Raw genomic sequence first — 72,089 nt, 5'->3', positions numbered from 1 at the left:
GGCAGCACCTGCTACCTGAACTTGGACACGGGCGGGGCGAGAAGTGAGGGTGGGGGGGAAAGATGTTAACTGGACACATTCACACACCCCTTCTCCCCGAGTCCCTTCAATGGTCTTCTTCCTCCCCCTACCAAGCAACATGGTTTTCACAGCCCCCACCAAACAAAAGTCCAGACACCCACTGCAGATGTAATGAAAAACGCCTCCCTGTCTTGCAGCACCTCCTCTCCCTCCCTCTCCGCCAATTCTTCAGGCCTCAGGCCTTGCAGGCTGCAGGCCCCTGCAGCCCCGGCAACAATACCAGCAGTCGGCTTCTAGTGTCCCCTGGGCAGCAGCAAAACCAGAGCAGCTTGTAAAAGTCCAGAGCAGTACGTTGGAAAAAGCAATAGTAGCAGCAGCAGCAGCATGTACCTCTCCCGGTAGCGGCAGGGTGTACCTCTCCCGGTAGCGGCAGGGTGTACCTCTCCCGGTAGCGGCAGGGTGTACCTCTCCCGGTAGCGGCAGGGTGTACCTCTCCCGGTAGCGGCAGGGTGTACCTCTCCCGGTAGCGGCAGGGTGTACCTCTCCCGGTAGCGGCAGGGTGTACCTCTCCCGGTAGCGGCAGGGTGTACCTCTCCCGGTAGCGGCAGGGTGTACCTCTCCCGGTAGCGGCAGGGTGTACCTCTCCCAGTAGCAGAGTGTACCTCTCCCAGTAGCAGCAGGGTGTACCTCTCCCGGTAGCGGCAGGGTGTACCTCTCCCGGTAGCAGCAGGGTGTACCTCTCCCGGTAGCGGCAGGGTGTACCTCTCCCGGTAGCGGCAGTGTGTACCTCCCCCGGTAGCAGCAGGGTGTACCTCTCCCGGTAGCGGCAGAGTGTACCTCTCCCGGTAGCAGCAGGGTGTACCTCTCCCGGTAGCAGCAGGGTGTACCTCTCCCGGTAGCGGCAGGGTGTACCTCTCCCGGTAGCGGCAGGGTGTACCTCTCCCGGTAGCAGCAGGGTGTACCTCTCCCGGTAGCGGCAGGGTGTACCTCTCCCGGTAGCGGCAGTGTGTACCTCCCCCAGTAGCAGCAGGGTGTACCTCTCCCGGTAGCGGCAGGGAGTACCTCTCCCGGTAGCGGCAGGGAGTACCTCTCCCGGTAGCGGCAGGGTGTACCTCTCCCGGTAGCGGCAGCCACAGTCAGCACACAGCAACAGCTCCCACTCAGGCAGGAGCAAGCTGCCCCTGAGCCCAATCAGGGAGAGCTCATTGCACAGCCTGAGCAAGGGTGTTAACCATTTGTACATAATGTTCATTATTGTCAATAAACTCCCAAGAATGTCTCTGCTGCAGTCTGAAGCCGCTGCACGGGTGTCATCAGCCACATCCTCTGTGGGTAGCCCTTGTCCCCAAGTAGCCATCGCTGCAGCTTCTGTGGATCCTGGAAACCGTCAGGGATCTGTGACCAAATGAGGATGTAAAAGTCATGCACACTCCCTGGAAACCATGCGCAGACCTGCAGGATGTACTTCTGATGGTCGCACACCAGCTGCACATTCAGTGAATGGAAACCCTTGCTGTTGACATAGTTGACCACGTGTTGCAATGGAGACCTAAGTGCCACATGAGTGCTGTTGATAGCACCCTCCACCTGTGGGAATCCCGAGATCAGGGCGAATCCAATCGCTCTTGCACCCTCGCTCTCCTGGTCCCAGGTTAAATGCAAAATTTATGTGCCCTCGTGAAGATGGCATCCTTGACCTCATGGATGCATTTGTGGGTGGAGGCTTGTGAAATCCCACAGAGGTCACCTGTGGAGCCCTGAAAGGAGGTGTAGAAATTGAGAGCCGCAGTCACTTTCACAGCCACTGGCAGTGGATGCCCTCTATGTCCCCGTGGCGCCAAATCCTGCAGCAGGTGGCATATGTGACCGACCAGTTCTCTAGACATTCGCAGTCTTCAGCGACACTGGTTCTCAGTCATCTGCATGAATGAAAGGCGGCGTCTATAAACATTGGCTGTCGCTAAACACCAACCAGCGATGGCTCACTGTGGCTCCTCAGCAGCGTGTGCGGAAGTCCCAACCACCCCTTCTCCCACAGGCTGCTGCTCCTCCCTCTGCGCAGCCAGTTGCCTCAGTCACTCTCTTCTCAGTCGCCTTCGCTCTCTGTATGTGACAAGGCATGTAGCTAGGTCACCAGGCTCCATGATCCTGAAATACTCCTCTTGCAGGATGAAAGAGAGAGATGCGTGGGTTAGCATGGCAATACTAAGAACCTCTCATGGTTAAGTCCCCTTAATGTATCCCGGAGAGTGCTGGCCACCACTTGGATGGCCAGAGATTAACACGCTGCATGGCTGCCTGAAACCCCACCCACCTCCACCCCACTCCACCTGACTAATTGGCAGCAGCTTTGCCCACTGGACTGCATGCTGTGCTCTCAGCTCAGGCCCAGGCATTCTCCTAACCCACACTGCAAGGCTGCACTGTTAGCCTGAACTATAGGGGAGACTGGTCCAAACTGGGATGCTGATATTGCAAGGGGCTGTGAGCGCCTCCACAAGTGACTGCTCCACAGCCAGCTTTAGCAAGGAGATTGTACAGCGTGCCCAGTCGTCCAACTGTTCTGCAGCCCACTAAAATGTTCATTATTTTGCAGTCTGTGCCCAAAGGGTGAAAAGCTCTGGAGCACTTGGTGGCATTTTGATGCTAATGCATTGCTTGAGTGGGCAGGTAAGCTAGAGGCCCGAATCCAATCATATCAATGCGGCTGCAATTCGAGGAATAGGCTTCCAGGAGAGACAATCGCTGGCTATGTAGCTGCTTTAAAGGAATTAATGGAATATTGTGAGTTCAGAACTTCAATTAATTACATGTTGAGAGACCAATTGATATGCAGAATCGGGGACGATGCTATTCAAAAGCGATTGCTATCTGAAACTAATCTAGACTTCAGTAACGCATTAGAATTGGCAACAGCCATAGAGAGCACTGTTAGAGACTCAGAGCAATAAAAGATATACAAAATGGCGCCGTCCGTTTTGTAGGGCGGGAAGGGCCGGTAACAAAAGGCGCGAAAACGTCGGACTCCTCAGAAAGGCGGGAAACGCCCACTATGTACAGACCATTGAAGAACAGCAGTACTATAGTGAAAACCCAAGACATTAATGAGAGAAATGCATCCAGGCAGCCTGTAGGCGATCGACAATTCAGAAATATCAAATGCTTTTTCTGCCACCACAATGGTCACGTAATGTAGCACTGTAAAGGTAGGCTGACAGAACATTTTAAAAATAAAGGTAGAAATCACAAAATCTGTCTCGTTGAAGAACCAGAGGAAGCAGAGTCTGACATCTATTTATTATATAACCTGAAAGTGGGAAGAACTGAGCCAATCCAGGTAGTCATTAGAGTCAATGAACAACCCATCAAGATGGAGGTCGACACTGGGGCATCATTATCTGTCATAGGAGAACAGACATTCAGACACTTGAATAAAGGAGTCCATACTTTAAGTTTGGAACAATCAGGCACTAAATTAAAAAACATATACGGGTGAAGAAATAAGAGTGAAAGGGATATGTTAAGTCTTGGTGCAATATGGGGATCAGTCTGCAAATTTACCCCTTATAATAGTAGCTGGGTGGGCCCCAGTTTAATTGGTCAAAACTGGCTCAAAAAGATTAAATTGCAATGGGCCGAGACTTTTCAAATCAGAACAAGAAACTTACAGCAATTGTTACAAAAGTACACTTCCATTTTTAGTGACGAGCTAGGAAGGATTCGTGGACTACAAGCCAAAATCCATGTCGACCCGCAATCCCCAGATTTATCAGAGCCAGTCCAGTCCCTTATGCTCTATGGGACAAAGTTGAGACCGAGATAAACAGGCTGGAAAAGTTGGGTATCTTACAATTGGTGCAATTTTCCGAGTGGGTGGCACCCATAGTACCCTTACTGAAGCCAGACCAAAGTGCTCGCTTATGTGGTGACTATAAGGTAACTGTAAACTGAGTGGCCAAACTTGATAGACACCCGATACCAAAGATTGACGAATCATTATCGAAATTGGCAGGGGGGCAGCTCATATTCAAAACGTGGCATGAGCCATGCCTACCAGCAGGTAGAGTTGGAAGAAGGCTCTGGGGAATTCATGACCATCAATACACATTGAGGATTGTATCAATATAATCGACTACTCTTTGGGGTCTCAGCGGTGTGTGCTATTTTAGAGCATTCCATGGAAAGCCTACTTCTGGGACTGCGCCATGTTGTTGTTTATCTGGATGATGTCTTAATCACTGGACTAACTGACGAAGAACAGCTAATTTGGAGGAGGTGCTGAAACGCTTCTCACAAGTGGGGGTGCACTTGAAATGAGAGAAATGTATTTTCCAAGCCAAGGAGGTAGCTTACTTGGGCCATAAGGTTGACGCGCAGGGCCTGCATCCTGTGGAAGAAAAGATCAAGGCGATTCGCGAGGCACCTACACCAAGAAACACTACAGAGGCCTTTGTAGGCATGATAAACTGCTATGGACAATTTCTCACAAATCTATCAATCATACTGGCTCCGTTATACGAATTCCTTCAGAGAAACCATGAATGGATTTGGCAAGCTCCACACCAGGATACGTTTCTGAAAGTAAAGCTGTTGTTAAAATCATCGGCCATACTGGTCCACTTTGACCCAAAGAAAGAATTGATTTTAACTTGCGATGCTTCCCCTTATGGAGTAAGGGCTGCACTTTTACATCAGATGGCGGATGGCTCCGAACGACCCATCGATTATACATCTTGCACGCTCAGTGCTGCAGAGTGACGATATTTACTAATTGAGAAGGGGGCTTGTCTGTTGTGTTTGGTGTTCAGAAATTCCATCAATGCCTCCACGGTCGCCATTTTCACATTATATCTGACTACAGACCTCTGCTGGGGTTATTTGGAGAGGATAAAGCGATACCCCCCATCGCATCTGTTTGCATCCAGAGGTGGGCACTGATATTGGCTGCTTACGAGTACATTTTTATTCACTGATCAGGAAGCCAGTTCGCACATGCTGATGCACTGAGCCACCTCCCCCTGCCAGATAACAACATGAAGGTTCCAATTCCCCAGGAACCTGTCTTAGTACTACATTTTTTGGATTCCTTCCCTGTCCAGGCCAAACAAGTCTGTGAGTGAACAAGCCAAGATCCACTTTTATCTCAGGTCTGGGAGCAGGTCTTGAATGGATGGTCAGGAGGGCCAAAGTCTGATGGCATGAAGCCTTATTTCAATCACAGATATGAGCTCACCTACCAGGACAGCACATTGCCCTGGAGAGCAAGGGTTATCGTGCCCCCGAGAGGGCGTAGGCCTTGACTGGCTGAATTACATAGTGCTCACCCTGGCATTAGAAGGATGAAGATGCTCATGCGCAGCTACTTGTGGTGGCCAGGGATAGACGTAGACATCAAAACCCTAGTCAAAAGTTGTCTTCAATGCCAACCGGTACAAAAGCGACGCCACTTAGCTCCATTGCACCCCTGGGAAAGGCCAGGCGGCGATGGGTGCAGCTCCACATCGATTACGTGGGGCCCTTCTTGGCCACGATGTTCCTTTTACTAATAGGCGCCCACTCCAAGTGGATGGATGACTACGAAATCTGGTCTCCCACATTTGCTGCCACCATAGACCGTTTGCAGCAGAGTTTTGCAGTGCACGGGTTACCAGAGGTGTTAGTGTCAGAAAATGGGGCTGCGTTTACCAGTGGGGAGTTCCACAGGTTTACAACCCTCAGGAACAACTCAGATCAAAACTTCATCTTACAACCCCACCCCTAATGGTTTGGCTGAGTGGGAGGTCCAAATTTTTAAGTCTGGGATGAAAAAGCTGGACAGGAATTCCATCAGCACCAGGTTGTCACGGTTCCTGTTCGCATACTGGACGATGCCACACAGGGCCACCGGTATAGCCCCTGCTGAATTACTAATGAAGAGATGTCTCCGCACCCGTCTAACTCTTATCAGGCCGAATTTAGCGGGGAGGGTGTAGAGAAGCCAAGAGGCCCAGAAGGCTAGACATGATGGCCATAATCATGAAAGAAATTTCACTCTGGGAGACACAGTTCTCACGAAGAACTTTGGAGATGGGCCCAATTGGCTATTAGGCGAAGCGAGTGTCGTGACAGGATCTCTCTCTTATAATGTGTCAGTAAATGGTAGGTGACACGTGGATCATCTCCAGAGAACAGAGACAGTCCCACAAGAGGGAATGCCATCATCATTTACGTTTGAGTCTGCACCGCACATGGAAGAAATGTCACATGATTTGGAAGTACTGGTGGGGCCTGTTGGACCCGAGAGGGTCGAAGATGCAAACTTGCCCAATTCCACTGCAGAGCCTGGTGGAGAAGGGGATCTCAGAAAAACAGCTGAGGCTGCTGAGCTACGACACCCGACACGTCCGAGGAAGCCTTCTGAGAGACTTGGCTTGTAAATAGTTTCGCATGTAAATAATTGGGATGTTGTGATGCTTGTCAATTGTACTTTTAAGTAAATGGGGGGATGTGGTAAAGTGGAGTGCTGTGTACCTTTAAGAGAATGTAGTTAGTTGACCATATAACTGTACTGACCAATCGCTGCACAGCTTGAGCTTCTTGGGTAACTGGAAGTCTAGAGCTGGAGGTGATTGAAGAAGCACACATGGTGTTGGTGCTTTGTTCTTAGTTCCAATAAACTACCAGTGTTTGTTCAGTTAATCGGTTTCTCTGTCTATATTGTTTCAAGCACCAACTAATGTGTTAGTGTCAAGGGCACAGCTAGCACTCACCAGACAAAGCAAACCTGATAACCAAAAACATAAAACACCAATTTGAATATACTGAGTATCTAAAGTGATCTGGGGTAGAGAATTTCAAAAGTCCAAAATCCTTTGAGTGAAGAAATTTCTCATTTAAGTCCTAAATGGCTGAGACCTAATTTTGAGATTGTGACACCTAGGCCCAGATTTTCACTATTGTGGAGAAGCTCTCTGTCATAGCGAAAATCACGGAAATCGTTGGAAGGACTAAGTCCCACCCCCAAACACGGCATGTTCCATTTTTGCCGAGGCAGGTTTGGAGGCTAGCTGACTTTCAGCATGTATGATTCACGGAGACAGCTGCCCATTTAAATCGTCAGCCGCCTCCAGTGATATTCAATTTTTGTATCCCAGCTATGTGGATCCCAAAGTTCTCAGAGCGGACCAGGTGAACGGAGGTCTGCTTTTTGTGCATTTGTTTTGGATAGCCACAGTATCCTCTTGAAGAAGTGAGGTACCCCTGTAAAGTTATATTTCAGTTTGTATTTAGTGGCCCAGAAGCATTAAGAACTTAATTCCCACTGTCTTCTCATGACCCAAGGGGGTGGAAGGTGTGGCTGCTGGTCTTCCAGGGTAAATTTTTGTTGCCCCCACTAACTGTTGCACCCAGGCACAAGGAAGAAGTTAGTGCTTCAGAAGGTCACATAGCGTTTCATCCAAGGCAGCCATAGAGGATGGACATGGCACCCTCTCACATAGAGGCAGTATAAGCCAGTCCAAGTGAGCTGCCAGAGCCCAGAGAGAGGGCCAAACTTCAGGAGGAAGAGGCTGCAGCACGAGCAGCAGGATGGAGAAGGAGGTTTTACCCACGTTTTACCCTGTAGGGAGGGTGTACAAATTTAGGACATCATCCCTTAACATGATGGAAAACCAGTGCCAGAGAAGGCTCAGGTTGAGCTGTGATGTTGTGACAGACATTTGTCGCATGGTGCAGCAGCAACTGGAGCCACATTCCATTGACCCCCATATCCTGCCAGTGATTGTAAAGGTAACTGTCGAGCCTACCTTCTATGCCTCAGAGTTTTCCCAGGACTCAGCGGGAGATCTGGCTAGTATATTCCAGTCAGTAGCACATATTGCATTAAGGTAGCGATTAATGCTCTGCTCGGTCATGTGGGGGAATACATTAATTTCCCCATGGATTTTGAGCCTCAGGCTCAGATATCCACAGCCTTTGCCCAAATTGCAGGCTTCCCTCAGGTATAGATCATCACTGAGTCCATTCATGTTGCAATAAAGGCACCTTGCAGCCACCTTCATGAACCGCAAGTCATTTAACTCCATCAGTATCCAGGTGGATTGTGACCACAATAAGGTATTTCTTCAAGCGTATGCAAGATTCCTGGGCAGCTGCATGACTCCTTCACACTAAGGAATTCTCAAATCCTCAGTCTATTTCAGCCACTTACACAGACCCATGGTTGGCTCCTAGGGGACAAGGGCTACCCATTAAGAACTTGGCTAATTACCCCCTTTAGGCACCCATAATCCGCGGCAGAGCGTCGTCGCCAGGAGCACCATCCAGAAAACCAATGACATTTTAAAGATGAGAATTAGGTGTCTCGGTCGCTCAAATGGAGCATTCCAATATGCCCAGCAAGGGTTTCAAGATTAGTTGTTGTTTGCTACATGCTGCACAACATTGCACAACGGATGGGCCTACAACTAGATGACAATGAGGCTATGGGCAGAGCCCCAACCTCTGAGGAGGAAGAAGATGAGGAAGAGGAAGAGGAGGAGGAGGAGGAAGCCAATGTACATTCAAGCCATTTGAAACAAGAGGATCATGAGCCTGCCAATGGCAGAGCAGCAGGAAGGCATGGACATGCACCCAGGGCTGATACCGTGCATGAGGGGGTCCTTGCCAGGCGGGTCCTTGTTTAGAATACATTTGCATAAGGTCCTCCAAAATAACAACTGCCATTAGACAGTCCTTGGTAACGTACCTCCACATAAAAATCTTTGTACCTTCATGCCACAGTCTCTCAAGGGACTGTCCATCCCTCACAAGGGAGTGAATCAACATCAATGAGTTTGAATCAGTCACATTCAAACTGCAGCTACCCTCTCCATCATAAACATGGTCATCAGCATCTTTCAAACATGCATGGTAATAGGTCCCTTTCATCCTGGCCCCCTCACATCAATGCCATTGACTGTGAATGAGACAACTATGCCATCAGCTCGGCCATAATTAAACCATGGCCACAATGCAGATAATGACACAAATAAAGACGTAGAACCTGATACATGCTGAAATGAGTGTATGTTGCATTTATTTTATTCATTCACAGAACATGTGGGTGTCACTGGTTAGACCAGCATTTATTGCCCATCCCTAATTGCCCTGGAGAAGGTGGTGGTGTGCTGCTTTCTTGAACCGCTGCTATCCATACATTGTAGGGACACCCACAGTGGTGCCAGGAAGGGGGCTCCAAGATTTTGACCCAGCGACTGTGAAGGAACGGTGATATAGTTTCAAGTCAGGATGGTGTGTGACTTGGAGGGGAACTTGCAGGTGGTGGAGTTCCCATGCATCTGCTGCCCTTGTCCTTCTACGTGGTAAAGGTCATGGGTTTGGAGGGTGCTGTCGAAGGAGCCTTGGCGAGTTGCTGCAGTGCATCTTGTAGATGGTACACACTGCTGCCACTGTTTGTCAATTGTGGAGGAAGTGAATGTTGAAGGTAGTGGATGGAATGCCACACAAGGGTGCTGCTTTGTCCTGGATGTTGCTGGGTTTTGTGAGTGTTGTTGGAGCTGCATTCACCCAGGCAAGTGGAGAGTATTCCATCACACCTCCTGACTTGTGCCGAGTAGATATTGGACAGGCTTTGGAGAATCAGGAGTTAGTCTGCAGAATTCCCAGTCTCTGACCTGCTCTTGCAGCTACAGTTTGCATGACTGGTCCTGTTCAGTTTTTGGTCAATGGTACTCGCCAGGATGTTGATAGTGGCCATTGAATGTCAAGCGGAGATTGTTAGATTCTCTGCTGTTGGAGGTGGTCATTGCCTGGCATTTGTGTGGCGCGAATGTCACTTGCTACTTATCAGCTCACACCTGAATATTGTCCAGATCTTGCTGCATTTGGACATGAACTGCTTCAGTATCTGAGGAGTCACGAGTGGTGCTGAACATTGTGCAATCATCAGCGAACATGCCCACTTCAAAACCTTACAATGGAGGGAAGGTCATTGATGAAGCAGCTGAAGATGGTTGGGCTGAGGACATTACCCTGAGGAACTCCTGTAGCGATGTCCCAAGACTGGGATGATTGACCTCCAACAACCACAAACATCTTCCTTTGTACTAGGTATGACTCCAGCCACTGGAGAGTTCTCCCCATGATTCCCATTGACTTCAGTTTTGCTGGGGCTCCTTGATGCCACACATGGTCAAATGCTGCCTTGATGTCAAAGGCAGTCAGTCTCACTTCACCTCTTGAGTTCAGCTCCTTTGTCCATGTTTGGACTAAGGCTGTAATGAGGTGAGGAGTTGAATGGCCCTGGCAGAACCCAAACAGAGCGTTAGGGAGCAGGTTATTGCTGATTAAGTGCTGATTGATAGCACTGCCGATGACATTTTCCATCACTTTGCTGATGATCAAGAACAGACTGATGGGGTGGCAATTGGCTAGGTTGGATTTGTCCTGCTTTTTGTGGGCAATTTTCCACATTGTTGAGTAGATGCCAATGTTGTAGCTGTACTGGAACACTTGGCCAGGGTCATGGCAAGTTCTGGAGCACAAGTCTTCAGTACTATTGCCATTGGCAGGGTCCATAGCCTTTGCAGTATCCATTGCCTTCAGCCATTTCTTGATATCACGTGGGGTGAATCGAAATGGCTAAAGGCTGGCATCTGTGATGCTGGGGACCTCTGGAGGAGGCCGAGATGGATTACCCACTTGGCATTTCTGGATGAAGATTGTAGCAAATGCTTCAGCCTTATCTTTTGCACCGATGTGCTGGGCTCCTCCATCATTGAGGATGGGGATATTTGTGGAGCTTTCTCCTCCGGTGAGTTGTTTAATTGTCCATCACCATTCACAACTGGATGTGGCAGGACTGCAGAGCTTAGGTCTGATACATTGGTTGTGAGATCGCTTAGCTTTGTCCATGGCCTGCTGCTTTTACTGTTTGGCATGCAAGTAGTTCTGTGTTGTAGCTTCACCATGTTGACACCTCATTTGCAGGTATGTCTAGTGCTGTTCCTGGCATGGCCTCCTGGATTCTACACTGAACTGAGGTTGATCCCCCGGCTTGATGGTTACGGTGTGGTGGGGGATATGCCGGACCATGAGGTTACAGATTGCAAATGTATAGAATTCTGCTGCTGCTGGTGGCCCACAGCACCTCATGGATGCCCATTTTTGAGTTGCTAGATGTGTTAGAAATCTATCCCATTTAGCACGCTGGTAGTGGCACAGAACAAAATGGAGGGTATCCTCAATGTGAAGACAGGACACCGTCTCCACAATGACTGTGCGATGGTCACTCCCACCGATACTGTTATGGGCAGATGCATTTAATACATGTAGATTGGTGAGGATGAGGTCAAGTAGGTTATTCCCTCTTTGTGGTTCCCTCACCACCTGCCGCAGACCCAGTCTAGCAACTATGTCATTTAGGACTCGGCCAGCTAGGTCAGTAGTGGTGCTACCAAGCTACTCCAGGTGATGGACATTGAAGTCCCCCACCCAGAGTACATTCTTGCCACTCTCAGTGCTTCCTCCAAGTGGTGTTCAACATGGAGGAGTACTGATTCTTCAGCTCCGGGGGACAGTAGGTCGTAACCAGCAAGAGGTTTCCTTCCTCTGTTTGACCTGATGCTATGAGAATTCATGGGGTCCAGAGACAATGTTGAGGACTCCCAGGGCAACTTTCTCCCAATTATATACCACCGTGCTGACACGTCTGCTGGGTCTGTCCTGCCGTTGGTGTCTGGGACGTTGTCTAAAAGGTACGATACCGTGAGCATGTCTATCTCAGGCTGTTGCTTGACTAGTCTGTGGGACAGCTTTCTCAATTTTGGTACAAAACCCCAGATTTTAGTAAGGGCGACTGTAGCCTTTCCTACTGCCTCTCAGGGGGTCGCGTGACTGTTCTTGGAGGCTCTGACCAATGAGCCCTAAGCGCGGGTAATCCGGGGGTGGGGCTTCTTGTCGAGGAACTGGTTCAAGCATGTAGCATCTGAAAAGCTCTCTGTAATAAAGTTATCTGTTTCAAGTTGAAACCTGTCCGGTCCATCATGTTATTACATTTGGCAACGAGAGTGAAATAGCTCTGACGCTGCACCTTGCCTTGTTAACGTGAGTACATCAAATCTTAAGAAAAAAGAAAAGTACACTCACCAGTCATGGCACTCTTCGGCAGAATCGATCCTTACAACGTGATAATGGAAGACTGGAGCCAGTATGTAGAGCACCTTGGTTTTTATTTCATAGTGAACAAAATTAACGCAGAGAAGCAGAAAACAATCCTTTTGAGTGTATGTGGTAGCAAGACAAATACAGCCTCATCTGCAGCCTGACGGCCCCGAACACGCCCAATTCTAAATCCTTTAATGAATAAGTAGACCTCGTGAAAACGCATTACCAGCCAAATCCATCTGTCATAATTCTGAAGTTTAAATTTAATTCCAGAGTAAGGGCCCCAGGAGAGTCCATTGCAACCTATATAGCGAAGTTGAAACAGTTGACTGAGCACTGCGACTTCGGAGGAGACACACTAAATAATACGCTGCGGGACCGATGAGCATTCCCGATGATGCCATTCAGTGCCGTTTACTCGTAGAAGTAAACATCAATTTGGTGTGCGCCCTGGAAATAGCACTCACCATGGGAAGTGCTGCAAGAGACTCACAGGCTTTGCAACACATGCAACATGGTGCTGTTCTTCATGTGGGGCGGGAACCTACCATTGGGCGTGGCACGAAAACCAGAGACACAGCAGCAAAGCAAGAGGCAACGTCTGCTGTTAGCAAAATGAAAAATACCAGTAGAAACATTTCAGCAGTGACCCCAAGCTTAATCTGTTATAGATGTGGGGGTGACCACATACCAGACACCTGCAGATTCAAGGAGGTAGAATGCCACTACTGCCATAAGAAAGGTGACGTAACAAAGCAATGCAGGGCAAAATCAAAACAGCCCATAAGGCAGCAGACCAATATGATTTAATTGAATAATACAACAGAACCTGAAGTTGCCAATACCAACATCTATTCCATGTACAACATCTCAGCGGTAAAAACCGAACCTATTAGAACAAAGAACAAAGAACAAAGAAAAGCACAGCACAGGAACAGGCCCTTCGGCCCTCCAAGATCGCGCCGATCATATTGCCCGTCAACTAAAACATTTTGCACTTTCGGGGTCCGTATCCTTCTATTCCCATCCTATTCATGTATTTGTCAAGCTGCCTCTTAAACACCACTATCGTATCTGCTTCCACCACCTCCTCTGGCAGCGAATTCCAGACACTCACTACCCTCTGCGTAAAAAACTTGCCACGCACATCTCCTCTATAGTTTTCTCCTCTCACCTTAAATCTATGTCCCCTAGTAATTGACTCTTCCACCCTGGGAAAAAGCTTCTGACTATTTACTCTGTCCATGCCACTCATAATTTTGTAAACTTCTATCAAGTCGCCCCTCAATCTCCATCGCTCTAGTGAGAACAATCCAAGTTTCTCCAACCTCTCCTCATAGCTAATAACTTCCAGACCAGGCAGCATCCTAGTAAACCACCTCTGCACCCTCTCCAATGCTTCCATATCCTTCTGGTAATGTGGTGACCAGAATTGCATGCAATATTCCAAATGTGGCCTAACCAAGGTTCTATACAGCTGCAGCATGACTTCCCAGCTTTTATACTCAATACCCCTGCCAATGAAGGCAAGCATGCCATATGCTTTCCTGACTACCTTATCCACCTGCATTGCCACTTTCAGTGACCTGGACCAGTACACCCAGATCCCTCTGCCCGTCAATGCACTTAAGGGTTCTGCCATTTACTGTATAATCCTTGCCTGTATTAGACCTTCCAAAATGCATTACCTCGCGTTTGTCCGGATTAAACTCCATCTGCCATTTCACCGCCCAAGTCTCCAACCGATCTATATCCCGTTGTATCCTTTGACAATCCTCTTCACTATCTGCAACTCCTCCAACCTTAGTGTTGTCTGCAAACTTACTAATTAGCCTAGTTATATTTTCCTCCAAATCATTTATGTATACTACAAACAGCAAAGGTCCCAGCACTGATCCCTGTGGAACTCCACTAGTCACAGCTCTCCATTCAGAAAAGCACCCTTCCACTGCTACCCTCTGTCTTCTATGACCAAGCCAATTCTGTATCCATCCTGCCAGCTCACCTCTGATCCCATGCGACTATTACTGTCACAATCCAAGTGAATGGGAAGCCACTAATAATGGAGGTAGGTATGGGAACCTCAACCACAGTGGTGGGGGAGCACGCATTTAAATACCTAAATGAAGGTACCCAGCCACTGAATCTGGAGGAACAATGGCCCAATTGAAGACATACACTGGAGAATCCATACATACAAAGGGCACTGCCACAGTACCAGTGTCCTATAGGCAACAGTCAGCCCAGCTTCCAGTGATCATTGTGACAGGTGAAGGACTTAGTCTTCTGGGCTGGGACTGGTTACAAAAAATCAAGCTCAACTGTCTGAAATATTTTGTTTGAGAACAAGAGGAGTTCCTGAACTGCTAAGGGAATATGACAGTGTATTTCGGAATGAGTTAGGAGAATTGAAGGACCTTCACATGCTGCAAGAATCCCTCAGGTCAGGGTTGGTTCCTCTGGAAAATAACAAAGAGAAACAAATTGAATTTAGTGCCACTCTAAACAAACTGAAAATACAGTTGGCAGAGAAGAGTCAACAATGTTCAATATTCCAGGAGGAAGCCAAGATATACAAGAAAGAGACTGAAGAGCTGAAGAATCAGCTGAATGAAACAAAAGAGGCACTAGAAGGAAAAGTTGTAGAACCTTCCAAGATGCAATGGGTAATGAAGCCATGGGTAGTTCAACCACCAAAGTGAGCCAAGTTAAGGTTTCACCAGAGAGAAATCTGGTCGACTGTGAAATCAAAATGGAGAATGATTCAAAACTCTGTGGCAAACAGAAGAAAAGACAGGAATCGGATCAGAAAGGCCAATTGGCTATGTCTCCAGAACCCTCTCCACAGCCGAGAAGGGTTATTCCCAAGTAGAAATGGAAGATTTATCAATGATGTTCGGAGTGAAAAAATTCCACCAGTATCTGCATGGATGACATTTCACCATTGCGTCAGACCATAAACCATTAATGGGTTTATTCAGTGAGGATGAGGCCATTCTGCCAATTAACTCTTGCAATACAAGATCCCAGATATTGGGGCTTTGGTTGGGTTTTGATATTATCTGCATTTGAGTATACTTTTATGCACCGTCCTGGCTTGCATATTGCAAATGAAGATGCACTCAGTCATCTTCCATTACCAGATAGCATTGTACATGTTCCTGTTCCACAAGAATTTGTGCTTGTATTGAATTTATTGGATTCTTCGCCTGTGTGTGTGAAGCAAATTAGAAATTGGACGAACAAAGGTCCAATTTTGTCGTAAGTTAGAGACCTTGTATTGCAAGAGTGGTCAAATTCACCAGTGTCAGAAGAGATGAGACCATTCCATGCCCGAAAAACAGAGTTAAGTGGTCAAGATGAAATCTTGTTGTGGGATCAAGGAGGTGCTGTCCCTTCACAAGGAAGAGAACTACTCTTAACAGAGCTTCGCAGTGTGCACCCAGGCATATCGAAGAAGAAAATGCTGCCACGAAGCTATGTCTGGTGGCCAGGCATTGACAGTGACATTGAAAGCATGGTCAAACTCTGTCTCCACTGTCAGCAACAACAGAAGTTGCCTGTTTCAGCTCCATTGCATCCGTGGGAGTGACCTCGTTGACCCTGGGTTAGACTTCATATTAATTATGCAGGGCCATTCTTAGGTACCATGTTTTTATTGATCGTAGATGAACATTCTAAATGGATGGATGTGTATGAAGTCAGATTTGGACATCGAGCGCAACTATTGAAAAGCTGCATCAATGTTTTGGTATACATGACCTACCGGAAGTCATTGTTTTGGATACTAGTATTGTCTTTACCTGTACAGAGTTTCAGAGATTCATGAATTTAAATGGAATCAGACATGTTAAAACAGAACCATATCATCCCTCGTCCAGTGGTTCAGCTGAAAGAGCAGTGCAGACTTTCAAACCTGGAATGAAGAGGTTATCAGAAGGTACTCTAGAAACTTGACTTTCCTACTTTCTTCTCAATTATTGTACAATGCCTCATTCAATTACGGGTTCAACACCATCTGAATTATTGATGAAACCCCGCTTACGTACAAAGTTAAGTCTGATGTTTCCAAACTTAGAGGGGGAGGTAGAGAAGAATCAGAGTAATCAAAAATTGAATCACAATATTCATAGCAAAGCTCGAAGATTTACTATAGGAGACATAGTTTTTGTGTGGAATTTTGGAAGTGGACCTTGTTGGGCTCCTGGTACAATTGTCTCAGAAACTGGTCCCTTGTCCCTCAAGGTGGAAGTGAAAGACCAGATTATTCAAAAACATGTGGATTATCTCTTCCCTGCATCATATATGCAGATATGGCATCTCACTCATAATGATTAGATACCTGTGCCGTAACAGCTCATTGAAATAACTTTTGCTACATCCATTCTGGCCAATGGTCCTGGTTAAGAACTGGGCACCACATGCATCAGTCCTGGCTTAAATCTACCTCTGCAAACCGCACAAACCACATCCTGTGACACTGGAAATGACAATGCAGTCACTGTAATGGTGACAACACATGACCTATATTATACATAGCCTACCAAGGCCAAAGTGCAACACTACAGTGAGGATGAATGTCTAGCACCTAGCACTCATGCTTCAGATGCACCTGCTGACCAGCATCTGGTCATGGAGTCGGATCATTAAGTCTCCCTTAAAGGTATGTTTAGATGGAAACTGAAAGATACAAGGAGCTTCTTAGTCCCTGAACCTTTGACTTCTGGAGTCTTATGTGATGCAACAAGGAAGAAGCTCTTATACATCTCACCAATCAGGCCACATCATTGCCCCTGGTGATGTCATGTCAAGATGCAACTCAGCATGCCACTTTCAATATTACTGGTAAGAAGCAAACTTATATTTTTATCAATCCTTTTGAGCTCTCAACTGTATACACACACACCGAGTCATGTAGGAGTGAAAAGAAATATATTTTACAAGTGCTCAAATGTGATATACACAATGTGAATACAGTAACCATGGTGAAGCCATTCGTACTCTAGGTGAGACGGCGCCCTACACTCTCGCACACTCCTGCAAAGTGCTCCTCATGTTACTTCGGAGGAGGTGGAGGCAAGCTGCTCACTTCTCTGTTTAAAGGGCAATGAGGAGTATGGTGACTGGCCTTGCCATGCAGGCACCCACAAGGGACCTCCTTTAGATGGCAGCCTCTTCAACTCTGCATGGGCATTCGTGGTCACTAGCACAGTTGGCACAGATGAGGGCTCTGGCAAAAGGGCCGGGGAGGTAGCAGAAGTTGAGGTGCTGAGGAGCTCTCGCCACCTTCACCATCATCAGAGACTTCCACAGCCCTGGGTTGGCCTTCAAGTAGGGTTGATGTGGCTGGCTGCTGGTACGCAGCAGTCATCCATTCTAGCAACCGCTGTGCCAATTGTTGATCGCCTGTTAAGGGTACGCAGCTCCTTAAGTATTCCATGGATGTCAGTGCTCATACTCTGAGCGGACTGATCCAGGATACCGAAGGAGGCTTGCACCCTTTCCTGGCCGAAACGCTGCTCTTGCATCCACTCCAAGTGTTGCTGCATGTGTCTCTCCATGAGATTGGCTAATCCCTCATGGTCAGAGCTCATGTGGTTGAGCCCCTGGGACAATGTGGAGCTCATAACGGCGATCAACTCCTCCGTTCACAGTCCGAGAGCTCCCACTGCCTCTGGGAACCCCGCCACATGTTCACATCTGCTGCTGATTAACAAATACCATGTCCCAAAAGATGACTCCTGAGGTTCCACTTTCCTGTCCATTGGAGCATCATTGTACCTTTCCACTCTCCTCCAAGGGGTATATGCACAGATGTGTCTGACTCTGACACCTCCTCCAGCACTCTGGTGCGGTGAATTTCACCCTGTGTCACTGACTCTACATATGCACTACGTCCCTCCAATCTGCCTGTATCTGGGCTGGCGGTCAGGGAGTCGGGCGGGGGGGGGGGTGGTTTGAGGTGGGGGAAAGCCCATGATGGGCCATCGTTCTAGGATATTCTAACAGTTGGACAGCATTTCACCTGACAATTCAACAATGTCTCCTTCAAGGCCCCAGATGTGCAGTATTCAGAAAGTAACACTTGAATCAACAACTCTGAAGGGGCAGGTTATATATGCGACCCAGTCAACCAACCCACACTGGGCTACCTCTCACCCCCCTTCATCACCACTTCTGGGCTCATCCACCCTGACTCCGATTCCAGACCGCACCATGTCCCTCCCCACCCCTGACCAAAAATCAGACCTGCAGGTGGCCATTTTTAAAAGTCAGGTTTGCAGAGCCGGGAATTCTCCTGTGTCTGCGCACCAGACCCAGTGATAAAAATCTGGTCCATAGTTCTAGACTGCCCAGTAAAGGGAAACATCCTCCTACCATCGACCCTGTCAAAATATCTAAGAATGTTATGTTTCAGGGAGATCATTTCTCATTCTTCTTAACTCCAGGGAATCTGGAATCACCCCAGATTTGCACTAAGTGCGGTAGCGGACATGAAAAAGTAATTTTACCCACCGGCCACAATGGCGGGTTTTCGCGCCATATCGTCCCATCCCTGGCACGTCCCACCTCATTAAACACTCTGGATCACTGACGGGTGGGCTCGGAATTGCCTACCACACTCTGACCTCAGCGCTTTATTGCTCCATGCGCCATATTTAAAGCAAACCAGAGCGCAGCCGACTTCATGTCTCCAGACCAGGACAGCTCTAGGCGACAGATGGCCCCAAAAGCAAAGAACACAGCAGCCCCTAAATTTAGTAACGCCTCTCTGGAGGACCACTGGGCCCCTGCTGGATGCATTGGAAGACCGCTGCGATGTCCTCTACCTCTATTCTGGCCTCAGGAGGTCCACTAGTTTCACCAATCCGGCCTGGGAGGCGGTGGCAGCGACGGTCAGTGCCACAGGAGCACAGAGGAGGTCAACCATCCAGTGCAGGAAGAGGATGAATGATCTCATCCGTTCCGCGAGGGTAAGTCAACCAGCTCATCACTCTCAACTCACACACTCTCAAACCCATCACACGCCCAGTGGAATCTCACACCTCAAGGGTCAACACCACTAACTCTCTCACATACCCTCACATCTCCATCAGGCTCATATCCTCTGGAGCTCACATCCTCATCCCGTCCATGGCTCCGCTCAACATTCCATGCAATGCCATGTGTCCTGCTCACACTCTCGCCATCTGTTTTCATGCAGGAGAAGCTGGTTCACAACAAAGGGAGAGGTCCCCGAACAGGGGTGGAGTGGCCCACATTAGGCCCCTCATTGACTCTGAGGAGCATGCCATCATGCTGACTGGGTAGAACTTGGACCATGCCTGTGGCGATGGTGAGGTCGGCAGCGAACACCCTCGTGAGGATGCTGCACCACATCATCCATCTCTAAACGCAAATGTGAGCACTCCCTCTCCTGCTTTTGACTCTGCTGCCATGCACTAATCATCCCTAGTTTGGTCACAGGGAGCTCTGCCAAGTGACCAACCCCCTCAGCCAGCTACTCCCTCAACTCCATCCACGTCTTCACCTCCAGCTAAGAGGAAACCTCCTCCATTGAAGAGCTGGAAGCAAGCAGCCTGGAAGTCCTGACACAGCGCTTACCCACACCCTCCACCAGCGCAGAGATACACAACTCGGTGGGACCTAGATGTAGAGCAGGCTTGGGTTCACAATCTGGTGGTGACTTCATGGACACGTGACCACAGCAGGAGGAGGAGGCAAGTTCAACCGAGCTCCCTGGCACTCGGGGGCCTGCTGGGGAACAGGTACCTGTGAGGTCCAAGTCAGATGTCGAGCCTTTGGATTCGGCCTTCTAACTCATCCTGGAGAGTCATTAGAAGGCAGGGGAATATCATGCAGAGCTGTTGGAAGCCCTCAGCAGAGTGGCACGCGAGTCAGAGGAGTGCGTCCGCCTGCTCCCACATGTGCGTGTATGGAGATCTCCATGGGAAGGATAGCAGTTGCCATGGAGCCCCTGGTCCAGCAGAATGCGGAGATGCTCTCAGGCCAACACTCCTTCGCGGTAGCCATGGGTGTGTTCCTGCAGCGGCAACATGAGAGGGAAACGGGGCACCTCAACATCCCTCCCGGAGCTCCTTCCCCTCAAGGGGTCAGGCTGGGGCTTTCAGGCACCCGAAGGAAGGAGGAGAGGCAGCTGGACACCCCTGGGTCATCTAGTCAGGAATCTCAGAGGCTGTCCACTCCCTCTGAGTCCCCTTTGCCTGTGACCCCCTCAACCTCGTCCTCTGTCACCGCAGAGGGAGCAGTTGGCCCACAGGAGTTCAGCCAAAGCAAGCCAGGTCCCTCAAGGTCTCAGCTCTCCAGAGGACACTTGCCAAAGTCATCGGAAGCAACAAGGCCAACCATTGCACAGGCTGCCTCCATCCTTGCTGCGGATGTCAGGGCGGCAGCTAGAAGAAGAGGTAGGCCTCGAAAAGTTAAGAAATTCTGGTCACAAGCGGTTGCATGGGTGACCATATTTTGTCACTTTATAATCTGAAAATATATTCACGTTCATTGAGTAATGTGTAATGTTGTCTTTCAGCTTCATTGGCAGGCTTCGCAAGTCCTCCCAGTGCAACCACCCTGCCCCTGCTCACTAGCAGTTCAGCTGCATGCAACCAGATCACGAGTGATTCTGAAGGGAGAATTGAGCATGGCAGGGACTGTTGGAAGCTTGTGTAAGCACTCTCCCACGCACGTGGAACCTTCATCCATCACACTCATCTCACTGTCCCAAGCATTTTCAATGCTGCCTGGGGTTCGCTTTCAGTTGTCCATCTGAGCTGACCTGGATCTCCGCCCACCCACTGATCACACTCCCAAGCAGCACCTATGCCCGTCCAACACGAGGCTCCGCTCACTTTCGGCTCCCTGAGGCAGCTCTCTGCTTTCAGGAAGCTTTCATTCAGTGCTCACCCACGCTTAAGTTAGTGCCCGCCCTCCTCCCACCCCCCCACCCCAGCAGTGTTGAGCATTTCAGTGTGTGCTTCATACTGGCTGGCCGTTAATTGTACCGCCAGCGTGAAATCGCTGTCAGGAGCTGATCGTGGTCAATGGTCCGTTCCCTGGCCAATCCCGGGTTCGCCGATCGTGCCTGCACGCCAACTTAAAAATCCTGTCCTACACCCGGTGGCATTAATTGCTTTCCAACATCTTAATTCATCATCTTGGATGAAAATAGTTCTAAGTGTATCCCTAATAATCTTTTCTTACCTTTTACCATTGATACTTTTAAATCGAAAACAATTTTCAGCTGTGTTGGTTCCAGAAAGGGCTGTCACATGACATTATACAAACATCTCCCCTCTTTTCTAAAATGAATCAATAATTAGAGCGTTTTAAAAAAATAGGAGGTAAAAAGACAATCTTTTTCATACAGCTAGGATGTGAGATGATTGGCAATCAAATATAGATATTCCCAACATGAGGTGGATCTGTGAAGCTCACTGGTGACATAATTATTTTGTGAGTTATGTGGTCAGCAGACACCTTCATTTGTGGAATAACTGCTGTATTAAGCTGTTAGCTCGCAATAACAGTAATGGTGGATACGTCTCACTGCTCCGAGCAGTTCAAATTAATACCACTCTTACTTTTAACAAAGTCACATGAATGGGTTTCCTCTGAGTGATTTTGTGATGGTTCTCTCCATGCCAAAGAACTACAGTGCATTTTGAATTAAGTTTCAACTTCTTAAACTCACTCCTTAGTCAGTACTGCCGCAATAACTCAACGGGAAATGGAAGCAGCCTTCACTCAGAAAACTGTTTACCTATGAAATAAGGCATATAAACAATATACTTCTAAACCTTTCTACAGCAGTGTATCTTATGCTTTTATTGAATGAGCTTTTTTTAACCAGTCTTCCTGGATCCGCCTCTTTTTGCTTCTTTGTAAAACTTTGTCTGCATCCTCCTTTCTCCACCAACTTCATGGTGTTAACAAGATATCATCTAACCATATCATGCTATAAAAATATCAGAACCAAATCAAATATTTGGCTATTTTCAATCCAGTTATTACTAATGTTACATATGTTAATACTAACAATCTAATATTATTTTTATTCATTCACATGAAATCGGTATCACTGGCAAGACCTGTATTTATTGTCCAATTGTCCTCGATAAGGTGGTAGTTTGTTCACCTTCTTGAATACAACTGAGTGGCTTGTTAAGCGATTTTAGAGGGCAATTAAGAGTCAACCGCATTGCTGTGGACCTGGAGTCTCATATAGGCCACATCAGGTTAGGAGATAGGTTTCCTTACCTAAAGTGTTCTTTTTACAACAATCTTACATAGCCACCATTACTGACACTAGGGCCGGAATTTTCATAAAGTCGAAAGGGCTCTGCACTTCAGGCAAAATGACATCAGGGCCCGGAATCCAGAAGTCCCACCCCCAAACCCAGCACCCATTATTTTCACCGGAACGGGTGGGGGGGATACGTGGAGAATGGGGGCAGGATGTTTTTTACACATCCGCAGTTCACGAAGATAGCAGTACATTTTAAAAGTGCAGCTGCTTTCAAACAAAAGCAACTTTGGTCATCAAAGTTTCAGAAACATAATTCGTGGGCTTTGGACATTTGAAGAAAAGGCCTGAATCTATCCAAGTTCTTTGGAGAGGCAAGTTACCTTTTTGGAAAGGTAAGATACCATTTTAGTGATGTCAGGTACCCTTTGGGAGACGTCAGGTACCCACCCCCTTGGGATTGTTAATATTAGACATGAATGTGCTTAAGAAGTGGATAAGTTCTGTGGAACTGTCAAGCTGCCAAGTCAAATAAATCTTCTGCCCTTTAAATTTTGAAAAAGAAAGCAGCCAGCCTGCAGTTGTAAAAAATTGGTGCTTGCAATTTCACTCGATGCTTGTTGTAGCCTGAGTATATTGAATGGGCTTTTGTCAATAAGAGATTTTTTTTAATATGGTGAATTCTGTTATAGATACTTAGAAGTTTGTTTTATTTAGTCTCAACATGGCTCTTGAGGTCTGACCATGGTGGATACTGGATGAGTTGGCATGAAGGGTGTAAAGGCAAAGAGTGGTGGATGGGGGCATGGGTTGGCATGAGTTGGCATGGAAGGTTTGAGGGGCCATCGAGTGGGTGGGTGGGGAGCATGAGTTTTCAACTAATATGTTATTATGTAGGCAAATGCAGCAATCGTTTTGAACACAGCAAGATCCCATGAAACAACAGGGAGGTGAATGAGTAAATTATTCTTGTTCACATTGGGTGAGGGAGGAACCTCTTCTTCAAGTCCCATCATGAAATTGTTCATGTCCACCTCTACTGGCTGTTAGAATTTTGATCTAATGGGTGTAATTTAATGTCCTCCCTCCCGGCAAGTTTAGTGGCCAGAGAGAGAATTTAATTGGGCGGGAGGGTGGCGGGTGGTGATCCTGCTGCCTTCCTGCCTCCACCCTGATTAAGTTTTGCAGGAAGGCCAGTGAACAACCTTCCCACCCCACTGCCAATTGGGGCCTTTAAGAAGATAACTAATGCCCACTTAAGGGCTGCATCCATTCACTGCTGGTATTAACCCAGTGGCAGGAACCTGTGCAGGGTTGCTTGTGGGCTTCCCGGGAGTGTTCCTCATGAAAAGGCACTCAATGCCTGATCGCAGGACCCAGCATCAGGAAATGGGGTGATTCACTGAGAACCACTCCCAAGCCCTTGCTGCCGACCTGCTCCCCCATGACCTTCACCCCGTGCTCATCACTCACCTGTGGCCAGGGATTGAGCAATACTAGGCCTCGGGTGGGTGCCATACCAGCAGCAGCTACCACCTCCCCATGGCATTCAACTAAATTGCCGGCAGTCTGATTGGCCAGCAGCTCTTGGTGGGTTAGACTTCTGCCCCCAGGGTCCTTGTTCCCAGGGAAGGCCTGCTGTTGTCTAGTTAAGTGCCTGAGTGGCACTTTCTTCGGCGGGCCTTCCTGAAAAGAGGCATTGCATGGCTCTCACTAGCTCTCTAGCTCAAGGTGTCCAACTGTTATGAAATAAAATGAGGAACATGTCGACTGTGGGGTCAGGTGGCGGTTGCTGGTGACTGTTAGAGCAGGTTGGGGGTGGAGGTGAGGAGTTGCTAAGCCAAAAAGTGTGGGGGAGGAGAGGGATTCAACATGAGAAGGGGTGGGAAGGGCGGACTTGAGAGCTTAAAAGCAGGGGAGGTGCTTATCTTGTTGAGTCACAACATTATCATCTCTCTCCTTGCCGACTCACTCACCTGCAGTCCTGCTCCAATCATTCACATTCATCCTGGAGACTCACAGGATCAGTCTCCCACGGGCTGTCTTAGAAATACAGGACAAAAGGCTTCACTTAAGGGACATGGGGCAAACAGTCAAAATAAGGGGCAATCTCTTAAAATACAGGACAGTTGATCACCCTGCTCTAGCCAGCAAGTGAGACCCCCATCACCTCCATTAAATACTGCCCAACAACTCATCCAAAAAGTAGCAGCTCCATTAATGTGGAGTTATTAAATGAACTTCAATATCAGCCTGAATTTTGTGCTCAAATTCAGGAGCGGGATTTGCACCCACTATCTTCTAAATCAGGAGTAAGAGCACCACCAACCAAGCTAACCTGTTAATTAGCAAAAACATTTAAATTTCTATAATAAAGCTAATTTCAAGGCCAAGTAATACAGCTTATAAGCACCTGCAATACAGCAGTATCACAGTTAAACTATAAATAATATAATGGGCGCCACCACACGCTTAATTGCTCATATTTTTCAGATCTGGCTGAAGAGCTGTCACATGTGAGAAGATGGTTTTCATTATGTACCTCTAATTAACATCAGTGGGAGCCAGTCTTTAGTGAGTGATGTCAGCAGGCAGCAGGACAAAGATGACATCATAAAGCAAGCCTGTGCAAAAATGGACAGAAAGGTTTCCTGTTTTAAAATAAATTTCAGTCTTGGACTGCAATAAAATAAGAATTAGCGGCAGCTTTCTGATGTGAACTTCTGAATAATCATGGTCAGAATAAGAGTTTCAAGCAGTATGAAGTGCTGGCAGTGAAGCCTGTGCTCCCAGTGTCAATCATTTCCTATTGTAACCTTCAGCTGCAATCGTCATTTATAATGTTATATTTTAACAATCACTGAATCTTATTTCAAAATGCTGTTCTAAATATCAATGTGATGCCCTGAACCAACATTTCAATAACATTTAAATCATAATGAAAGGAATATTTAGAAACATTGAATGACAGCTATATTTTTAAAATAGTATAATTCCCTGAATGAAACAAAACATTTAAAGGTGATTATTTTTGATTTTGGTGTGACATTGCAAGTGAATGCTATCCTAACACTTCTGTGTGGCAAATGGGGTATCAACCTGCTGTCAATACTAACAGCCCTGTCCCTATTGTCCTGATCTAATTTAGTTTCTGCTCATTGATCCCTAAAGCAACTTAGGCATCAGAGGTTATGGGGGACATGGTAGACAATTCACCTACCGAGAGTTCCAAATAAATTCATGTCACATTTGAGCAATCTTGCACATTGAGGAACTACAACAACAAAGGAAAAATTAGGAATAGAACATAAATAATTGTTAATAGATTACAGATGCCCCCGTGGTCTCAAAGGGTAGGTGTCTTACTGAGTGGAGATATGGAAGTGCTTTGCTCTGATCCACAAAAATAATAAACTAATCAATTACTGGTTGTGGGTGCTGAAGCAGAACCATAAGGTGTGTGAATCAGCCAGACTAGGATTCGTTCAATAATGGACACTTTTATTACTGCTCTTGTATAATGCCTGAAACCATCCAGCATCAGTACATGAATAACTGTGCTTTCACCGAGTCACACTTAGTGAGAGGGTAATACACACTTCATGGCTGAGGACATTTCAGGAAGTCAAGCATGGCATCGTATAGCAGAACAAAAACCATCAGGAGTCACAGCCTTCTCAGTTTTTAAATACGGGGCTATTTATATAAGATATAAACTGGCACTGTCCTGACACTGACATGTTAGTTTATTGCCTTGTATTGCATTCCAGTTAAATGAATGCCCTTTTTCCGTTAACCCTTTATTTGTATTTTTGAACTACAAAAAAAGTGGAAAATACAATTAATGCTATTATAGTTATTATACATATCGCATAATGAGTGTCTCCAAGAAAAAGACACAGGGTTAAAACCACTCTACACATATTCTGGCAACACCATATTCGGGAAAGTATTTGCTTGCTTGAAAAGAAGGATATAAGACAGTCACCAGACCAAGCCAGGATGAAGCTGTGGAGTCCAAGGCAAAAAACAAAACACTTCAGAGTTCTGTTAACAGTTAGACAGAGGCCACCTTGTTATATTTGGAAAGCTGTTAGTTGAGCACAAGACAAATGAAATAATATGGATAAAATATAACAGTAACATGGAAAGAAGGGCACAGGGGAGGGAAATATATCCTGTCATTCAGGAGAATTTTCTTTAAAAGTCCTTATCCTTCCTTCCCTAAGTCTAATACTGCAACCAGTTCCCTTAATAGGGGAGATGGTGGTGTAGTTGTAATATCACTAAACAAATAATCGAGAGACCCAGGCTAATTCTCTGGGAACATGGGTTCAAATCCCACTATAGCAGCTGGTGGAATTTAAATTCAACATTAAAGAAAACTCTAGAATTGAAAGCTGGTTTAAATGGTGGTGACCATGAAACCCATCTAGTTCACTAATATCCTTTAGGGAAGGAAATCAGCTGTCCTTACCTGGTCTGGTCTACATGTGAGTCCAGACCGACAGCAATGTGGATGGCTCTGAAATGGCCTAACAGGCCATTCAGTTCAAGGGCAATTAGGATTGGCAGCACATGTGCACATCCCATAAAGAAAATCAAATTTTCAGAACTGAATTCACATAGCAGCTTACATCTCATACAGATACTTTGTTAGAAAATTAGTATTTAGTGAATGCTAAATTTAACGAAGAGAACAGAATAATATGAATAATATATGATATGATTTAAGTGTCAACCTTGGCTCAACGGTAATACTTTTACCTCTCAGTCAGAAGGCTGAAGCCCCATGCAGAAATTTGAGCACACCATTTCTATATAATTACAACTTCGTCCTTGCTTATAAGGGATAATTTTAGGTGTTCACAAAGCTGGCAAGGAGTCTCATTCAATGAGAGCAAATTTTGGGAAATTATCCATGAGCTCTCTATGATTTTCCAAACATTTATCACTTCTCTAATGCTGCACTGGAGTGTCAGCAATCCTCATCCCTGGACTATGGCTTAAAAATTGCTGTTGTACTAAATACAACATTGCTGAGTGTGACAACAAGTGTACAGATTATGGCAGCATTAATTAAACAGTCATTAGACATTTAAGGGGGTCTCATCCCAAATCGCTGATGCAGTGTGCTTCTCTCCCACAAATGGGGTAGAACCTAAGGCATTGTCTGGTTGGAGAAATTGAAGTCTTTTAAATGAAAAGAGATTGAAACTTTCTTTTCATTTTTTAGGTTGTCGGTCTCTACAGAACTTGTATTGAGTGCTCGAGTGACACCAACAAGTGCTCAAGTATCATAACAGCAAGAAGTGGGAAGATCTGCTTGTGATGGCCAATTATGTTCAACCAAGTTCTGCTGCTCCACTACACAATGGGCCTACAGTACCAGCCACAGCTACCTGCTAATGGCAGGAGAGATATGCCTCAAGAGGCAGATAGGCCTTGAAAGAGCTGCATCCATCTTTGTCAAGATGACCTCCAAACAGCATTTAACAATTGTATGGCACTGGCAGTACACACTAAAATCAATGGGGCCCTCATTTGTCATGTATAGGGCATCGTCCAAGCTAGCACTGAAAACGTTTGCAGTGTCACACAGTTGGAGATGCAGTTATACTCTATATAACTTGCATTGATGTGCATAAACACTTGTGGAAAATGTGATAAAGAAAATCTGTTCAATATAGGTTTGGCTTATAAATTCTAATATGTTTACAGAACCACGAGATAAAAACTTAGAAACCTACTGTAAATCGTTAATAGTTTATACTGTGGACAGACCATGACTATCAAGAAATTTGGGATTTAGGCTTTAAAATTCTTAAGAGGAAAAGATTATCTAACTACACTTCATGCATAGAGGTCACTAAATTGAACTCCGCACTTAATGGATATGCCCAGAAATAGAATAAATTATGTGATATTGATATTCTGGACAAGTTTGTCTCTCCTTCTCAAGCCCTTTTTTTTTATCTAGCTGCATAATTAGTTGCTGAGAGATCTGCAAATCATTGAAAAAGCTGCAAAGCCCCAGACTCACTCTCTGTTTTTGGTGAGCTTGGGGCTATTTAGTTGGTGTATTCTGGGGCAAGGCCCATTTCAACTGGGCTTCCAGTCCACAATGTTGGAGATATTTGTACTGGTTGAAGCTGCTGGAAGCTCAATAACATGCATGACAATGAAAAGAATGATGCCAATGTCTCCACATGCTGTGCCTTGAGCTGCTATTGCACCAAGGGCACCATAACTAAATAATTGAGGCCTCTCTATTGCCGTCAGCTGATATTGGTGGAAGTGCTTTACTATGGAACCTGCAGCCTGATGAGACTTTCAAGAGAGATTGCTGCAGTTCCAGAGGTTTCTGTTTACCTTGCATTGAATCGAGCTGGACTTGCCGCCAACAGCTTGAGCGCCTCTGGGACCACCAGAAAATGTTTCCCCATTCACAGTTAGAATATCAAGTGTGAAGTTCCCAACATTTGCAATTTTACTGGAGATAGAGGCGCAGTACAAAATGGGGGAAAGGAGGGTGAGACAGCATTTGAGGAGTCTACATCCCAGGAAATATTACATACCAAAAAAATTACAAGTCATGCAAGCCCTATGAAGATCTCAGTGAGGAGCTCACAATTGAGAAGTGTTTTTCACCAAATAAGCAACAATGAACTGTGTCAGCTATGAAGGCCAGTGGCCAAGATTATCTGCCTGGACAGCTCTGCATGTGAATGTGAAAATAGCAACTCTCAGTTCCAAGACATCACTGCAGGAGTTCCTCAGGGTAGTGTCCTAGGCCCAACCATCTTCAGCTTCTTCATCAATGACCTTCCTTCCATCATAAGGTCAGAGGTGGGGATGTTCGCTGATGATTGCATAATGTTCAGTACCATTGATGACTCCTCAGGTACTGAAGCAGTCCATGTCCAAATGCATCAAGAACTGGACAATATCCAGGCTTGGGCTGACAAGTGGCAAGTAACATTTGTGCCACACAAGTGTCAGGCAATGACCATCTCCAACAAGAGAGAATCTAATGATCGTCCCTTGACATTCAATGGTATTACCATTGCTGAACCCCCACTATCAACATCCTGGGGTTACCGGAAACTGAACTGGACTAGCCATATAAATAATGTGACTACAAGAGCAGGTCAGAGGTTAGGAATTCTGTGGCGAGTGACTCACCTCCTGACTCTCCAAAGCCTGTCCACTATTTACATGGCACAAATCAAGAGTGTGATGGAATACTCTCCATTTGCATGGATGAGTGCAGCTCCCACAACACTCAAGAAGCTTGACACCATCCAGGACAAAGCAGCCCGCTTGATTGGCACCACATTCACAAACATTCACTCCTTCAACTGCCGACGCACAGTGGCAGTAGTGTGTACCATCTACAAGATGCACCACAGGAATTCACCAAGGCTCCTTAGGCAGCATGACCATGACCACTACCATTTAGCAGGAAAAGAGCAGCAGACACATGGGAACACCACCACTTGGAAGTTTCTCTCCAAGCCAGTCACTGTCCTGACTTGGAAATATATCATCTTTCCTTCACTGGTGCTGTGTCAAAATTGTGGAGCTCACTCTATAACAGCACTGTGTGTGTACCTGCACCACAGGGACTGCAGCGGTTCAAGAAGGCAACTCACCACCACCTTCTCAATAGCAATTAGGGATGGGCAAAAAATGCTGGCCAAGCCAATAAAGCCCACATCCCGTGAATGAATAAAAAAAAAATGAACACTTAACTGTTAATATAGCATTCCACTGTCTGCTATTCTAACTATCCATTAATGTTAGATAACTTAAAGAGTACCCTAAAGTAGTATACAAAATAATGTTAGATGTTCCATTAATTTTGCTAAAAGTCTTATTTCCTGCTTTTCTATCTCCAGCAGCAGTTGTAACCAGTAGCCTCTTTGCCATGCACTCTGTGAAGTTAGTCTCGTTAAAATTTTTGAAGAGCTTACATAAACAAAATAGTATACAGGAATGTTCATTCCTTAAGATACTGATCCTGGTCATTGAGAAAGAAGAGCGGCCTTGTTGCAGCAAGAATTAAAGTTCCAAAAACATATTTACGATCAAATATCATTGTTTCCTGAAGGTAAAAACAAGTGCATGTATTTTACAGAACAATTTAACCGAATGAAGATTAGTGTTATAGTATTTCCTATAGTAGTGTGTGGTGCATGACCTAAATGAATGAAAAGTAGTGCACTTTAGAAATATTTGAATAAACAACAAAATTAAATCAATCATTTCGTCAATACTTTAGTCACCAGCTTGCCAAAGCTCAGTGCTGTATTTCAAAGAACCATTTTTGTGTGACGAAATAACTAAATGGCAATAGCTCACAGCAAGAATTATATTTTTGGTTATTAACTCAATTACTGATGGTGACGCAAAGTAGGAATAACACCAATGAGATGTCTTTTAAATGAACACACAACTGTGCGAGCGTTTGGGGCTTGAGCTCAGTCACAGGTCTGTGTCTCGGTCACTGTCACTGTCTGCACCGAGTTTCATCTCACGCATAATGATGTAATCGGATTCCCTCACTTGTCCTACTGCGGTATAACATTTACAGACTTTGATATTATCCTGTGTCGTTCAATTAAACAAATCCCGAAATCATTGCCAGGTCGTGTGGTATGACATTGCTGCTTGCAATCATGGGAGCTCGCCAAAGCTTTTCATAACTGTGTAGCCTCCCCCACTCCCGCCAACAAAAAGTTAACAGAATAGGTAAAATCAGTAAATGTAAAATGTGAAAAAAAAATCTTTAATGTCTCGAAGCTAGCATGCTATTAATAAAGCACTAAAGCTTCGCAGTCTTTTTATGATGTCATCTCAATCTCAATGAGTTACTGTCTTTTATAACACCAGACTGTATATTGTCCTCCATGAACACACACCGAACCATTAGCCTGTAGATGTGCACTGTGGGTGTGTGATATATTTGCTGTCATGTGGTAAAATAAACGTAAAATTGCTCAGAAATGACTGTGGAGAATTCACTGCAAAATAAAATCAGAACAAAATGAATAGATAGTTCCAAAATAAAAAAAGAGTAATCTCGGATTCAATTTAGATTTTTTTAACCCTGAAAAAACATTGCAGCATTAAGAATGTTATGTTAGTGAAATCACTAGCTTATCTTTCCCATCTCAGATGGTTTTGCAGTGTTTCTAATTATACTATCGGCCATAACTCACAACAGGGGGAGACAATTTCACAATAATCTGGATTTATTTTTTAAATTAGTTAACAGAACCTCAATTCAGCTCTGTCTGAGTTAATAAAAAGACTTAACTTTCTGCTTACATGTATACCCCCGCTCCTCCACCTTGTTATAGCCCCAGAGCCTTACAGTTATATAATGCATTCCTTTTAGTGTGTAACAGATTCGCCAGAAAGCCAGTACTTGAATAAGTACTCAAAATGAAATCTTAATCTAGCCCATTAGTAGGGTAATTAAAATATATTTGCATTTGCAAAATTGAGAATAGTATTATAGGCTAACCTATTCACTATTCCTATTAAAATATCTTATACACTGTTTTAGTGGTCATTTATTACTCTTGAACATTATTTCCCTCTTTTGTAATTTTAATTAAATTTTTAGTTCTTCATTTTTTTTTCCAATTCGTCCTCAGAGGAAGCAGAAGATATCGTGAGTACAATTGCTATATCAGTAATAAATGTAAAATTCAGGACAAGATGGGGATTTAAATTTAGTCCTTACAATCCATCCAAATTAGGATGCCGCTTGTTCCTTTCATCATAAAATCATTCTTTGAAGTTTAAATTCACCCCAGTACGTCTATAACAGTGTAAATTCCATTAATTATTTCAGGAACGTATGGAGGCACGATCTATTTTGCCAGGAGTTGCTATTTCCAGTTTTAATCAGTAGAAAATGAATACAAAATTTAGGCATTTGGCACAACTGTACTTCAATGTTATACGTTTTCTGTGCATTTATTGCAGATGTAAAAGGCGTTTTGTTTTGTGATGTTTATGCCTCAGGCAAACAAGCATAAACAGCATGACAATTAACGGCAGAAACCAATGAGGATGATTTCCCTTGGCTGCTGTGCGGAGCAACATCATAACAAATGCAGAAACATTTCCTTCTCATTGGTATTTCTAATGAAATTGTAAGTACCTTCAAAAAGAACGCATTTAGAATTTTGCTAGAAATATTGAGTAGAGGAAACATTCCAGCACTTGTTTGCAGTGTTGCTAGACATAGTGACACAAGAAATCACCGCTGTCAATAGTTAATATAAAAATATAATTTCCTTTCAATCTATTTGTTTCTTGTATTTTGCTAGAAAAGATTTTTGTTTCCATGGTAAGTACTGTTAAAATCATCAGGAGAGTTAACTAGGAAGTGTTAATAATCCCAAACGTGTGGGATTAATACAATTAACATACAATCAAACATAGTTGAAATGGCACAAGGGACTGCGGGTTAACAATCATATCTGCTGGTGTTAATACAGTTTTGTGAAACTCTAACTCCTCGCATCCAGTTTCCTTGGCAATGTCAACTGCATTAATTGTTTAAGCAAAAATACTCAAAACTGAAGACAGAGGAAAAGAAATTAATGATAATTGTTTGTCTATCTATTTGAATTTTAAGATACATTGAAAATAAAAAAGAGTAGCACTTTGTTTTAAGATATTGCTTCACCATTTTCAATTTCTGAACTTAATTTTATTTTTGAGGGGAAAATGTGAAATTGCCAAAGTTCTTACTTATTTCTCAACAGTCCTTCAAGTAAGCTGAAAAACACCTCCACTTTGGCTCAATGCGATCTTCCCTGAAATTATGGAATTAGCCTGATTTTGCAGTAAATCTTAGGATTCACAAGACTTTATACCACTGAAGAGGAGTAGGGGACTGATGGAGATGTGCAAGACTTCTGGAAAGAAATTTGCAAAGCCGCATAAAAGAGCCGAGCAATATTGTGTTGAGTGATACTGTAATCCAACTGTGTGCAGAATATTTCCAATTTGTGCATTTGCATTTTGGTATGAAGAAAAGCCACCACACAAAATTAATTAATTTTCATTAAATCATTCACAGGCATTTTCAGAAACTATTGCTGAATCCACTACTAACAATGACTGCAGTCTTCAAATTCCAAAATATCAATGGATTCGATGAAGGGACCAAAGGTATGTTTGTTAAATTTGCTGATGACACAAAGATATGCAGGATAGTGAGATTTGAAGAGGACACATGGAGGCTAAATGGGACATAGGTAGGTTGTGAGTAGACAAAGACCTGGCAAATGGAGTGTAGTGTGGGAGAATCTGAGATTGTCCATTTTGGCAGGAAAAATAAAAAAGAAGTATATTACTAAAATGGTAAGAGATTGCAGAGCTCTGAGATGCAGAGGGATCTGGGTGTCTTAGTGCATGAAATGCAAAAGGCTAGTATGCAGGTACAGCAAGTAATTAGGAAAGCTAATAGAATGTTATAATTTATTGCGAGGGGAATTGAATAAAAAAATAGGGAGGTTATGCTTCAGTTATATAGGGCATTGGTGAGGCCACATCTGGAGTATTGTGTGCAGTATCGGTCTCCTTACTAAAGGACAGATGTAAAAGCATTAGAAGCAGTTCAGGGAAGGTTTACTAAACTAATACCAGGATTGGGTGGGTTGTCTTATGAGGAAAATTTGGACAGGCTAGGCTTGTATCTGTTGGAGTTTAGGAGAGTAAGAGGAGACTTGATTGAAACATATAAGATCCTAAGGGGTCTTGACAGGGTGGATGTGGCGAGGATGTTTCCACTAGTGGGAGAATCTACTACTAGGGGCCACTGTTTAAAAATAAGGGGTCGCCCATTTAGGACAGCGATGAGGAGAAATTTTTCCCTCAGAGGGTTGTGAGTCTTTGGAACTCTCTTCCCCAAAAGGTAGTGAAAAGAGTCTTTGGATATTTTTAAGGCAGAGGTAGATAGATTCTTCATAAGCCATGGGGTGAAAAGTTATCGGTGTAAGTGGGAATATGGAGTTGAGGTTGCCAGTCAAATCAGCCATGATCTTATTGAATGGTGGAGCAGCTAAGTGGCCTACTCCTGTTCCTAATTCGTATGTTCATATGTTTGTAAATGATGAAAATGAATGGAAAACTGCTAACAATGATAATTATTTTATTAAGATGAACACAATCAACCATTCCACATCAAACATCAATACTCTGGTACAAGTTGCAATATAGCATTATATGTATAAGGAGTCATTTTGTGACTGTTCACATCAAGCAGCAAGCATCACCCTCCAAGAACACATAATAGAAATTTACATATGCGGTACCCACAATTTTTCAACTACTTGGTCCACGATTTGAGTTCTCAGTGAGTGTGAAGTCAAAACACTAGCCATATTGTGTGAGATGGAGTAAGCTATATGTTAATGTTTCCAGTGCAAGATTTAATCTCTGCCTTTTCTATTCCCTTTATAACAAGACTGTATTTGGTTTTCATGTGGTCATAAAGTCACCATCCAGTTTGAATGCGATGGTTTTGAGTACATTAATTTCCAGTTCAGGAGACATTTGACTAGATCCTGCAGCACCTCAATTCTTCTTTCATCATAACTTTGGATTATCTATTGTTTGTGGGATCTTGTGCTGGGTGAAAATGGCAGCAGTGTTGTTTTTGAGTACCAGATTCAGCACCATCCCCACACTGTGAGCTCAAAGAGCCTCAATAGTTGTTAAGATTAGACCACCAGGGTTTTCCAGTTACTCCTGTTTCTTTTTGATACACAGAAAAAAAAAGCTAATTCGAATATTTGTTCATTGCAGTCCAGTGTACGAAGTGTGTAGCCTGGATGACAGGCATTAGTTTTCCGTGCACAGATGCGTTGCACTGGTATAGCACCATAGGTCAGTCAATTTTGTGCTTACCAGTTATGTCCAAAACTCAGCCTGGGCCCTTATCCATGTAGAAAATGGAACCATATTTAAGCCACTCTGCTCCCAATTGAAAATCATCTCACTCAGAATAGCTCTTTCAATGACCATTGACTTGAATCAATCTAAGGATTATTATTTGGTGCTTTCAACATTTTCTGGACTATTCTAGCCATTTCCGTGCTTTCATATTTGACATAAATGTGTAAACAAATTTTGTCTCTGATCGCTGGATAGATGCACAAACCCATCAATATCCTGGTGCAACCAATGATTTCTACGTTTCCCAATGTCAATGGTGGGAACATTAACAATGTTGATGTTCAATTCATTTCCAGCAGATTATTGTGCTTTGATGTAATATTATTATATCTTAACATTAAAGGGATGAGGTTGCCTGTTCCCATTATCTATTTGAATTGATAATGGGTACTAAGGAAAGAAAGGCTTGCATTTATGTAGTGCCTTTTGTGACCTCAGGACACCTGGAACACTTTACAGTATAGGAAATGCATCAACTAATTTGCACACGGCAAGCTCCCAAAAATAGCAATGTGTTAATGACCAGATAATTTGTTTTAACAATGCTGGGAAAAGATATTGGCTAGGGCATTGGGAACATCTCCCATATGCTTCTTTGAGTAGTGACATAGGATCCTTCATTCTCACCTTCATCTGAGAAAAACAGTATTCCTGGCAGTGCAGTGCTACCTGTACTATACTGGAGTATCAGCCTAGATTTTAGTGCTTGATTTAATGGAGTGAGAACTGAACCATGAACTTCTTACTCAGCAGCATGAGTTCAGAGCTAACTGAGCCACACCTGACTTACTGTTCTGTGTACGTGCTCACTGCAAAAAATTGCCAAAATTCACCATTAGCAAGGCTCCCTTCTGCTGGTTCATAGTAAAAAAATTAACCTGCTACTGTCAGTCTAAATAAATAATTGGAATGGGCAATGTCTTCTCTTTAACATTATGGTATTAGTAACATTTTTAACATACTCACAATAGCATTTGTTCATAAATACCACCGAGCTAATATCAAAGTTGTTTATAAAAATGTCCTGCTCTTCCCACATCTCTGTGCTGTGAGGTTTGATTTCCTATAGAGACTTGTATTTCAAGACTCTGATACTTGTACTGGGTGCAGGGTCGAAATGATGGGACCTATCTCACTGACCTTTAAGGATAGGAAAGAAAGAAACTCTTTTTGTATCACACATTTCACCATCTGACATAGTGCCAATAGTTGATAGTGCTGATGGGCTGAAATAAACCCACATGATTTTGAATTATTAACTGTAATAAACTTTTCTGGTAAAAATTTGCAAATTTACAGTAGACCAGGACATCTGGCTATGTTTGAAATCATCCTAAATCAGTTCCACTAATTTAGCTTTGCAAAAGCAAAAAGGAACATAAACTCAGCAAATTATACAACAAAAACACGGCATTACAATGTAATTGTTTCAATTTGGTTGTGTAAAAGCTCCCCAAACAGCCATCAGTTGTAATTATGAATCAGCTCCCAATAAAGGTTACAGTGCCCTGGTTATATAGATGCTGTCAGTACTGTTTCCTGAATCCCAAGACTGTAACCATTTTCAGCACTGCTTCCTGAGCTCTGATCACTCTGAAACATTCAGTTCTGGTTATTGAGTCCTGGTTATGCAGAAACTCTTAAGTGCCGCGACTGAATTCTGATGATGTAGAAGCTCTCATCGCTGGTTAATGAGTTCTGATTATGTAGAAGCTTTTGGTTACATTAGCAAGCTCTGGTTTAACAGAATATATTTATGACTGTGTTTTTGTCTTTCTTCAAATTCTGTCAAATTTTTTGATGCACAGGATGTCACTAACCTACATGTACAAAGCAAAACACTGATGGTCCAGGAAATCTGAAATAAAAACAGAAAATGCTGGTATTTCAAAATCATGTGGGTTTATTTCATGCTGGTATTTCCAGCATTTTCTGTTCTTATTCTAATTTATTTATGTTTCATTCACCAGAAGGCCTCAAACATGAATTGTCATTAATTAAATAGATATCAGTTGTGACTACACGGTAAAATATAATTCCTGACACACAGCAGTCCATTTAGCCCAGAACTGATCTGCGTAGGGTTGAAATGACCAGGAAAGTATATCAGGCGATTCTGAACATTGTAAGCTATATCCTTATGCAAATGTTTACGTTTGTTTCATTGCCACATTAGATTCTGAGAAAAACCTTTGAAATAAATTGTGGGCAACTTTTGAATGTGACATTAAATTCTTTCGTACATTATCTTAATTGGGAACTTTTGGCTCTAGGCATTTGGTTGAACTTCAATGAACTGCAAAATAGTTTGTAGCCCTTTTAGAGTGTCATGCTGGGATACCTAAGGATACTTCCACAGAAAGAAATAAGAAAAATCACTCCGTCTTTCAGTTTCTTGCTGCTTACACATTTAGGTTGAGTACATTTTGCAGATATGTGCCCATACACATCTAATAATAAACTGAGAAATGTTGTCTTGAAGAGAAGGACAATTTACATCAAGGCACTGTGACATGCATGCACAGTTTTGACTGCAGCATAAATTGGTCATTAATGCTACAGGTCCCAAAGCAAATTATTTGTATTTCACCACATTGTACACAATGGTTGAACAGGATCTTTACTGCACTCTCTGTTTTTCCAAATTTGAGCTTTGTGGATTTAACAACAAGGCATTTACCAGATTCAGCTGTAACATTGTGATTATTGACATATGCAGCCTATCAACTCTACGTCAAATCTGCTTAAATCTGACATTTAAAAAAGTATTGAACACAAATCCAAAATGGAAAACATTGTTACAAGATAAACAAAAAAGCCTTAGAGCTGAGTTAGTCTTCATTAGCTATAACAATAACTACAATCATTGTTAATGGAAAACTAATCATTTTCATTAAACATAATAATGATTGAAATTTCATATACAGATTCATAATTAAAATTATTCTGTGCAACCAAGAACACCATCATGGACTTAAAACAAATCCCTTAAAACTATAAAGTGTGGACATCATCTTCACACTAAGTGCATTTTGTTATGTTTTCTTTTATATACAAGTGCTCACCTTGTTCAAAAATTAGCCCCTAACTCGCATGGGCTGAGGGAGTTAAACACAAAATTGACCTCCTTCCCCTGTCGTTCAGTCAAATGCCTATAAAAAAAACGGCAATAACCATTTATTAAAATGAATGCAGTTCTGGTATAGTATCTTAGAACCTTAGTAGACTCCTGTAAATTGCATTGTTGCATGCCTGTGTCTAATTTCTATGGTGTTGACACCTTAGCCCACAAATTACATTGAGTTCTACTTCAACAGTTCTTTTGCAAAATGTGCAAAGCTATGAACAGGAAGGAAAATATGCCCAAGCGTAAAGGAAAAAGATGGTGCCAAAGTCAACATTGACAGAACAGTGTTAAGAAGCCTAAGAGTTTCATGCAGCCATTTATTACTGTTAGGTGGGAGTAGCCAATATCCTTATTAACTGCAACATAATCTAGTGTGCAGACCCAATTTGAAAAGAAAATTCAAACACTGCATTTCAATGGTTGTAGAATGTGAGGGTGTTTTGTTCTGCTATTTGAGTTATTGCGACTGCATGTTATCTCTCTTCAAGCATGGAGAAGATAAATGATGTTTGCTGTTCTAAAGAATAAATCTGACTTTGAGAGGACTGGCCAACTGACAAGTGTTTGTCCATCTGACATAAACATTTTGAACTTGAAGCCATTGATCTCACATTGCAAAGACATTATTTACTGAAAGCACCCACAACTATAGCTTGTGTTTATATTCAAGCTTTCTAGCTGGGATTATTGTGCTTGTTAATATGAAAACTGGCATCCAGAAGGTTATTCTGGAACTTTCGGAAGGGAGAAATGTGCGAGGGATGCTAACCAATGGTTGGAGCAGGAGCCGTGACCAATGTGAAGAGCTCTGGCTGAATTTCAAGATTACATTCGCTCTGTGGGAGCTGTCCATAGCTGTCCTTCAAACCATAAGACATGAAAAGCAAAACCACTGGGAGGTCTGCTTTTAACTGCACTATTCGCTCTGCTAGCAGTGATGGAAGCTGTCGAAGCAAGCCACTCATCAGACTTGAGGCATCTGACACTGTGTTAGGTCCTTACTGTTCAACTTTCTGTTCTCAAAAGCAATTAATTTCCATTAAGTTCACTCTTTATCCACCGTCTTCACTTAAAGAAAATGAAGATGTAAAATGCAGCTAATGGATTCAATACAACAGCATTGTTTAATCTAATGTTTGTCTTTAGTGTTTAAAAGAGCTCCCTTGAAACTGAAATACATTTCCTTACCTTCAAATAAAATCATCATGACATTGAAGTAAAACTGTACAGTAAGATGCAGCTTTACCCCTTCATTCCTTGTGTTAAAATGTAGAATATTTTCAATTCAGTATTTAAGAAGCACTTATACCCTTTGGAATCTTATGTGCATTTGAATTTCTTTCAAAGTAATGATTTAAAAGTAGCAGCAGTAAATCAGTGGAAGCCTTTTTATTTTGGCTGGAGTTTGTCAGTAACATGTTATGTGGATGTATGGTTTTTGTCTGGTGATCTTTGTTTGGGTTACTTTATGTAAAGCCGCGTCCAAATTCAGCATGCTCGAAATCATCCATATTCACCTTGTAGATGGCTTCACTCATTTATCATATTTTGTGCCATACACAAGTGAAATTAAATAAATACACAACATTTCTTTTCCTCTCAAATACTTTCAAGTAGTTTTGATAACATTTTACCCTAAAGGAGCACAGCAGCAGCAATATTTGTGGCAGGGTTTGTGACAATATCTTATTCATGACAAAGTGAAAAATTACTTCATGCCAGTTGAATACTTTCTTCTTGAAATTTCTGTGCAGCTTTTTATGAGCAGGTTGAGGAATATTGAAGAAAATATTGTATACATTTGATTTTTGATTTTCTTTTGAAATATTGCTTCTTGACAAAGCAAAACAAATCCCTGCAACTTTAACCACCGCTATCATTAATGTCTATGAGTCTGAGGACACAAAGGACATTAAAGCTCTCGCTATAGTGGCAGTAATGTTGTTTACACTTCACTGGCTCCTACTTTAAGCCTATGACTATGGAATGATTCATGAACAGTGCAAAGGACAAAATGAAACATTGTCTCTTTTTCTTGTGGATCCTTTGTGTTCTAAAGAGATAATTTCAAATTGCAGCCACAAGCAACTAAACATTGATTGATGTCACACTGCTGATTTACAGAAACAGACATTTCGGTGGCAGCTTTAATCTGAAATCTAACATCAAAATATGACACAAATCAAACTGCCATAATCCATCACAATGTAAAAAGTCAATGAACATTTCTTCATTTCCAGGCTATAACTTGGTTACAGTAAATGTGGCTTGTGGTATTATATTCACTGGAGGCAGTCGCCACAATGCAGTCTCTCAAGCTGCTTAGTTCTCCAATCCCTACCCTCATTTCAGCAGACAGGAGCATTTACCAATCTCTTAGCTTTCTGGCCTGAAATTAACAATGGCATGTGCTTTGACAGACTTAGAGGGGGAGTTATGGTCACAACACTTGTAGGGAGATAGCGGTCATTGCAAGAGAAAGGAAGCATTTTTTTTCAATTTGCATTAAATCAACAATCCTAAATATTGTTATGAAAACAAAAAATGTTGGAAAAACTCAGCAGGTCTGACAGCATCTGTGGAGAGAGAGACAGAGATAACGTTTCAAGTCCGTATGACTCTTCTTCAGATCTAAAGGGAGGTAGAGATGTGGTGAAATATATACTGATTAACGGGGGTGGAACCGGTGAAGATGGATAGAAGGCCGGCGATAGGTGGAGGCAAAGGAGAGATGGCAAAAGATGTCATAAACAAAAGATCAAAGAGTTGTTAATGGTGGTGGTACTGGCTAAAGGACGTGCTAATGGGGACATTAAGAGTGGAAAGCAGAATGTGATAATGGTAATGTGACCAGAGTAAGCACTCTGGAAAGTGACAGATGGCCCTAGTGGGGGTGGGGTGGGGGGAGGGGCCGGTGGTGGGAAGAAAGATCGAAAAAAGGCTAAAAGCTGGGGATAAAACAACGAATGAAAATGGAAATAAATTTTGTAAATAATAATAATGAAAATAAGTGGGGGGGGAAATTAATAAAAATTTTAAAAATAAAAATGATAATGGAAAAAAGGGGGATGAAAAAGGGGGGTGGGGATGGAGGAGAGAGTTCCTGGTCGGAAGTTGTTGAACTCAATGTTAAGTCCAGCAGGCTGTAAAGTGCCTAGTCGGAAGATGAGGTGCTATTCCTCCAGTGTTCGTTGAGCTTCACTGGAACAATGCAGCAGGCCAAGGACAGACATGTGAGCATGAGAGCAGGGTGGGGTGTTGAAATGGCAAGCGACAGGAAGGTCTGGGTCATGCTTGTGGACAGATCGAAGGTGTTCTGCAAAACGGTCACCCAGTCTGCGTTTGGTCTCTCCAATGTAAAGGAAACCGCATTGGAAGCAGTGAATGTAGTAGACCAAATTGAGGGAAGTGCAAGTGAAATGCTGCTTCACTTGAAAGGAGTGTTTGGGCCCTTAGATGGTGAGGAAGGGGGAAGTAAAGGTGCAGGTGTTACACCTTCTGCGGTTGCAGGGAAGGTGCCGTGGGAGGGGGTTGAGGGGTAGGGGGTGATGGAGGAGTGGACCAGGGTGTCCCAGAGGGAATAGTCCCTACAGATTGCCGACGGGGGGCTGAAGGGAAGATCTGTTTGGTGGTGGCATCATGCTGGAGTTGGCAGAGGTGGCAGAGGATGATCCCTTGAATGCGGAGGCTGGTGGGGTGAAAAGTGAGGACAAGGGGGACCCTATCATGGTTCTGGAAGGGAAAGGAAGGTGTGAGGGCAGAGTTGCAAGAGATGGGCCGGACACGGTTGAGGGCCCTGTCAACCACCGTGGGTGGGAAACCTCAGTTAAGGGAGAAGGAAGACATGTCAAAAGCACTGTTTTGGAAAGTGGCATCATCAGAACAGATGTGACGGAGGCGAAGGAACTGAGAGAATGGGATGGAGTCCTTACAGAAGTCAGGGTGTGAGGAGCTGTAGTCGAGGTAGCTGTGGGAGTCGGTGGGCTTGTAATGAATATTGGTGGATAGTCTGTCACCAGAAATTGAGACAGAGAGGTCAAGGAAGCGAAGGGAAGTGTCAGTGATGGACCATGTGAAAGTGATGGAGGGGTGGAAATTGGAAGCAAAATTGATAAATTTTCCAGGTCCAGGCAAGAGCATGAAGTGGCACTGAAGCAGTCATCGATGTACCAAAAGAAGAGTTGTGGGAGGGGGCCTGAGTAGGACTGGAACAAGGAATGTTCCACATACCCCATAAAGAGACAGGCATAACTGGGGCTCAGGCGGGTGCCCATAGCCACACCTTTTATTTGGAGTAAGTGAGATAAGTTTAAGGAGAAATTGTTCAGCGAAAGAACAAGTTCAGTCAGACGGAGGAGAGTGGTGGTGGATGGGGATTGTTTGGGCCTCTGTTCAAGGAAGAAGCGGAGGGCCCTCAGACCATCCTGGTGGAGAATGGAGGTGTAGAGGGATTGGACGTCCATGATGAAGAGGAGGCGGTTGGGGCCAGGGAACTGGAAATTGTTGATATGATGTAGGGGAGGAATCATGGATGTAGATGGGAAGACACTGGACAAGGGGAGAGAGAACAGAGTCAAGATAGGAAGAATATTGTTATGTTTGTTATGTATATGATCTAAAATATGCACTCTAATACTTATAAGTAATAAAATGGATTCATCTTAAATACGTGACTGTTATATTAGCAGACTAACGCTAAGGCCCATATGAGGTTATGATTTTAAAGCTGTGATATATGGGGGTGGATTGCTCCACAAGTGGATAGCTGGCCGGAGGAACAAGTTGTCCGATAGTCCCAGGTGGAGACCTGATCTGATTTGAGGGCATTCCTGCCCTTCCCAGCCCCACAAAAATAAAATGGAACTTACCCTTGAGCTCTTTTCTCATTTGGACCACCAGGTCATGCTGATTGGACCCCAAATACTTTTTTAAATGGAAAACCGCCGGACCCAATGCTGCCTGACCTAGGTGGTCACTCAAGCTGCCAGAGACCCATTGCTGCGGTAACTATGATAGCATTAATGAAGCACTCTGGTCATTACCCACCATTTATGAGGGTGCGGGCTGGGGGAGGGAGTAGTGGTTAACAAGCAGGAGGCCTGAAAATTCACCCCATTTACTCGATATTCAAAGTTCCTCATGGGAACAAGAAACAATGAAAAAAAAACAAAAATGTGAACATAAAAAATCCCCATGCCAGTGAAATAAATGCAAGCAACTACTGCAAATTGTGATTTGGTCCCTTTGCTGAAAATGTGTGGGTCTAAGCTTCTTGGAGGTAAAAAGTAACTAAGAATTGGATTATGCCGAGCCCTAAATAACATGGGTAAATTGGACACAATTTAGTTGAGCTGATGCTTTGTATTTCATTACCTTAGGCCTGATTAGAATATGGCGGTATTAATTCTGCAGTACAGGTGTCTTTCAGTGCAAATAATAAACAAGTAACCCAACAAACACATTTATTAACTGTAACTGTTGTACTTAGTGCATGGTAAAATTTCTTAGCTATTTTAATAATATCTTAAAAATGTCTGGAAAAAATCATGGCCAAACACTCAAATCAAGGCAAATATTCAGCTCAGAATTTCTAAGGAGAAGTGTCACTGTTTATCTCCTGTATGTCATAGTGTTAAATTGCTTCTGGGCAAAACAGATCTAAAATGCATTAAAGTTTACCTTCAATGAGGATTGTGTGGTGCCATGAATTATAACATGGGCCTTTCATCCTTAGGACCTGGCTGTGAATCTAGTCCTGCCTTCTCACGTAAATGATCGTAAAAGACCATAAGACGTAGGAGCAGAAGTAGGCCATTCGGCCCATCGAGTCTGCTCCACATTCAATGAGATCATGGCTGATCTGATAATCCTCAACTCCACTTTCCTGCCTTTTCCCCATAACCCTTGATTAAAAATCTGTCTATCTCAGCCTTGCATATACTTAACGACCCAGCCTCTGCAGCCCTCTGCGGTAAAGAATTCCACAGATTAACTACCTTCTGACAGATGAAATTCCTCCTCATCTCTGTCTTAAATGGGCGACCCCTCACTCTGAAATTCTGCCCTCTGGTCCTAGACTCTCCCACAAGGGAAACAACCTCTCAGCATCTATCCTGTCATGGCCCCTAAGAATCTTATATGTTTCAATAAGGTCGCCTCTCATTCTTCTAAACTCCAATGAGTACAGGCCCAACCTACTCAACTTCTCCTCATAAGAAAATCCCTCTATGCCTGGGACCAACCTAGTGAACTTTCTATGGACTGTCTTCAATGCCAGTATATCTTTCCTTAGATAAGGGGACCAAAACTGTTCACAGTATTCTAGGTGCGGTCTAAGAACTAGTGCCTTGTATAGTTTTAGCAAGACTTCCCTATTTTTGTACTCCATTCCCTTTGAAATGAAGGCCAACATTCCATTTACCTTCCCTATTACCTGTTGAACTTGTATGCTAGCTTTTTGGGATTCATGCACGAGGACCCCCAAATCCCTCTGTGCTGCAGCTTTCTGCAGTCTTTCTCCATTTAAATAATATTCAGCTCATCTATTCTTCCCACCAAAATGCATAACCTCACACTTTCCCACATTATATTCTATCTGCCACATTTTTGCCCACTCACTTAACCTGTCTGTATCCCTCTGTAGTCTCTTTGTGTCATTGTCACCAATTGGCTTCCCATCTATTTTTGTGTCATCCACAAACTTGGTGATAGTACAATTACTTCCCTCATCCAAGTCATTAATATATATTATAAATAATTGTGGCCCCAGCATTGATCCCTGTGGCACTCCACTAGTTACAATTTGCCATCCTGAAAATGCCTCCCTTACCCCAACTCTCTTTCTTCTGTTAGTTAGCCAATCCTCTATCCATGCTAATATACGACTCCCAACATAAAAGCTTTAAGTGAAATGAGTTTTGGTGGTTTTAACCCAATTCATACACAAAACCGCCCCAGAATCCAGCTAGAATTAACTAGAAACTAGGAGGAAGAATAGGATTCCTGTTGAAAACTTACCAAAATTATCACTTGTTATAATTACCATAAATTATAAAATCATGGGCCTGAATTTTTCCCTTGTCGGTTGCGCGCGATCGGCGAGCCCAGGAGCAGTCCGAAAATAGGCCTCGACTGCGATCGGCCCACAACCGCGATTTCATGCTGGCTGGCCAATTAAGGCCTGCCCAGTGTGAAACGCATCTTCCCAATGATTGGGAAGGGCCATTCGGGGGTGGGGGCCTGTCAAGCACCGGGTCCAATAGTGAACCGATGGGCAGTTTAAAATCAGCAGATGCAGCTCCCTGAAGGCTGCCAGGGGAAAATCTTTCTGCAGTCTGGAGACTGGAACCAAAGCCTCACCAGCGGCTGGAGATGTCAGGCGAGAGGGCAGGTCGAGTGGGCACTCGGACCATCCCGTTTCTCTGATGAGTGCCTTGTGGTCTGCATGTAGGAGGTGGGTGTCAGGCGGGACACCCTCGCTCCCAGGGATGGTAGCAGGAGGCCACTGCATCAGACCAAAAAAACTTGGGAGTAGTTGACAGCCAAGGTCAGGGGCTACAACATCGTAGGGTGCACATGGGCAGTGCCGCAAAAGGTTCAGTGATCTGCTTGGGAAGGGTGAGTACTGTGTTGGCATGGATCAGTGTGGAGAAGTGTTAAGGGCTGTCCATCCCCCGTGGAGCTCAGGGGTGTTAGAGTCCGAGTGCCAATTGTCAATGATGCCGGACCTGGCCAAGGGGGTGAGCACTGGCTGCTTGGACTGAGCGCCTTGCGGCTCAAGGGCCACACCTCGGATGTGCCCTGCAAGGTGTTCCTCAGGTGGGGTTGGCCAAGCTGCAATGGCGCTGCAGGTAGAGAGTGGACTAATCAATGCTCCTCTGTCCTTTCAGAAGAAGATGACCCATAACATAGAGAGGTCAAGGAAAGACGGAGGCTCCCCAAACCCCCTAATCATGATGATATTTGAACTGGGTGCCTTGGAGCTGGAGAGCCACCATCCACCTCGGTCAGCCGGTCTTGGAGAGGCAGGGATCTCTGATGAAGGTAAGAGTGCAGTGAGAGTTTCGGATTGTGCAAACATTCTTGTGTAGTCTCATCATTAATGGGACCCTCAAAACGGTATTGTCCATTGATCATTGAAAGACAATGGCACCATGATGCAGATTTCTATTGTCTCACCAGGGTGCCTGGCATGCACAATGACAGTGTGGTGACTTAAACTAATAACATGTCATTGTTCTCCCTTAGATTCGCCAGCACGCACTTGAATGTGTGAGGGCTTGCATGTCCGAGTGCAACCCCAGGAACCCTGATTCTGTCCCTGGAGCTGCCTCTCCATGAGAGTCGCCATTCTCTCTATGGAGGAGGCAGTGCGCTTGGTGATGAGGGTCAATACAGTACCCATGCTCCGCATGGACTCCTCCACAACGGAGACCTTGTCACACATACCCTCATGGATTTCCACCAGATCCCCCCACACATCTCGCTGGACATCCAGCATCTGCCTCCTAATGGAGGACTCCAGAGGTGCATCATCTGCCTTCGACTGAGTATTGTCCTGGTCTCCAGCAGTCCTCCGACTGCTGTCGCCCTGGGCACTCTCTGCCTCCGCCTGCTCCACAAGTGAGTGCGAAGTGCCCTCAATGCTGTGCTCTGACATTCTAGCTGAGGATCTAATGCCCACCGAGGTGCTGGTATCTGCGCTGAATACAGGACCCTGAAGAGCCACCGTTGATGCCAGAGGACCGCCGGGCTTCAGATGCAACTGCGTCACACCCCCTCTCTGAACCAGGCACCAGCACAGATACCAGCACCTCAGTGGGCATTAGATCCTCAGCTAGAATGTCAGAGCACAGCATTGAGGGCACTTCGCACTCGCTTGTGGAGCAGGCGGAGGCAGAAAGTGCCCAGGGCGACAGCAGTCGGAGGACTGCTGGAGACCAGGACAATGCTCAGTCGAAGGCAGATGATGCACCTCTGGAGTCGTCCATTAGGAGGCAGATGCTGGATGTCCAGCGGGATGTGAGAGAGGATCTGGCGGAGATCCATGAGGGTATGCGTGACAAGATCTCCGTTGTGGGGGAGTCCATGCGGAGCATGAGTACTGCATTAGAACCATAGAACCATAGAAAAGTTACAACACAGAAGGAGGCTATTCGACCCATCTTGTCCATTCCAGCCCGAGGACACCCAGGTGCCCTTTCTAATCCCACCTTCCTGCACCCGACTCATAGCCCTGCAGCTTACAGCACTTAAGGTGCAGATCCAGGTACTTTTTAAAAGAGTTTAGAGATTCTGCCTCTACCACCAACTTGGGCAGCGAATTCCAGACACCCACTACCCTCTGCGTAAAAAAGTTCTTCCTCATGTCCCCGCTACACCTTCTGCCACTTATCTTGAATCTATGTCCCCTGGTTCTAGAATTCTCCACCAAGGGAAACAATTTTATCCTGTCCACTCTATCTATTCCCCTCATAATGTTGTAGACCTCAATCAAGTCACCTCTCAGCCTTCTTTGTTCTAAGGAAAATAACCCCAACCTATTCAATCTCTCCTCGTAGCTACACTTTTCTAACCCTGGCAACATTCTTGTAAACCTCCTCTGCACTCTCTCCAGAGCTATTACATCCTTCCTGTAATGTGGTGACCAGAACTGCTCACAATACTCCAGTTGTGGCCTCACCACCAAGCACACTGCCTCCTCCATAGAGAGAATGGCGACTCTCATGAAGAGGCAGCTCCAGCGACAGAATCAGGGGTTGCACTCGGACATGCAAGCCCTCGCACAGGCAATGACCTCAGGTGGTCAGTGCCAGTGTGGGAGATGGATGAGGCACCCAGTATCTCAGCTATGTGCCCGTCCAACAATGGTGAACAAGGAGGTCCAGAGCAACCTTACGTTGGCGCACGAGCTGCTTGTCATCTCTGCGGGCTCTTCTTAGGGCGCGCTGGATGATAGCAGCAGCTCCTCCACCCCTCTGCCAGTGACTGTGGCATTTGATGAAGCTGCGATGACTGGGGAGATGCCAGTCGTGGCACTGCCAGGCCAGGCCAGGCTTCACTGGCCAGAGGACGATCGCCAAGGTCATCAAGGCCAACAAGACACCAGAGCCTGCAGGCTGTCTCCAATGCCGCTGCCAGTGAGGGGAGGGCACCAAGACGCAGCACTTGTAAACATAAGTTTAAGGCACATGTTTTGTTTATATGTTTACTGGTGTGGGCATTGACACCAGATATTGTTCTATTCATTTGTTGTGAGTGTGAAAATTATATAAATGTTGCTTTTATCTTAATGGCCGAGTATGTTTCACCTTTTTTTTTGGTGCAGGGTATGCCAGTACGTAATGTTGGATGTGAGTGGCTCTTAACTTTATTGCACACGCACTGAGTGGATTTCGGATTCAAATGAAAGGGTCATTTCAGACATCCTGGATGTGAGTGGCAGCCCTGGCATGTGGCTAAAGTTGATCTTTGGCAGCCTAGCTGAAGGAGCGTTGGATCAAGGCATCCCTGGTGTCCCTGCCTCCCTGAAGGATCCAGAGGTCTGCCTCCACGCCCTCAGCGTTCTCCTCACCGTGCTCCTCTTCTGACTCACAACTGGATTCATCCTCTGTGCCCTGTGGAGCTGCCTCAAGATGCTCTTCCTCCAGTGGGTCCCCCCTTGCCAGAGCCAGATTGTGAAAGGTGCAGCATGCAACACGATCAGTGACACCCACTCTGGGAGGTGTAGTACCTGAACAGTCCAGGCATCGGGAGCTCATCTTCAGAAGACCTATGACCCTCTCTATCACTGCCCTTGTGGAGGTATGACTCCTATTATAATGCTGCTCTGCCTCTGTTCTTGGGTGGTGGATAGGCGTCATAAGCCACCTTTTCAACGGATAGCCCTTGTCACCCAGCAGCCATCCATCCAGTTGGGCTGGAGCACTGAATAGCCTCAGCACCTGGGAGTGTCTCAGGATGTAAGGGTCATGGGAGCTGCCTTGCACAGACCAGCAGAACCTATGTCTGGTCACAAACTAAATGGATATTCATCGAATGGAATCCCTGTTGACCTGTTGATGGCCACATGTGTGCAATCGATTGCACCCTGGTTGTGGGGAACTCAGCAATCACTGCAAACCCTCTGGCTCGCTCAGCCTGGCTGGCCTCGTCCATATGGAAATGAATAAATGTCATGACCCACCTGAATAGAGCTTCTGTCACCAGCTTGACATAACTGGACAGCTGATTGGGACATTCCACAAATATCCCCCACTGGAAAGAGCCAGAGACATGGAAGTTGAGGGCTACTGTGACCTTCAGAGTCACTGGCATGGGGTGTCCATCCACACAGTTGGAGCTGATCTCAGGCCCAATTATCTGACAAATGGAGGTCACTGTCTCCCTGGAGAGGCGGAGTCCCTTTCAGAATTGCACCTCGGACATATTGAGGTAGCTGCATTGCTCCCTTAAAGCCTGGCAACAGAATAGTGGCATCTTCTATGGCCCTTTATACCTTGGACTACCTGCTGGCCCTGCGCCCCTTGTGCCTGCGCCTCTCCTCTCACAGGTCGTGTCTCTGGAAGCTGCATTAGGACACCTGGCCTCCTCTCCCTTCTGCCCCTCTCTTCCTCCTCAGAGGAGGTGCCACCAGCCACGACCACAATACCCTTTACCAGGGTAACAGAAGTCTGCCCGATACCTGGAAGAGTCCACATGGTCAAAATTCTCCAGGGGCCTTGGAGACACCAATGAGTCCTGAAATGAAGCCTAGAAATTCTAAGACTGAAACTCAAACGGAGATGAAACTGTCAAGTTTAAATAAGGAACTATCTCTAAACTTCTCACTACTCACACTGGCAATGCTGCTGAACCTTTTTATCCCTCCCTTGGATGAGGTTTTGCAAAAAGTGAGCTGCCTGCCTGCCCGTTTTGCCCATGCGACAAGCACGAAATCGCATGGGCAATGTAAAATCGGGTTCAATTGCGTTTTTAATAGCCTTAAGTGGTCTCTTAATTGATGGCAAGTGTAGGTCCGACACACGGGCGTACCTGCCAACCTGAAGATTGCTCGCATGCGAGATGACGTCGGGACACTAGCCCGATGTCATCTCGCATGATTTTATGCCCGATTGGGTTGGGCATGCGCCTGCCTGTGAGGCATAAAATTCTGTCCATGAAGTAATGGTTGGCATGGCAAAGGAGAGTTGGCTTAATGAATAAACAAGAGTCCTTGACTGAAAATTGGAGCACCAATGCTCAGCTCTTATCGAGATTAGGGTGGACAATCTGCTGGGAGGCAGTTCCATCTGCTCACTACTAGCTATTGTGACTTCTGGGGTTTTCTTGCCTGATATTGTGTGAACAAGTCGATCCAGATATGGGCAAATATATCCAAAGTAGGTGATAATGACAGAGTGACATTACATGACACATTTCTGGTAGTTACAGCTATAGCAATACTGGATGCAAGGATTTCAGCACATTACTGAAATCTGGCATGATTATGGTGGGAAGGAGGTGATTTAAAACTTTTGCCCTGCCCTGTAATTTATTGCAGGGAGAGCCTAGGAATTACACATTTGCCATATTTCCCACATTATAACTGTGACTACATTTCAAAAATACTTAATTGGCAGTAAAGCAATTTGGGAAATCCTGAGGTTGCAAAAGGCACTATATAAATGCAAGTATTTCTATTTTTTAGGAAAACAAGCCTTCCTCTTCAGCAGTACCACAGAGTGGAGAGTAGAGAATGGAGAATGCTTATGACAGACCACGGAGTAGTGACTGCAGACTGCAGAGCAGAGATCTAAGACCAGAGACTGCAGACCAGAGACTAGGGACCACAGACAGCTGAACAGAGATCAGAAAGCACAGACTAGAGACCACAATAGATTACCAGAACACAGAGAGCGTAGGCTAGAGACTGGAGACTGTAGACTGCAGGCCAGAGAATGAGATTGGAGACTAGAGACTCACGATCACAGTTCACAGACCAGAGACCAAAGACTAGAGATTGTAAACCAGGGACTGGAGACCAGAAACTGGAGACCACAAGCCACAGACCTCTGGCTGGAGACTGCAGATTAGAGACCAGAGACTAGAGCCCCAAGTCAACACAGCGGAGACCACAGACTAGAAATTGCAGACTAGAGATCAGAACCCAGAGACCAGAGCCTGCAGATTGAAGACTGGAGACCACAAACCAGAGACCAAACCCCAAACACCGCAGATTGCAGATGGCGCTCTGCAACTACAGGCACCCAAGGCAAGCAGCAGACCTCTATCAGACCTCTATCAAATCAGTCCTCCATCAGTCCCCTGTCAGACCTCCATCAGATCAGTCCTCCATCAGTCCCCTGTCAGACCTCCATCAGATCAGCCCTCCATCAGTCCCCTGTCAGACCTCCATCAGATCAGCCCTCCATCAGTCCCCTGTCAGACCTCCATCAGATCAGTCCTCCATCAGTCCCCTGTCAGACCTCCATCAGATCAGTCCTCCATCAGTCCCCTGTCAGACCTCCATCAGATCAGTCCCCTGTCAGACCTCCATCAGATCAGTCCTCTATCTGTCCCCTGTCAGACCTCCATCAGATCAGTCCTCTATCTGTCCTCCATCAATCCCCTGTCAGACCTCAATCGGACCAATATCAAATTTCTATCGGTACTCTAACAGAACTATATCAAACTTAGATCAGACCTAAATGAGAGTTATAAAAGATCTCTAACAATCCTATATCAGACCTTTATCAGATCTACAAAAGCAAAAGACCTCAGATCCTGGAAATCTGAAATAAAACAGAAAATGCTAGATCTGCTCAGCAGGTCAGGCAGCATTTTGCGGAAATAAACAGAGATAAAGGCTTTTCACCGAATCATGAATATCTTTTAAGGGTGCAGGCTGGTTCAGGCCAAAAGCCTGCACCTGGCAATCTGACCTGCTTGGCTCCATTGTGAAGTTGGGCATGTCCTACTCCTCTGTAATTTTCATAGAGTCAGGCCAGGTTTTTAAAGAGTCATGGTTCACGGCACCTCAAAGGTGTCGTGAACCATAGTCTGCATGAGGGACCTTTCAAAAAGTGAGTTCAAAAGGTCCTCCTTATACCCCCTTTGCCAAGCAATGGCCCTCCATCCACCCCCCATGGCCCCTCATGCTGCTGTGCCAAACTATGGCAGTTGCAAACCCACTGACTCACTATACACGGCATAGAAGCAATGAACCCTATACTGACAATAGGATTTTTTTTTAAAAAGCTTTAAAAAAAACAGCCATTCATTCATTCATTTCCACTGTGTTCAAAAAGGGCTCAGGTGTTCCATCGGAGTAATGGATTTCTGGGCTCTCAGCCAAGAATACATAATAAGACTTGGCTGAGAGCCCAGAAATCCAATTCTCTGATGAAACACCTCAGGCCGAGGGACAACATTGCTTCATTGACAGCTCTGGCTCTCTGATCTCTGCTGTCAATTGCACCATGTTTATTTACACAAAGTTAAGAGGTTCAAGTGCCTGCAGTTTCTGTTATTGATACTTTAAAGGATCTGGATGATTGACACTTTTATAGAGCTGCAGTGAAAGGGCTTTTTTTTAACATAATGGAAAGTAATAAATGAATGACTTTTTAAAACGCTTTTTTTAACACATCCTATTGTTACTGTAGGGTTTATTGGTTCTATACCATATATAGTGGGTCAATGGGCATGGAAGTGCCATAGCTTGGCAAAAGGGCATGAGATGCCATGGGGGGTGGGTGGAGGCCTTTATAATACCTCTTTCAGGACAATAAAATGCTTCTATCAGACTTCAATCAGACCTCTATCAGTCCTCTATCAGACCTCTATGAGGCCTATATAAGACCTAAATGGCACCACTATCAGATTTTACCAGGCTCTAATTGACCTGTTAGATCAGATCTTCATCAGTTCTCTCAGAACTCTATCAGAACTCTTTCAGACTGTATCAGACCACTGTCAGAACTATATCAGTCTATAGCTACAACAGACCTTCATGAGACCAATGAAAACAAAATGAAACCTCTATCAGATCTTTATCGGAGCCACATCAGACATCTTTCAGAGGAATATCAGACCTATGCCAGACTACTATCAGATCTATATGTGACTTATATTCAGAACTACATCAGGCCTCTATCAGAGCTATATCTTACCTAAATTAGGCCTGTAACACACCTAGATTGGACTTCTATCAGTCATATGTCTGGCCTATATTAAACTTCTGCCAGTCCTGGGGCTGACCTACATTTTACCTATATTAGATCTCCATTAGACCTATTTCTGGTCTTATATTAGGCCTCAGATCACCTATTTCTGGCCTATATCAGGTCCATATTAGACCTCTTTCAGGCCTATATCTGATCTATATTAGGCCTCTATCATTCTTCCATTAGAACTCTTTCAAACCTGTGTTGGCTTATGTTAGACTTTTACTGGCCAATATTAGGCCTCTTTCAGACCAGTAGCAGGCCAGTATTAGATCTTTATCAGAAGCACATGTAGCTTATGGACCAGATTTTTGCCACAACAAAAAAAGTCAGTCATGGTGAAAATGGCGGAAGTGACCAAAAATTGTAAGTCCCACCCCAAATAATGCACTTCCCTTTCCATGGGGACAGGAATGGGGCAGGAATGGGGCAGGATGTATTTCGCACATGCGGATTTTATGGAGGTAGCTGGCCAGTTAAGTCATCAGCTGCCTCCACTGAAGTGGGATTTTGTTAAGCCTGGAGTGTGAAACCCAAAGTGTGAGGCTTAGACCAGGTAAGAACAGCTCTGAACTTCATTTGGATAGCCAGAGTACCCTTTTGGATTTGGTCCCAGGAAATCTTTGGGAGGGGTAAGGTGCTCATTGGTGGAGGTTAGGTGCCCCTAAGATAGGTCAGGTGCCCTTTAGGGTAGGTAAGGTGCTCTTTGGAATTGTTAAAATTAGACATAAATGTATGTAAGAAAGTGCATAAACTCATTGCTGTCAAACTCATTGGAACTGTCAAAAGACCTGTCAAAATCAACTGTCAAAAATGTCTGAAGCACCTATCAATGGGAATTGTCAAGCTGTCAAGGCTTAAAAGTTCTGCCCTTTAAATTTTTGAAAAAAAAAATGTCAGGAGTGTAAAAAATATGATTGCTTGCTATTTAACTCTGTTTACATAAGCCTGAGGGCTTCCATTACTGGATTAGTGCTTCATGACTGATTTCACAATCATCCAATACCACAGTAGGGTGCTCGCTATTTCAGATTGATTGACAGACACAAGTGGTTATAGACTCTTTGCTGTGGGGCTTTGAATTCCAATGTTTGTTGTTATAAGGGATTGCATTTGAATGAAATGTTTGTTGTTATAAGGCTTTGTTTAGTTGAAGGAATGTAAATGTAGTAAATGTTTTATATGAATTAGTGTTTTTTCAACATTGTGAAGTCTGCAATAGACATTTAGAGCTTTATTTTCTAGAACTTTATCTCATCTCTGCATGGGCCCTGAGGTCTGCCCATGTTGGATACTAGGTGAGTTGGGATGGTAGGTGTAAGGGAAACTGATGGTGGATGGGGGGAAATGGGTTGGCATGAGTTGGCACTAAGTTGGCATAGGGGTTAAAAGGGGCCATGGGGTTGGGTGGAAGGGCATAGGCTAGCATAGGGGCCATAAAGGGCCATGGGGGTGTAGGTGGGGTGTGAGGTGGCATGAGTTGGCATGGAGTGTGTGGGGGTGAGGGTTGGGGGATGGGGGGGATGCTTTATGTTTTAATCTTTATTTTTAAACTTTGGACACAGTGCCGGAGCCCCAAGGCAGGCCTTCCACCCAGTCCACCTCCGCATCCAGCATCCTCCTCAGTTCTTCCTGGGCCACCCACCACAATAATCTAGCCCATCCACCACACCCCACACCCCCAACCCCCTGCCCATCCCCGGACCAAAATCCAACGTCCAGACAGCCTTTTTTAAAAGTTGGGTGATTGGGTTTGAGGAGCTGGGAATTCTCTCATCTCTGCATACCTGACCCAGAAGCGAAAATCTGGGCCTTTATTTGACCTCTATCAGGCCTCTACTGCCCTATATTGAGCTATATGAGAGACTTAGCTCACCTATATTAGACCTCTATCAGGCTGATATCTTAACTCTATGAGACCTCTGTCAGAACCACATCTTGTCTATATTATATCTCTATCTCACCTATATTAGATCTCTGTCAATTCACTTACAACTGCACTCTCAAATTTTCATCAGTCTAGCCTTTGGTCCTCTGTTCACCATGACATTTCAGCAGCTATCAATCTGTTCAACCATACCCTAACCTCCACCTTTGACTCCCAACGCCCATGAAAACCATTACTCCCTCTCACCCTGCCTTACCCCTTGTATGGTCCTCATCTCTGCTCCCTGAAGTCCAAGGGACCCAGACTTGAATGAATGTGACAGACAACTGGTATAGCCATTCACAACCAGATCTGGCTGGACCACTTAAAACACTTTCTGGTCCTTCTCCCAACTTTGAAAACTGTTCATTATCTCAGGATCATCATGGAATGAAAAGGTGAGCTGTCACAATCTTTTCTCTGCTACATATTGTCATCATAAATCCCAATCTACTGTCTCCTTCATCCTCACTTCCAACAACAAGTGCGATGAGCTCCTGGATTTATTTGTCACCAAGCTTGAGGCCATTGATCAGCTGCCTCTTCCACTTCCCTCCCTTTCCCTTTGTCACCAGCCAAACTTCCTCTAACATACCCTCTGCCCTTGCCTTTGTGTCTTCCTTTTGTTGCTCTCCCTATCTCCCCTCATGCTTTATCCAAGCTCATTTTATCTATGAAACCCACCACTCCTAGCTCTATTCCCAATAAACTACTGACCAACCAACTTCCCTCCCTGGCTCCTATATTAGCTGATATTGTTAATGGTGCTCTCTCCTCAGGTTCTGTCCCTTTCTCCTTCAAATCAGCCATCATCACCCGCCTCCTCAAAAAAAACAAACCTTGACTCCACCAAGCTCTCTGACCCACCCTATCCTCCCCAAAGTCCTTGAATGTTTTGTCACCTTTACACAGGCCCCCAGTTAAGCAATGTCTTGATTTTCAAATTCTCATCCTTGTTTTCAATTCTCCCCATGGCCTTACTAAGTCCTTCCTATCTCAGTAATCTCCTCCAATCCTCCAATCCTCTGAGATATCTGCACTCATCTAATTCCAACCTCTTGAGTATCCCCAATTGTTATGGCTTCACCATTGCTGTCCATGCTTTCAACTGTCTATGCCTTAAGCTCTGCAATTCCTTCTCTCAACCTCTTCATCTCTCTACCTCATTTTCCTTCTTTAAGAAACACATTAAAACCTGCTTCTTTGACCAAACTTTTGATCATTTGACCTAATATCTCCTTATGTGGATCAGGGTCACATTTTGTTTCATAATGCCTCAGTGAAGAGCCTTGGGACATTTTATTACATTAAAGATGCTTCTTAAGTACAAGTTGTTGTTGTTTTGTCAGATCTATATCTGGCCTATATTGGACGCTTATCTTATCTATAGCTTTTCTCCATTAGACCAATATCAGACCTGTGTTAGATCTCTGTCAGATCCAACTTGACTTATATTAAACCTATAGCAGACCTGGGAGTATGTTTTCTTGCTCCAAATGAAAAGGCTACAGATCTGTTCCATGCCCCAGTACCATTATAAGCATGACTAAAAACAGTTCAAATTCCCTGCGCAATTCAGCCTATCGGTTGTCAGAGCTATAGTAGCATTCTTCACAATACGATTCTAATCATGCTCAGGATTGAAGGATTAAAGAGTGTTATTCCACTGGTGGTGATTTGTAGTTCAGGGGGTTACAGTCAAACCATAGTAAAGTGAGGTTCTGAAGGGTGTTACTACACTATCTCAGCACGTGTGCAGGACTGCTATGATCTTTTAATAGCTTTTTTTAAGATTTTTAAGGTAAAGTTTTTAAACAGTGTGATTCATCCTAAATTGGCCAATCCAGAGCGAAAAATCACGGACTTTCAAAGAGAAATTACATTTAGCACAAGTTGAATTTTAACCATCTTTTGCAATGGTTTGTAAAATATCACACTAGAAGTTGGCCCAGCCCAAAAACTGACATCAGCCCAAATCAAATTCAATCTCATTCTGAAATTCTGCTAGTTGCATTCATTTGTGAGCATTTGAGGAAATTCTTAAAATTAAGCTTTTCGGGGGCATAATGACACTATAGACACCATTTAAAAGCTTTTAAATATAATTGTCTTTAATTTGCTAAGAAACTGACTACTTTTTACCAATATAACCAGCAAATTATCCAGTATAGTTTTATAAAATCATTTTTGGTTATTTAAATTAGATTACTCGTAGGTGATGGACTAAACACTCTGATTAAAGATGCATTTTTTTTTGTGATAAATCATTTTTTCACTGCATTAATCCAAACTGCATCAAGTTACCACTCTTCAATATATTATAGAATTTGTATAATCAATTTTTTTAAAATTACATTTTAAAATGGTGCCCAATTGTGTTGGTTTATAGCAGATTTTACATTCATTGATATGGAAATATGTTTGAGTGGAAACTTAAAAATTCTCAAAATTAGCACAATTTGAGGTGCAATTTGTGTCCAGATGGCCGATTGTGCCCAAACCTGATGTCAGAATTTTCTCGATGGAGACTACAGGAACAACTCTCCAATGAAATAATCCTATTGGAGGGATTTCCATTTTGGATAATGCTTGGCCAAGATCTTTATGTGCAGCAATGTCGAACTTCCAAGGAACAGAGTTAAGTAATCTCCCAAAGTAACAATCTGTGTATCGTGACTGTGAGCAGCAGACTGTGGAAATATTTAATACATCCTCCACACCCTGTGCAGCATTATCCATAATACATAAAAGCAAAACAAATGTTTAATTAATTTTAATAAGTACAAATTTAATCTTTTAAAAAATCAATTTTCATCAAAAGAAAATGAACATGATTGCATATCTATTATGACAAATCCTTTAGGATTGTCCAGTTATTGTGTGTAGTCTTATTACATCTTATAAAATATAATAATCCCAGATAATGTGATTTTCCCCTTAGGATTCAATAGATTTTTTTAAAATGAAGGCTCAGTTTTAGTCCTGAATATTTTTATTAACAGAACCATAACAAACAGCTGTATATTGCTGATATCAGCACAAAATATTTCCAGCTTAAAAAAATTATATTTTTATTACAATTAAAAATGAAAGAATAAAAATTAACAAATAAAAATGTTTCCAATTGGAGGATTTATGCCACCTTCTGATAGAATGCATTTGAATGTTGGTAGGTGTTTTAGCCAAATCCTGTAACACATAAGATATAGTTAACAAATGACAGTGTTAAATTAGGAGATCACTCAAAAATAACTGCTCAGCTTTGTTAAAGTTGGTCAGTCGCCCAGAATGCCTTATCTCCAGTCTGCAGCAATTTACCTGTATTCAACACTTCAGACACAACTAAATGCAAACCCAATTTATGACTAAGTGCTCCAGGGAATATAGTGGAAGATTGTTACATTATTCTTTTCTAATCCTATTTGTGTTTTAATTTGCTAAGGCGGTAATGAAATACCTGCCTAGAATATAGCTTCCAGTTCTTTTCTATTACTGTTTGGGTTGTTTAATCTAATGAGGTTTACAGTAGATTTTCTGCACCCAGATGCTCAATTAAAGAGGGATAATATTTTTTCCTGTTTATTCGCAGACTGGTACTGGAGCAGCTTGCATCGGAGAGTGATTTGATCATTATTTTTTTCCTTTAATATGTGTCAACATTTTTGAAAAGAACTGCAGAATCCTACACGGTGCCCTTCACAGAAAAGGGAACCTTGCTGAAAAAGCTGTATTAAACAGTCTGAGCTGTAAAATTGCCAGTTTGTGACACAACATAGACTACTTATGGAGAGTTTTTTTATGAAACGGGTTTGATGTCCAGTGAGAGCATATGCATTAAAACAGTTACTGGTCCCATTGGAAAACTAGTCTCATCCTAATATGGAAAATTAATTTTAATATTGTTATAATCATGGCCTTGATTTTAACGGTCTCCCTTCACCTCCATAACTGGTAGTAAAGGGTAATTTGAGGAGGTTATAATACTAAAAATCAAGATCCTGACTTCAGGCCATCACAATCTTGACCATTATAATATTATTTGGGCTCTGAGGCTCCCATTGAAAGCAGACAGGGGCCTACTTAAGATTCCAAAGATGTAATTTTAAGGTCCACAAAAGGGGAATCCTACAGAAAAAGGCAGAGAAAGAAGCATTCAGGTTCCATGTCTGCATCAGGCATTAGGTTTTTGTATGTGCAAACAGGGGGCTGTATGAAGTCCCTTTGCAAAATGCAGCTGCTGCCAAGCCTGGGCATTCATGCAAGCCAGGTCTACATAGGGCCGAGCCAGTGCTTAAAGGGAGCCATACTATGTGAAAGCAACAGCACAGAAAATGATCATCAGATGAACGATTCAACAAAAAATATGATGTAGCACAGTTCGATAACTACTGGCTATGCTGTAAATATTGAAACAATCTCAGAAATTTTATTCCATTTAAATAGGTTTTCTTTGACCAAAACTTTTGCTTTTATTATTCATTCTTGGGATATGGGTGTAGTTTGAAAATTAAGCACATGTTTTCCATCCCTAGTTGGTTTGCGAAGATGCTGGTGGGCCTTTTCATTGATTAGTGGTTTGATGCAATTGAATAGCTTGCTAGGCCACTCAGAGGGCAGTTAAGAATTAATCATGCTGGTGTGAGACTCAAGCCATATATAGGCCAGGCCACATAATGACGGCAGATTTCCTTCCCTAGATGATATTAATGAACTAGCTGGGTTTTTATGGCAATCCAACACTTCATAGTAACATATATTGTTACCAGCTTCTTATTTCCAGATGTCTTTTCTTAAGTAAATTCAAATTCTCAAAGTTCCATGGTGGATCTGAACTTAGACGATGCACCTGAAAGAAGCCCACCCTGAAGCCATAACACACTGCGAATGGACTAAATTATGTGAGAGTAGAATTTCCACCTCTCAATGGGAGAAAGTCCTGCCCTCCAGAGCTTCTGGTCAATCAGATTGGCTGGCAGCTCTAGCAGCAGCAGAGCTCAGTAGTGGGCAATGCCCAGGACTGCAAGCAGGCGCTGGAAGAAGAGAAGATAGACGTTGAAGCCACGTAAGTCGAGCCTTTTTGGGCAGGGAGGGATCAGGCAGCTTAGGAAGGGAGGCAAGGAGGGTTGGGAGGCTGGCTTTGGAGGCCAGGCAGGAGGCAATGAATTTCTTTTGGTGGGGGGTGGGGGGGAGAGTACCCCTGCTGCACACAGGGCACACCCCAATGGACGTACCCCCCTTCCTTCCTCTCCACTCCAGTCTGCCCTGACCACTCCCATCCGTCACACCACTCCAATCATATTAAGATTGTGTTACCTGAGCCAATTGGCTGGTTAACAAGCTCAATTGTCCTTTAATTATTTATTTAAAAATGGCAGGCTGAAGTGGGTGGGACGTAGGTGGGCTTGCCACCTGTCGTGTTTTATGTGTCACCCCTCACCCCTGCCGAAAACATGCCCCGCAGGGGGCTTTAAAATCCAGCCCATGTTCACTGGGTTATTGGTCCAGTAACATAACCACTTGCTTTGTTTCACATGGATGTGCAGAATGGATGGTACCAGCAAAATCATAGGTATACAGGAACAGGAGTAAGCTATTCAGCGTCTTGGGCCTATGACACCATCCAATTAGATCATGGTTGCTCTGTATTTTAACCCAATTTCCCAGCTTGGTTCCACAGGCAATACAATCTACCCCATGGCATGTTGTTACTTTTCCGGAAACTTGATAAAACACTGCCCAGCAATGGTATTATTGCTGTTAGTGTTGGTAGATCCACAGAAATTTGACAGAGCTAAAATGATACCTGTTGCTCCAAGGACAGATTAAGGTCACGATTCTGGGACAATGGCAGGGTTTCATTTCAATCTGCAGCTTTTTATCACAACATGTTTTCAACAATGTCACAACTTTGTAAATTTATAATCCTTAATATTAAAAGGGAATTAATACTGTGAATACAGAACATTTATTTTTATTGGCATAATCTTGTGATAACTTTTTTATGCTTACTGCTGCGGTAATAATACAGTAATTCTTGGGTCATTACTCTTATATTTGTACATTAATGGGTTTTTAAGCCCTTCAGAGCTTTATTAGTGAGCCCTGCCCTTCTTTTCTATGCGTGCATGAATATGACACTAGTAGCAGCTGAAATTTACAGCATGTAAATGGATCCAGCACAACAGGACCCATCATAATGTTCACAACTCATCTTTAGATTTCTCACCTGTGCTCATCTAAGGCTGTTCCTACTCTGTGGAAGAAAGTGTACAATCATAGAAAAATGAATTTATGCAATCATTTATCAAGGTTTGCTTATATCCTTTGGCATGTTATGTGACATTGAATCTTTTGAATACAAAAGTAATTAGCAGACCAAGACTCTGAGCCCCTTTTTGACATGGTCCTGCTGTAACTCTAGAGGGAGTATGGTGCAATGGCCAGTTATTAATTGGGACTTTCAATTTATCGACCTGAAACATTGGTCAGAATTTAATGCTCACACTGGAGGCAGGCTGGGAGGTGGGTGCTGTATAATGGCAGGAAGGTGCAGGATGAAGAGCCATATCGACTCCCCATAATTAAGTCCAGGGTGGGAAGGATTGGGGATGGCCTTCCCTGCCATCAATTGAGGTCCTTAAAGTGACCAGTCAAGGACCTCATCCCGCCACCACTGATATTCAACCAGCAGTGGCCGGGGACCATGCCATGTGAACAAACCGCCAGATAAACCCTGGCAGGTGTGTCGGCAGCCTGTTTCGGTGGTGCGGGGTGGTGTGTGGGGCACTCATTCTCAGGCATCCTGTGCCCAGTGCAGGGAATTTCCGGTGGTAAGTCAGGGACGCCTGAGAAGACACCTCCCTCTGACCTTTACAATGACCCCGCACCCCCTCCTCTCTCACCCCCTCGCAGAGGGCTCCCTGACTGGCCCCAGTGATCCTATCCCACCCTGATTGCCCAGAAGCTCTCAGAGGTCGGATATCCACCTTGGACCAGAAAGTGCTGTGGGAAATTGTCCCTGGTGGAGCCAGGAACCCCAACAGCAGCCAGCGGGGTGTTCATTGGTGCTTAACCCCAATGTGGTTCCCGGAAATGACCACGCCAGGGTTGTTGCTGGCTCTCCAGCCAGCAGACGGGCTCACAGCTGAGACAATTAAATTCTGTCCATTAACATTATTTCTCTCTCCACAGAAGCTCTGCCCAATCTGCTGAGTGTTTCCAACATTTTTTGCGTTTATTTTAGATTTACAACATCTGCAGCATTTTGATTTAGTTAGGTGAGGCGCAGATATGTAAACCTCTTGTCTTGAGCATCCTGTTGACCATGTAATGGATGAAGCTCCTGCCTGCACCAAATAAGGCTATCAGCTAGAGCAGGGCAGAAATCCCCAGCATCAGGGCGCCCCCTATCCCCAGTACTGGCCCACTGAATGGTGGAAGTGGGTACACATGGCGAGCCAGGCTTGGACCCCTGGAGCTTAAATAAATTGTTTTCAAAAGTTTCAGCCGTCTCTTTCTTTTAGTCATGGGGTGTAGTTGGGATGGCTCTGTGGCAGAATATGGCTTCCTTCCTCTTTCGCAGGCAGGCACCTCAGTTGTCTCCCTGAGTGGCACAGGTTCTCCTCAAAACGTAAGAACCTACCCCTGACAGCTATTCGCTGTGCACAGGAGAGGCGGTGGCAGTGGCATAGTGGTATTGTCACTGGACTAGTAATCCAGAGACCCAGGATAATACTCTGGGGACCCAGGTGATTTCAATATGATTTCAATAAAATCCTAGGATGAAATCTAATGGTGACCATGAAACCATTGCTGATTGTCGTAAAGACCCATCTGGTTCACTACCTTACCTGGTCTGGCCTACAGGTGACTCCAGACCACAGCAATATGGTTAACTCTTAAATGTCCTCTGAAGTGTTGTGTCAACCTACTAAAAAGTCTAAAAGGAATGGAACCAGATGGATCACCTGTCACGACCTGGGCACCAGAAGCAACAACAGTAAACTCAGCCCTGTTGACCCTGCAAAGTCTTCCTCACTAACATATGAGAGCTAGTGCCAAAATTGGAAGAACTGGCTCGCAGACTAGTCATACTCACGGAAACATACCTTACAGGCAATATCCCAGACACCACCATCACTATCTCTGGGTATGTCCTGTTTCACCAGCAGAAGTGGCAGCAGAGTAGTATACAGATGGGATGGAGTTGCCCTGGGAGTCCTCAACATTGACCCTGGACCCCATGAAATCTCATGGCATCAGGTCAAACATGGGCAAGGAAACCACCTGCTGATCACCACATACCCCCCACCACCCGCCCCCTCAGCTGGCGAATCAGTGCTCCTCCATGTTGAATACCTCTTAGAGGAAACACAGAGGGTGGCAAGGGTGCAGGGGACTTCTGGGTGGGGGACTTCAATGTCCATCACCAAGAGTGGCTCAGCAGCACCACTGGCCGAGTCCTAAAGGGCATAGCTGCTAGACTGGGTCTGCGGCAGGTGGTGAGAGAACCAACAAGAGGTAAAAACATACTTGACCTCACCCTCATCCTTACCAATCTGTCTGCTGCAAACGCATCTGTCCATAACAGTATTGGTAGGAGTGACCATTGCACAGTCCTTGTGGAGACAAAGTCCCATCTTCATTCTGAGGACACCCTTCATTGTATTGTGTGGCATTACCACCATGCTAAATGGGATAGGTTTTGAACAGATCTAGCAACTCAAGACTGGCTCTATGGGCCATCAGCAGCAGCAGAATTGTACTCAACCACAATCTGTAACCTCATGGCTCAGCATATCCCCCACTCTACCATTACCACCAAGCCAGGGGATCAACCCTGATTCAATGAAGAGTGCAGGAGGGCATGCCAGGAGCAGCACCAGGCATAACTAAAAATGAAATGTCAACTTGGTGAAGCTACAACACAGGACTACTTGTGTGCCAAACAGCATAAGCACCAAGTGATAGACAGAGCTAAATGATTCCACAACCAACAGATTAGATCTAAGCTCTGCAGTCCTGTCACATCCAGTCATGAATGGTGGTGGACAATTAAACAACTTGCTGGAGGAAGAGGCTCCACAAATATCCCCGTCCTCAATGATGGAGTGCCCAGCACATCAGTGCAAAAGATAAGGCTGAAACATTCGCAATAGTTTTCAGCCAGAAGTGCTGCGTGGATGATCCATCTTGGCCTCCTCCGGAGGTCCCCAGTATCACAGATACCAGTCTTCAGCCAATTCGCTTCACTCCAAATGATATCAAGAAATGGCTGAAGGCGCTGGATACTGCAAAGGCTATGGGCCCTGACAATATTCCAACAATAGTACTGAAGATTTGTGCACCAGAACTTGCTGCGTCCCTAGCCAAGTTGTTCCAGTACAGCTACAACACTGGCATCTACCCAACAATGTGGAAAATTGCCAAGGTATGTCCTGTACATAAAAAGCAGGACAAATCCAACTTGGCCAATTACTGCCCCATCAATCTATTCTTGACCATCAGTAAAGTGATGGAAGGGATCATCAACAGTACTATCAAGCAGCACTTGCTCAGCAATAACCTGCTCACTGACACTCATTTTGGATTCTTCCCAGGTCACTCAGCTCCTGACCTCATTACAGCCTTGGTTCAAACATAGACAAAAGAGCTGAACTCCCGAGGTGAGATGAGAGTGCCCTTGACATCAAGACTGCATTTGACCGAGCATGGCACCAAGTTGCCCTAGCAAAACTGGAGTCAATGCGAAGGAGGGGGAAAACTGGTTGTTGGAGGTCAATCATCTCAGTTCCAGGACATCACTGCAGGAGTTCCTCAGGGTAGTGTCCTTAGCCCAACCATCTTCAGCTGCATCACCAATGACCTTCCTTCCATCATAAGGTCAGAAGTGGGGATGCCCTTTGACATTCAAAGGTATCACTATTGCTGAATCCCCCACTATCAACACCCTGGGGGTCACCAGAAACTGAACTGGACTAGCCATTTAAATACTGTAGCTACAAAAGCAGGTCAGAGGCTAGGAATCCTGCGTTGAGTAACTCACCTCCTGACTCTCCAAAGCATGTCCACCATCTACAAGGCACAAATCAGGAATGAGATGGAATACTCTCCATTTGTCCGGATGAGTGCAGCTCCAACAACACTCAAGAAGCTTGACACCATCCAGGACAAAGCAGCTAGCTTGATTGGCACCACATCCACAAACATTCACTCCTTCAACCACCGACACACAGTGACAACAGTGTGTACCATCTACAAGATGGCTACAGCAACTCACCAAGACTCCTTAGACAGCACCTTCCAAACGCACAACCACTACCATCTAGAAGGACAAGGACAGCAGATAGTAACAGCACCACCTGAAAGTTCTTCTCCAAGCCACTCACCAGCCTGACTTGGAAATATATCGCCATTCCTTCACTGTCGCTGAGTCAAAATCCTGGAACTCCCTCCTTAACAGCACTGTGGGTGTACCTATACCACATGGGCTGCAGCGATTCAAGAAGTCAGCTCACCACAACCTTCTTAAGGGCAATTAGAGATGGGCAATAAATGCTGGCCTAGCCAGCGATGCCTACATCCCATCAATGAGTCAAAAAACATAATGGCTGACTTACTTGTCTGCAAGCGATGTTTCTGTTTCTGTTTCAGATGAATTTGGAACGTCCAGAGTATGTAGAAGATTTTTTGAGGAAGCAACAAGGAGGGCTGATGAGCACATTTGATGTAGCGCACGTAGACTTTAGCAAGGCTTTTGACAAGGTCCCACATGGCCGACTTGTCAGAAAATTAAAAGTTCATGAAAACCCAGGGCAAGTACCAAGTTGGATCCAGTGACAGGAAGCAAAAGGTAATGGTTGATGGGTGTTTTTGTCATTGAAAGGCTATTTTCAGTGGAGTTCCACAGGGATCAGTACCAGGTCTCTTGGTGTTTGTGTTATAGATCAATGCTTTAGACTTAAATGTAGGTGGCACAGATTAAGAAGTTTACAGACGATATGAAAATTAATCATGTAATTGTCATGCTATTATTGTTCCCTATATACTTCCACAAAGAGATTTATTATGCATACATATTTTTGATTCAAGTAACTTTTAAGCAGTTCTTGAAGAAGAAAATACTTAAACTATGCTCTGTCTGATCAGAAACAATAAAGTATAGTTTTTCTTTCTTTCATGCTTCTCTGTACAGCTACATGAAAGTAATCATGATAGGAAATCAACATCCTGTTTCAGTTATAGGCATGGCATTTGTCACTCACACATATGGTTCTCTTCACCCTTTTACGTTGACACAAAGACCGTTAGAAATTACTTTTGCCGCAATAAATAAATGTATGAAGCATTCAGATGGCTTGGTTGATAAGCTACCAGTAGCATAAAAAAATCTCCATAATTAATTTTACAGTAGGCGCTTTCTGTGTCACTTTGGAAGCCCAAGTACTTCATAACGTCAAATCACTGCTTTGCAAGATTTGAAAACATATCAAGCTTGAAATGAATCATCAACTGCAAAAAAAATTAAAATGGGTGAAATGTAAGTAACGACCATATTTTAGCCAGCACGTTAGTTATGCATTTCTGCATTTATTTTCTGTGAAGTTTCCACTTTTAAAAGTTCATCGTGAGGCTAATCATATTCCTTTTAATAAACAGACATTACACTGAACACTGAGCAGTGTGCTATAATCATATTTCTTAAGATTTTCAAGCAAATGAATCCCGTATTTCAGAGTAAATAAGAGACATGTATTGATTGTTTTTAGTGATTTTTTTAAATGGAAAAGTTATGCAAAATTATAGAGAATCACAACTTACTTACACAGAACATATTTCAACATGTACTGTGCATTTGGATAAAAACTAAAACCCTACTCTCATTAAGTGTTGCCAGCCTGCAGTAAACTGAGTACAGGGCTTTTGGAGGATGTTGTTTGGGAGCAGGACAAGCTGATATTTATTTGTCTGTCTCATGCTGAATTTATGCTCACAGCAGTGTAAATTCAGTGCAAAAACCATATCGTAGACTGTGGTTCAGTGATAGCAATGTCATCTCCAAGTCAGGAGCTGATGGGTTCAGGTCCAAAGACTTGAGCACAAAATGTAGGCTGAAACATCAGTGCAGCACTGAGGGAATCCTGCACTGTCTGAAGTGCGTCCTGCAGTGATATTCAAAAATGACAAAGGGGGTTTTTCCAGTTGTCCAAGGACCATCATACATTGTTCCTGAAGCCTCATCATAATAACTCTGACAAGTTGTGGGTGCCAGTCAGGGACCCAGGGACCAGCTCACTGGTCTGGGCCTTTGCTGAGGCCAATGTTGACAGCTAACTCTGGAGGTGTGCATGGCAGTAGCCCTGAGTAAGATCGTGATGCCAAGAGGAGCACTCCTGCTCCCTCCAACGCCACAAAAAATCACATTTCTCCAAGTTTTAGAAGGGGTTTTTTTTGCCTGCCTCCAGCATGCGTCCCGTGGACTGCTGATTAGGTCTTTCAAGGCCAGAAATACTAGATCCCAATCAAATGTAGGAATCCAGCTTAGTCAGAAATGGGCACAGGAGCTGCACTTCAATGTTGAAATAAGGCCTGTGTTCATTTCAAGGGATCACCAGGGATGCCTAAAGAAAGATCCCAATCAATTTAACAGGAGTCCAAACACCTATGCAATGATATCAAATTTAAGTCTCTTCAATCTTGATCATTATCACCCTCAACTGCATTCTTAAACAAATAAGAATCAGGATTTTTAAAAAGAGTTTAATACATGCGGATTAATTGCTTTTGCCAGAAGCCTATTCTGCATATCCACTAAATTATAGGAAAAAAAATTCCTTCTAATCTTGCTGGAGGCTCATTAATTTCATGCTTATATCTTCTGTTTAATCATTTATGTTATCTATATTTCTCATAAAGACTTAAATCATGTGCTCCCTCGGTCCTCTGTTGTTCAATAAAAACTAGTTCAATAATATGTTCTTTCTCTCCATGATAGTGAGCTCTGAAGTCATGGAATCATCCACATTGCTCTCATTTGAATTCCCCAGACAGCCCAGGTTAACAAGTTATCAGTGACTATACTCACATTATGTGCAGAATGTTCCCAGAGCTGGGGTGGTGGCAGTGGTGAGCGGGTACGGGGCACCAGCCCTGGGCAAGGACCCGGACTGACTGTGCACAGAATGGAGGTGACCAGTCAATTGCCATGTTTTAAACTCCAATCGGAGTCAACTTAGATGGCCCTCCAGAATTTTGCAATGACGGAGTGGCCCCCCCTCCACCATATAAGGAGCCAGCTGGCGTTAAGAGGGGACCACAGGCAGGAAAGACAATTTTCACAGTCCCAACAAGCCCCTCTGATCATATCCCTGTGGTAGTATCACTGCCAGCTAAGATGGGCATGGGATCCCCATTTTGTCCTAACATTGGGTCCGAATCCCACGGGAAAATTCAACCGGAATGAAACAGTGGGCTAGTTCAATGCTGCTCTTCCAACATCTTGATTTCAGTGCAGTGGAAGAGCTGCATGATTTCTGCAGAACTAATATGAAAAGTATTACAAAGAGAAATAAAATCACATAGCAGTGTTCACCTGTACATGTCTCCTGAGTTTCAGTGAATCATCCAAGTTGAGCTCACAAATTGACTTGCAGCAATAGGTATTGAATGGGCTCCCACACCTGTAAATCAAGTTAATTTGTCTCTACACACAAAGATATTTAAAGGAGGACTCAGAGTCCCTGATAGGAGCAGTGGCAGAAGCTGGAAAAGGGCTGGCTGCTATTTAGTGAAGAATTAACATCACCATACAATCCTCCCAGCTCTTCGCATTCAGGTTCACAACATATTGCAGTTTTCACAAGCAGGTCAATGACCCCTATGAGCCGAATCTAACATTCTTAAGATGTTCCTTGCACAAAGTAGCTTGTCTCTGAGCTAATATTTGCTCTCTTACCAAGATCATTCATAACAAAGTCTCTTTGGTTGCCCACCTTATGTTGCTGAAAGGGCAATTTTGAAGTATTGACTAAAACAAGTTGGCAAAATAACTGTACAGTTCCCTTTGTAGTAGCATGAGGCCCGAGCCATGTTGAGATCCAGGTTTCAGCATTGGAGAGTGGCAGGTAGTCCAGTGCTGCTCACTGGTCCTGGGAGGCCATGAATATGGCAGGCTCCAATGCCAAACTGGACAGTAGGTCAGGTCTAGGTGGTGGGGGGAAGAGGGGCACAATTCTGGGAGATCTCCAATGGGCCAGCAGCAGGCCAACATTATTTTTAAAACTTTGAAGGCTTCCTACATCATTTTTTGAGTGGCCTTCAGCAGTCTTTTTAATCAAAGCAAGGACCAATTCCACGCCCTCTATTTAGAATCCTGGAATGACACAGCACAGAATGAGGCCCCCAAGTTCCAAACCTTCCCCTCCCCTGGGCTCCCGACATTCTCTAGGGTCAGGATTTTATACCCCCCTCCCAACCGATGAGATATTATGGTCCCGCCAAACTGAACGAGATTTAAGTGGCTTACCGCATGCACCAGGGGAGACACACCACTGCGGTACTGTAAAATCCTGGCCCCTGATCTTCTCCTCTTCCAAATTCCAGGCCTTCTCTGAACCTATCCCACTCAATTCCAGCTGCAGCCACAAATGAAGCAATCGTCAGGCTTGCAACCATGACCCCCCACCCTACCAACCCCCTCACCCACAATACGGATGTGCGTGCACAGCAGGAATGCTGAAATTCTTTGTAAGTAATCATTCCACTTTGAAAGAGTTATCCACTTTGTCCTACTTGCTCTTTCCCCATATCCTGCAAATCTTCCAGTTCAAGTATTTATCTATTCCCCTTTTAAAGATATTATTGAATTCGCTTCCAAAATCCTTTCAGTGCATTCCAGATCACAACAACGTACTACATAAAAATAAATTTTCCTCACCCCACTGTTGGTTCTTTATCAATCACCTCAACTCCATGGCCTTTGGTTACCAATATCTCTGCCACTGGAAACATTTGCTCCTTATTTACTTTATCAAAATTCTTTACGAATGTGAACACCTATCAATGTCATCCGAACCTTCTCTGTTCTATGAAGAAAAATCTCAACTTCTCCAGTCTCTTCTCAAATCTCAAGTCTTTCATCATTGGAACCATTCTGGTAAATCTCCTCCACATTCTCTCTAAAGCCTTGACATCCTCCCCAAAATGTGATGCCCAAAATTAGCCTCAATACTCCAGCTGAGACCTAACCAGTATTTTCTAAAGGTTTCACATAGTGTCCTTGCTCATGTATGCTATGCCTCTATTTGTAAAGTCAGGAATCCAGTGTGCTTTTTTAACATCATTCTCAATGTAAATCCCAGGTCTCTTCGTTCCTGCACCCCTTTTAAAATTGTTGCATTTAGTTTATATTGCCTCTTCTCCTTCTTCTTCCTACCAAAATGAACCACTTTACAGTTCTCCGTGCTAAGTTTCATTTGTCATATACCTGCCCATTTCATCACCCTATCTCCTTCTGAAGCTTTTTACTATGTCATGTGCAAACTTTGAAATTGTGCCGAGGCCATTAATATATATCAAAAGAAGCATTGGTCCTAACACTGCCCCTGGGGGACATCACTGCACACTAGTCTGCAAAATGACTGTTCATCACTACTCTCTACTTTCTATCCCTGAGGCAATTTTGTATCCCTTAAATCCCATGGGCTTTCATTTTGCTAACAAGTCTACTATGTGGCACTTCATCAAATGGATTTTGAAAGTCCACTTACACAACCCCGGGAAGAGTCCAATTGCAATGGAGGGTACATGGTCCGACCGCCTTGAGTGGGAAACCAGTTAGCTTGCTGAGCCAGGGACTAGTTGGCTGGGAGGAGCCTGACCCACAAGCAGTGTGGAAAAGACCAGGCAGCAGCCCTTGCCTCCCTTTAGCCACTAAGTTTCCCAAGGCCCGGGAATCCCAGCTGGCCAATGTTAAAGCTAGGGGAGGGATAAATTCCAAGCCATGCAGTTTCATTAAAATATTTAAATGAATGATGCGCCTCCTGGGAGAGGGGGTGAGTTTCTGTTCCCATCTCACCTCCATTCAAACTGGAAGTAGACAGGGTGGGTTCGGTTTAAGAGTTTTTATATTTTAACATACCACCTGACCCAAACCCACCTGTTTTTGGAAGCTAAAATTATCCCATTTGTTTCACAATGTTAAATATCTGCTGTTAAGAGTTTCCAACTTCTCACAAGCACATCACTGTTGGTTCTTCAATGAGAGCCACAAGAGATTTGCCATGGTGTCATGAGCTAATTAGTCAGCCTTTTGTCACTGCACTAACTGTGGAACCTGTCATTCACGTAAGATACAGGAGTCAAAGGGATTCCCTGGAAACCATGCAGTGACATGCGGAGATTTTTGGAAGTGGTCACTTT

This window comes from Cetorhinus maximus, unplaced genomic scaffold (genome assembly GCF_964194155.1).
Source record: "Cetorhinus maximus unplaced genomic scaffold, sCetMax3.hap1.1 HAP1_SCAFFOLD_281, whole genome shotgun sequence".
Lineage (NCBI taxonomy): Eukaryota > Metazoa > Chordata > Chondrichthyes > Lamniformes > Cetorhinidae > Cetorhinus > Cetorhinus maximus.
The sequence above is the reverse complement of the archived record's forward strand: the minus strand, read 5'-3'. Positions refer to the sequence as shown.